Here is a 60,948-nt window from a genome sequence, read left to right as displayed (position 1 = left end):
AGAAGTGAGTAAGGCACAGTCCTTACCTCTTGAAGAATGCACAGTGTAGCTGGGTTAGAATGACAAATTAATTATAAAACCATGGAAGTGCTACAAGTGAATAAGCAAAATTCTGTGGAAATGCAGAAGGAAGAGCAGTTAATTTCTTAGGAGATGTGTACAAAGCGTTATAAAATGAACGACATTTGATCTGAGTCTGACCCTGGAAAATTACTGAGATTTCAGGAAGTGGGTGTTGAGAGAGAGGAAGCAGTGCGCAAAGACATTGAGAGATGAGAGCGTTTTCCAGGAACTTAGACGAGATGGGCTGGACCTGAACAATATCGTGGTGGGACAGGAGACTAGGGTGGGTCCAGGCTCATTGGTTTACACCCGCTATGGGAATCACTGGGAGAATCAGGCAAGATTAAGATGCAGCCACATTTGTATTTTAGAAAAAAAAACTCTGGCAGCATAGAGGGCAGGCTGGAGACAGGAGAGTCTAGAGGTGGGCAGTCCATACGAAGACTGTTCCAGTCTTGTAGGTGAGAGATGATGCCCTGATGCTGTTAGCGTTTTTCATGTTAAATTGACAGGACTTATTGGAATCGGTGGTAAGGGAAAAGAATTCTAAGGTGACTCCCCTGGTCTCTCGCTTGGACAACTGAATGATTTGGAAATTTGATAACTATCCCCCACATAGAGAAGATTAACTTGTGTTGGAAGCTGTCTCCTTTCTACAAATGAAATATCTACTTCAGTTTGCTTTAAGGAATAAGATAACTTATAATTTAAAGATTGCTTAAAGTGTTTTATTTCCAATTCAGAAATGAAACACAGGTATTTACTGAGCCTAGGTTATATCAATTTCAGACTTGAACAATCAAACTACTATTAATTATCATTTCCTCATAGCCAAAATAATGCAATGGTGTAAAGATTCCTGTTGATGCCAGTAAACCTAATCCAAATGACGTGGAGTTTGGTAATCTGTATTTGGATATGAATGGAATCATCCATCCCTGTACTCATCCTGAAGACAAGTACGTAACCTGTTTTTGTCACTGACATCACCAGTTACAGAGGAGTACTATATTATATTACATTGTTTGCTTATCATTATAGACCGGCACCAAAAAACGAAGATGAAATGATGGTTGCAATTTTTGAATACATTGACAGACTTTTCAATATAGTAAGACCAAGATGACTTCTCTACATGGCAATAGATGGAGTGGTAAGTGCTAAAATAATTAACTTAGAGTCTTCCGTTTTTGTTTTTGCTGTGTTCCCAGTGTCTAGAATGAAAGTCAGCTAAATAAAGAAAAATATTGAGTGTGGTAAATTTGAGAAAGCAAACCTCATCCTTCAGTCATGCATTCAAACACTTTTTATGCCTGTTTTGTACCAAGTACTGTGAAATGCTGGGGATGTTGGTGACTGCCCTTGCTTTTGAAGGGCTTACCAGTAAAGGGACAGAGACTTAGATAAATGAGTGAAGTTAGTTATTTATGGGCTTTATAGGCACTAGATAACACATGCAGCATGTTGAGGGAAGAAGGTATCAGTGCTACTAAGAGAGTTGGAAGATAGAGAGGAGGTGACTTTTGTCCCATTTCTTGAAGGATAAAGAATAATTGGAGATTGGTGGGCAGTGGAAGGGGATGGATGGGACAGATATGGGGAGGGAGGACCTTATGGACTTCTCAAATGTGGCAGGTAAACACACTCTCCATGCCTATGATCACACTAACATATTTGGGCAACTGTAGGAGTTTTAGATTGGAAAGGAAAGTAGAGTGATGACTTGAAGAAGGCCTTACCTGCCACACTCAGGAGTTTGGATTTTATCCTATAGGCTGTGATTAGTCATCACAGGACCTTAAGAGGGGAATAACTTACTGACCTATGATAATAATATCAAGTAGTTTAGGTTATAATTGGTTAGCAAACTATATACCAGGGTTCAAGGAAAATTAAGGTAAATCATAAGCCTAAATTTATTTATCCATATGCAAATAGATTCTCTTTATGTTTTAGATTTAGCAATTGTAGTAGCTAATGGAATGATTTTGAAAATCCAGAAAACTTTGGGTCCAAGAAGATTAACTTTTCTGTGAGGTTCTCTTTACTCAAAGAAAAATCTTAGCTACCTGATAACTTGTTAAGTTGTAGTTAAAGTGGAGTAAAGAATAAAGGGAACAGGAATATGTCTTATTTGGAGCATATTCCAATTCACATTAGCTAAGTTTCTTGAAGAAAATTTTTAACTTTACTGCAGTATGCCCTTACTGCTAGATCAAGTATAAAATATGTACATATTTGTGTGCGTTGTGTACGTGCTCATGTCTGTAACATGTTTTTTTCTTAAAATATAAATGTAGATCATAGAACTTGGTGCTTGAAAGAATTAGATTAGGTGGTCTCATTTTACAGAAAAGGGAACTGTTTAAAAGAGAATATAAAAGAACTTATTTTTTGTAGACAGGATACTTTAGAGTCCCTTCCAACCCCAAAACTCAGTTCAGTAACTTCAGAACCTTACAGTCCAGTTCACTTCATTTAGGTTTATCCAGTGATTTAAATTTCACTTGGTTAGAATGATTTAAAAGTACTTTTGGTAAAAACCTTGTTCCCTGTCTCCTGCTGTGCTTGTAGAGACAGAGTGGTGATTATGAAGCTTATTGTGGGAAGTACAAAATGGAAGTGCCTTGGGGTCCTACAGATCAAGTAGTTTTCTTTTGCTTTTATAGGGCATTGTGGATCTCATTTGGAGACCGTCCTTCCTCTTAGGCAAGGACAGAAGGAAGCTCTTCCTGATTCTGGTTCTGTAGTCATTGTCTGCTGGCTGAGTCTTTGAGTCAAGTGAGCTTTCTTCTTGGGTGCTTTGAAGCACCATAACCCAGTGGAATTGGCATTAGGTCATGGGGCCTGCACTGTTAAGTGCTGTGGCTTCATAGGATGTTTGTCCATTTGATATGTCACTCACTGAGCTCAGCTTTTAGGTTCTTGGTCCAAATTTAAGTCCTCAGGATCTCCTGTCTGTCGTGAAAGGATTATTAGACATATTACTTACCTTTTCCATTTTAGTGTACTAGTTTTATAAAAACAACTGATTCAAAATAATGTGCAGATTTAGTTGCAAATATTTTGAATAATATTATGTGAATGTGAAATACATGTTTTTCAGGAACCACGTGCTAAAATGAACCAGCAGCGTTCAGGAGGTTCAGAGCATCAAAGGAAGGAATGGAAGCAGCAGTAGAGAAGCAGCGAGTCAGGGAAGAAATACTGGCAAAAGGTAAAGAAAATGAGTCTTGAAGGTGGACTTTTTATAAGATGTATGCAGAAGGGGGAGGGGCGGCAACTTTTTCTTTCAAATAGATAAGGTTTTAATTTACTTAGAATCCCAGAATATGCAAGGAAAATTTATGTTCACTGTTGAGGAAAAGTTGTTAATGGAATTCTTCACTATTTGTTTCCAAACTCTGTAGTAAAAGAGAAACTTGGGAATACAAGGAGGGAATTCTGGTAGGGAGAGCAGATTGTCAGTCCCTCTCAGGACAAGTGCAGCTCTTCTGCTAACTTTTCTATATCTGTAAAACAAATATTTTAAGTGCTTCTTACTTCTTTTTTTCTAATGGGGGCTATTAGAAAGCTAGCATTCTGTAAACATTTTCCTCAAATCAGTCTTGGTAGCGTGCCTATTGCTTCCTCTTAGAACTCAGAGGTCTACATGAGGAGGCCTGGGATGATGTGATCCATATTCCAGGCTTTCACCAAGTCACACACACTGTCAGTCTAGATTGATGTAGCAGGAACCGAGGCAGTGAGGTACCCAGGGTTCTCTCAATTTTGAGGAGGGGAGGGGTGGGATGTGGCCATTTTTGCAATTCTTCAAAGCCTTGAAATTCCTGATGGGTACATAGGTAGGAGTTGGCTAAAGCTCAGAGAGGAGAAAGGTCAAGAGGTCTTCATGCCCACTCTGACTGGTTCTTTCCCAAGACACCTGTGTGTGAGATGGGGTGTGGTTGTAGCAGAGTGGTTTGTTTGGTGTTTTGTTACATAGGGCAATATGATAGACCAGGAAAGCCACAGTTTATTGGCTCAGGATATTACACTTGGAAGTTGAAAAAGGATACCATAGTGTAGTCAGGTCAAGCCTGCAATTATGATACATTCTATGTTATTTTAATTTGCTAGAAGTATGCGAGTATATAGTTACTTTTAGCTGTAGCTTATACTAATACTCTAAAACCTGTTTGTATCTATAACAGATTGTCTTTGATTTTAAAGATGTCTTCTTTCTTGAACATGTTATGAAATATGTTTGTGTCTTGAGAAAAAGCTAATCAGTGATACAGAGGGAAAAATAGGATTTTTGTATCCCTCTAGCTGATATTTTTATTTCTTATCATTTATTTCTTATCATAAGCTGTGATAAATTCAGCATTTTAATTTGTTTTTCTTTTTTTTTTTATAATTTTTATTTATTTATTTTTCCCCCCAAAGCCCCAGTGTATAGTTGTACGTCATAGATGCACATCCTTCTAGTTGCTGTACATGGGACGCAGCCTCAGCATGGCCGGAGAAGCGGTGCCTCGGTGCGCGCCCGGGATCCGAACCCAGGCCGCCAGTAGCGGAGCGCGCGCACTTAACGGCTAAGCCACGAGGCTGGCCCTAATTTTGTTTTTCTAAGGCACCTTTATTTTAAGAACTGGTATCAAATTAGAACCCCTAACCCGTGTGTGTATTCTGCTGCAGAGGGCCTTAGGAAGAACATCATAATTTTTATATTTTTATATAACAATATAGTATCTTTTGTGTACTATATATTGTTTGACACTTCTGTTAAAGCTTTATTTAAATTTGAGGAGAGGAATCTTATTTTCTTCCCAGAAAGGGGAACATTGTTCCTCAAGTGACAATACTTCTCATTTTTTTGTATTTGAACTTACTGTTTTTGTTGTTTGGGCTTAATATTGTGTAGTTTACCTCACTTTTTATGGCGATAACAAAACATTGCCTTTTTCTCTAGGTGGCTTTCTTCCTCCAGAAGAAATAAAAGAAAGATTTGACAGCAACTGTATTACACCAGTAAGTAGTCTCAGACTTTGCTGGCTATTGCTAACTCTTAAATGATAGCTTAATTTATTTCCTTCTATCATTTTAGGGAACCGAGTTCATGGACCATCTTGCTAAATGCCTTCGCTATTACATAGCTGATCGTTTAAATAATGATCCTGGGTGGAAAATTTTGACAGTAAGTTTCACATTTTGGTACTTCAAAAAGATGAAGGTGATATTTGAGTCTATACTTTGATATGACTGATAGTATTTTTTTCTTTTTTCCCCCCTGTGAAATCCTAGTTGACTGTCAGAGGAAAGGAGAGGCTGCCAGGGTTATTAGAAATGGGATGTCTTGCATGATCCAGTTTTAGACAGTCGAATTTTCTCTCAATGCCAATTTTTTGTCCTCGTACCGTCACTATGAAGCCATAAAATGGTACTCATGGTTTAAAAAATATCTATTTATGTATGAAAGTAATTTTTAAATGAAAATTTCTATTTGAAATCAAAATATAGCAAAATTAAAGTCGTGGGTCTGCCTTTAAAGAATCACTGTGTTCTCCTAAGTATTTACGTAAAATTTAAACAAACTGTTGTGTGATTTTAGGGTCATAAGCCTATTTCCCTGTTATTAGGTGTGGGAAATTGTGTTTACTGGGTGTCTTTTATTGATTGCTCCCAGGGTTTGTGTGCTTCAGTGCTGTGTCCTTAGGTGGCAGTGAGAATGGTGGAGACTTGTGACTGGTCGGTTTTGCTAATGGCTAAGTTTAACCCAGACATTTGATTTTCTATTCCATGTGGTAAGTAAATAGTTTTGGTGTTTAATACACACACACCTTATTAAGAAAAATTTCCAATTAATAACATCTTAATAGAATTATCCCAGTTTATTTTAAGATACTCAGTTCTGTTGATTTTTGTCCTAGAAAATTGGAGATGAGCTGAAAGTGTTAAAAACTGTCTTTTATAGGTTATTTTATCTGATGCTAGTGCTCCTGGTGAAGGAGAACATAAAATTATAGATTACATTAGAAGACAAAGAGGAAAAAATCACTTATGAATATCTGATTGACAAGCCATTATATAGAAAATGGTAAAATGTGATATTCCTCTGGTATAAATATAATAAATATATGTTTTCTCCTCCTTTAGCTCAGCCTAACCATGACCCAAACACTCATCATTGCTTATGTGGAGCAGATGGTAAGTTTCTTCTTTGGAATTTGAGTCTCTTGGATTAAACCGTAGCAAGTTGATGAGTTGGTGTATAGTAATGAATTATTCATGATTGCCTGGAAATTCTAAAGTGCCTTGCTGATTTTATGTTTGAGAGGAAATTAGTACTGAGTTATTTAATCTGTGATTAATGTTTACCTATCTTTAATTTTTTTCTTACATTTTTCTACCTTTTAATATGGCTGCACATACCTTTAAAATGGACGAGTGTTGACTCCTGAGTGGTAGTCTACACTCTAGGCCCATGTATCTGGGGGACATCTTGTTGACTGAGAACTACTAGGAAGTTTTAGGCATTTTGACTTTGCTGCCTCTGTTTGTGTGCTCCTTTGGGCTTTTCTTTGTGTTGGTGTCTTGTGTTATGGTAATGTCTTATGTCTTTGGTTATGGTAAGGATCTTCTGAAAGTGCTCACTGTTCAGTGTTTTGTCATTGTTGATTGATAGCTGATCTCATTATGCTCGGCCTTGCTACATATGAACCCAACTTTACCATTATTAGAGAAGAATTCAAACCAAACAAACCCAAGCCATGTGCTCTTTGTAATCAGTTTGGACATGAAGTTAAGGACTGTGAAGGTTTGCCAAGAGAAAAGAAGGGAAAGGTAAGAAATTTGAGATGGTAGTTGCCTCATTTTTAAAAATTTTATTTTATTTTTTTTGTGATAAAATATATATAATACAAAATATACCATTTTAACTATTTTTAAGTGTATAATTGAACAGCATTAAATATATTCAGGTTGCTTCATTTTTAAAATAAAGAGAAGACTATTTTTGATTAGATTTTTTACCTACTTACTCTGTTCCCTCTCATAGAAATGTGTCTTTGAAAACTCTTTAAAGACACATTCAAAAGCATGCGTGTACTCATTCTTTCTACTCTCCACTTTTTCTAACATAGCTTGTAAGTATACGAGGCTTAAGTCTCATAGGTAATAATGTCCATGGCACATGATTTGTTTGTACAAGTAATGTTTCAAATGGTTATTCTTAAAAGGAACTACAAATCAAATATATTAAACTTGTTGATACTTTAAACTTGTTGATACTTTTAAGTTACTCCTAGTTTCTGCATATTTTGGGTTCACTTGATTATATCCAGTCTCTAAAGAGGTTTCTATCTGTTTTAAGAATATAGTACCTCTTTAAAAGACATAGTGAGTGAAAAAAGCAGGTAAGAAATATACTGTACGCTCACAGAGAAGGGTCTAGAGGCATACACATCAAAATACTGGTTGGCTATCCATCAGAGATTGGCAAACTCCAGCCCTCTAGATTTGGCCTATGAGCTAAGAATGGTTTTTACTTTATTTTTTATTTTTTATTTTTAAAGGAAGATTAGCCGTGAGCTAACATCTGTGCCAGTCTTCCTCTATGTTATATGTGGGTTGCCGCCACAGCACGGCTGACTAGTGGTGTAGGTCTACGCCTAGGATCCGAACCTGCGAACCCTGGCCGCTAAAGCGGAGCATGCCAAACTTAAGCACTATGCAGGGGGCCGGCCCTGGTTTTTATATTTTTAAAAGGTTGTAAAAACAAAATAAAACATGAAAGAATATGCAACTGAGACCCTGTGTGTCCCGCACAGGCTAAAATATCTATATTTACTATCTGGCCCTTTGCAAAAAACATTTGCCGATCCCTGGTCTAGGTATGATTGGGATTATGGGTAATTTTTATTTTTAAAATGGTTTGGTGTGTTCTTTTTTTATTTAGTACTTGTAATATTAAAATGGATCTTGCTTTAAAAAAAGCTATAATGTTCGTTTGGCTGGAAAAAAATTACAGGGTTTAGAGTAGACTTGTTTAATCTTTACTCCTTTTGTTGCAGCACGATGAACTTGCAGATAGTCTTCCTTGTGCAGAAGGAGAGTTTATCTTCCTTCGTCTTACTGTTCTTCGTGAGGTATGTGGCAATAATCACTTGAATCAGCCCTCTAAAGCAGAGTGCCATTTCATAGCTTTAATGGCAGCATTCCTTTTTGGTTGTAGTATTTGGAAAGAGAGCTCACCATGGCCAGCCTACCGTTCACATTTGATGTCGAGAGGAGCACTGATGACTGGGTCTTCATGTGCTTCTTTGTGGGAAATGACTTCCTTCCTCACCTGCCGTCGTTAGAGATTCGGTATGTGTGTTTGTGTGGGTTTTTAAACTACTGTTGTAGCCTCCTTGCTTACAGTGCGTACTGGTCCTAATACATAATGTTTGTTTCCTGGTGGCAGGGAAGGTGCAATTGACCGTTTGGTTAACATATACAAAAATGTGGTTCACAAAACTGGGGTGAGTTCATTCTTGAATAATTTCAAAACAGAAGTATTTGCTTTTATAAGAAGATCATTTTACATGTATTTCATCACTTACAGGGTTACCTTACAGAAAGTGGTTATGTCAGTCTGCAAAGAGTACAGATGATCATGTTAGCAGTTGGTGAAGTTGAGGATAGCATTTTTAAAAAGAGAAAGGATGATGAGGTAAAATGTTTCTATTGCAGTAGCTAAATTGCTCCTGTCTCTAATATGCTGTGATGATCCGGTGATTGTACTTTTAACCTCTTTGAGTGCGTTGTTATAGTGTATCAAACGCCAATGTAATCATGAGTGGCCAGTGCTTTGATTATTTTATAAAGGCTGTGATGCTTGCTGTGTGGAACTGTGTATTGCACACTGTGTGAATTGCACTGTAATTTTTTTCTCTCTTCATAATCCTGATTAAGATAAAAATCCAAACACGTGTCTGATCAACGGGATGTGAAATGAGGGTTCCAAGACTGGAAGGATGCTTGGAATGAGCTAGTGGATGCCATGTTTTAGAGGAAATGTTGATGCTGTGGAAGTCAGGTGAAGACCTAGGAACTCTGTACTCTGGTAGTGGAGTGTAGGGGCCTCTGGGTTAGATAGCATCAGTCTAGGCAGAGGGTTGCAGCTCTGAATAAGCAATTAAACATAAAAGAAAGAAATAAAATAATAAAGCACTTGGAAATTGATGACATATGATGGAGTGAGTGCTTAGGTGAGAAGTCCAGTCTGGCTTAGGCAGTTGGGAGTGTGGTTGGGCCGTTCATGAGACAGCAAGCAGTGGGGGTAGAGAAGGTTGGGGTGAGGACAAGGTAGAAATTGAGGTTCATTTTGGAGATACTGAGTTGGAGGGGTCACAGGACACCTGAGAGGAGGAAAGTCCGTGAAGCAGTTAGATGGATATGTGTAAAGCTCAGGGCAGAAGTCTTTTGGAAGGAGATTTCAGAACATTAGCAGAATACTTCACGTCATGAGTGTGAAGTTGAAATCCCTGGAGCTTTGTATGGAGTTCAAGTGCCTCCAACAGAAGCCTTAAGAAGCATGGATGTTAAGGAGAAAGGGGAGTCAGTTCTAGAGAGGTGGGAGGAAATCCCTGAAGAGATGAGAAGCCACTGGTGCTGCTGGAGGCGTCAGAGTGAGATAGGCCCCTAGTCCATGGCCAGGGGTTCAGAGGTCCTGAAGAGTTAGTGGGGTGGAGGGGCAGTAGCCTGGAGGCAGAGTAGGTTGCAAGGTGATTGTGAAAGAGTGGCAAGGGAGGCAAGCAGTGGGTAAAATGAGCAGATAGTAGCTTTTTAGAAAGAGAGTGAAGGAAATCCTTTTAGAAACTGATTTTATAAAAAGTCATATGGCTATTTTGAGCAAATAGCAACATAATAATATTGCTACATTGCTTCATTATCTCCTAACAGATTAAAACATGTCATTGCATCTGACAAGATTTTATATTTTCTTCAGCTTTGTATGCTATAGCTAGTGATCTCTTTTTTAGAACCTTGGGTACCATTTTATATACCAGTGTGAGTAGACTGTAAGTGTTCTTTTTAAAGCCTTTGGTACTTGGTAATGTTCTGAGATGGCAAGAATTTTTCACATGTAAAATTTAAATAGCGTAACTGACTTTGTCTAGGATATCAAATGTCTATCAGGACAGCCATTTTTAACTAAGCCTTCAACAATTATGGTGGCTCCACCTGACCTGCTGCCATTTATGCTTCAGAAAAAACTACACATACGGTGTAGTACTTGGTGTAAAAGCCTCACGTTAGAACAGTCCTTTTATGTGGTTTTAGGTTACTCTGTACTATTAAGTATTGGTGATATTTGCCATTAGACTGGGATGTATGGGATTTGATAGATACCAGAGTGCTTCAGATTTGAGTAATAAAGTTTCCAGCTGGCCTGGCAGAGAGGGCATTAAAGCTTTGGATCGTTTTTGGTATCCCTGACATCATATGATGTTTGTCCGCATAGTTGGACGTCGGGGAAATTTATGAACCCTCAGAAATTCAATATAATAGTATCTAGGTGTGTGTATTTTCCCAGGAAGTGTGTCTCCGGCTTTTGACAGACTTCCAAAGAAGTTCATAGCACACAAAAATTAAAGATCAGTAAAGTCCAACCAGGTGTGCCTATTTTGCTTATGTGTAACTACCACCCTTAGAAATAGGTATTTAACTGACCAGCAGAATACATGATAAAAGAAGAATACATCAATATTTATTATTAAAGTTGAGCAGTTAGGTCAGAAATATGATGCTTTTTATGTTATGAGCTTTGATGTTTGCCTTTTGTCTTGCAAATCTTCTTCATTTATTCAGCATATATTTATTAAGTGTTTCCCGTGTGCCAAATAGTATTCTGAGTGTTACTGATACAACAAAAAACAAAAGAAAAAAGCAGACAAAAATTCCTGACCTCATAGAGCTGATATTCTTCCGCGGGAGATGGACAGTAAACACAAAAACTAAGTAAAGTGTGTAATGTGTTAGAGAGTGATAAGTGCTGTGAAGAAAAAAGCAGATGAGGAAATATCTGGGAAGGTGGACATGAGGACATTGCAGTTCTAGAAAAGATGACTAGAGAAGGCCTCACTGACAGATGACTTTGACGGATATGAGGGAGTAATCATGCAGGTGTTTGCAGGAAGAGCATTTCAGACAGAAGGAATAGCCAGTGCAAAGGCTCTAGGGCAGGAGCTTACCCAGGATGTTCAGGGAACAGCAAGGAGCCAGTGTGGCAGGCACAGAGGAAGCAGAGGGAAAGTAGTAGGGGTAGGAGAGGAGGTCAGAAAGATGGTGGAGGGCCAGATCTGGTAGGACCCTATAGGTCATTATAAGAACTTTAGCTTTCACTCTGCATCAGTGGAGGGCTTTGAGTATAAAAGTGACAAGATCTGACACATATTATAAAAGGATCACTCTAGCTGCCCTGTTGAGACTAACTGTATGGAGGCAAAGATAGAAACAGTGAGCCCAATTAGACTCTTTTGCGATAATCCAAGGGAGCCAACATGGTGGCAGTGGAGATTGATAAGAGGTAATTGGATTCTGAACATGTTTTGAAGGTAAAACTAGTGGATTTGGCTGGTGAATTAAATGCTAGGGGTGAGAGAAGGAAAGCTATTAAGAATGACTCCAAAGCATTTTGTCTGAGCAATTGAAAAATGGTCTGAGCTACTGTGATAAAGAAGACTGGGAGGTACAAAGCTAGGGGTGGGGATGCCATTTGGGGCATGTGAAGTTTGTACACCCAAGTGGAGATGTTGAGTGGGGAGAGGTCCTGACTGGGGAGTCATCAGCACGTAGATGGTGTTTAAAGCCGTGAGACTGGATGATCACTCCCATGAGAGTGAGAGTCCAAGTACTGGGTGAAGAGGAACGCCAATATTAAGGTGTTGGGAAGTTGAGGAGTGAAGGCATTCAGCAAGAGTGAAAGAGGACAACCAGGTGAGTGTAGTGTCCTGGAAGCCAAGTGAAGAGCACGGATCAAGAAGGAAGAGTCACGGTCAGATACGGACTGAAAACTGAGTAATGGATTTCACAGTCTGTGGGTCATTGGTGACCTAGATAAGTTTAAAGATGGGGCAAAAGCTTGATTAAAGAAATTGGTGGTTTTGCTGTCTTAGGAGGTTTTAAGGTCGTCAGTCACCATGTGTCCAGCATTCAGCCCCTCTCCTGGCAGAAAGCACAAAGTTCAGATCTCAATAGGGTGTTATATTGCAGGTGGCAGTACTGACTTGGAAGTGATGGAAGTGCAGCTGCTGGTAGAATGACAGTCAGTACAGGACCTGCTGGCCCCTGTTTCAGTCCACAGCAGCAGCCCTGGCCACCGTAGCTGTCGTCTCAGTGCCTTGATGCTCACAGAAACTTGGGCGTGGGAGGAATGCTTTCTGGGGTAAAGGAGGCCTTTGAGTGGCCCAAAGTAAGTGGGGAGTTACTTATTTGTGTCTTCTCTGTATTGGTGGGCTACTTGCTCCAGGGTAAAACAGAGGGTCTTTGTTATGACTCTTGCATTCTTTCCTGAAATGATATCAAAAAATATCTGAAAAAAATTAAGAGGCATAATTAAATTGTATCTAAACTCAATTTAGAATGCTCTCTGTCTATCTAAAGTTCTGATAAGCAACACTTTGAACATATAGTCCATTGCCTAGTTTAATTAGTTACGTTTCTGGGGTCTTCCTTTAAAACTTTGTCTCCCAAATCATTCCTGGTAATGTTTAACTCTTACATTTTTGTGTAATTATTTGACAGAATATGTGGATTTTATACTTTTAGGACAGTTTTAGAAGACGACAGAAAGAAAAGAGAAAGAGAATGAAGGTGAGTTTTAATTAATTTCATCAGATTGGCAATAACATACATTTACAATTTGGGAGGAAGATAGCTTTTTATTCCTTATCCAGTAGTTTGTTAGGGACATAATGTCTACCCAGCTGCCTCTTACCTGGAGAAAGAATGCTGGTGTCAGTTTTAAAGAAGTCCTTTCTAAGCTCTAGAGTCTGAGGGGGTACACTTGATGGGCCAGAGGGGCCGGGTAGCACTTAGCTATTTGAATTTTTTCCGGTAATTGGGTATTGTTTTTGTAATAAAAATAGTTAGCTCTTTGTATCTTCTTGAAAGTTACTACACTCTGTCTATATCCTTGTCAGGTTACTCTTCCTAGAACACAACACTCGAAACTTTGTTGTTTCTCTGCTCAGAAATTACCAGTGACTCCTTAGTTCCCGCAGAATCCAGTTCTGTCTCAGTCTGGCGTGCAGAGCATACTATGATCTGGTCAAGTTCTCACCCTGCTTTTCCCCAGTTGTCTTCTAAATATCCCAAGTCCCTCCTGACTCAGAGCATTGCCTTTGTTTGGTCCCTCTCAATGGGTTTCTGACTTCACGGCTCCCTCCCATCTTACATTTTCCACGAGGCCTCCCTATTGCTTCCGCTTGTAATCCAGGTTGAGCAGTCCTTCCTTTTAACTCTAGTGCTTCTCGCTTGTGATATTTGTTTGCTTAGTTAATTGCATAACACTTTATAGTCACTTAACTTCCTAAGTTTTTGTTTTTCTTGTCTTCCTTACTGGATTTTAAACAAGAGTTTGGGGACTACCTTTTATTATTATATTTTATTAGAATCGAGCAATTTCAGGAACCTATAAGGGAGAAAAGTAGAGTTATTTATTGTTGCAGGTGGGTTCAAAACCACTTAGATAGGGAAGGGCATGTTTGATTTCTACCTTATGTATTATTATTTTCTTTCAGTGTCTGTTAAAAAATCTTTTATCAGTCAGCCATGACTGTCACCTACTGTAGCTATAATCATAGCTCTAACTAATTGGAAACAAAGAGTTAAATTCCATCAAGGTGAAGGATGAATAGAAGTTGTATTTCCTAAGTATAAATCAAACTCTTGGCTTATTTTTTTACCTTAATAGTTATCTTTATTTGCCTAAAATTGTGTCTTGAATGCGTTTTGAAATTGTAAGTGAACATAAGGGAATAACCTAATGAGATTTGAATAGCTTCTATGTATCAGAAAAGTGTATTATATGTACTTTTATAGCAGAGTTATTAAATATTACAGACTATTGTTTACAGGGTAAGTTACCATCAAATCAAACTGTAGACAACCCTGTAATGTTAACGGAAATCCATTTCGTCTTTAAAGAGCTTACGGCAGGGACTCTTTTCCATTGCCTTCATTTCTTCCTGTCATCTAACTGTGTTGTGATTTAATTTTAATTTCTACATTCATTTCCATTTATGTTAGAGAGATCAACCAGCTTTCACTCCTGGTGGAATATTAACCCCTCATGCCTCGGGTTCAAGAAATTCACCAGGTTCTCAAGTAGCCAGTAATCCGAGACAAGCAGCCTATGAAATGAGGATGCAGAATAATTCTGTAAGTAACTTATTTTTATGTAGCATTGAAGAGTGGTGACTTTCAGATGCCTCTTACAGTTGTGTGTGAATTTTATCACTTAGCCTGGAGTTGTTTTGTTTTATAGTTTTTCTCAATTTCTTTTGCCTTGAGATATTTTTAACTCTGTTAAATCCTTATTAATATGAAAATATCTAAATGATGTGAAAGAAAAGAACATACATGTAAATGTGGATAGCTGAGTGGCTGCAGTGTTTCTCTAATGCAGTCGGGCCACAGTGCTTCCTGCTTCCCCAAAGATACTGGGTGGTGATGGTGCTAGAAGCATGACAGGACATCCAAATGTCTCATAGCTAGAGCAAGAGGAGGGTGGTTTTGCTGCCGTATTTCCCCTTTCCTCCCAGGGATCAGTTATGGGCATTTTGCAGAATAGCATTCCTCAGTTTGTTAAATACAGGTACTCCTCACTGCCTACACTCTCACTCTCCAACTCAGACGTGGAATATATCTGAATACATATTTTAAGGTAGCTCTCATTATCCACATTTTTTTTAGAGCTCTTTTTTTGTTGCTGGGAAAGATTTGCCCTGAGCTAACATCTATTGCCAATCCTCCTCCTTTTCTTTTTTTCCCCCAAAGCCCTGGTAGATAGTTGTATGTCATAGTTGCACATCCTTCTAGTGGCTATATGTGGGACGCGGCCTCAGCACGGCCGGACAAGCAGTGCGTCAGTGCACGCCTGGGATCCGAACCCGGGCCGCTAGTAGCGGAGCGCACGCACTTAACCGCTAAGCCACAGGGCCAGCCCTGAGCACGCCGACCTTTAACCACTAGGCCATCGGGGCTGGCTCGGTTGCTCCCTATTTATAAACTCAGGAACTGAATGGATTTGCCTCATGGTATTCCTCCTTATTTGAACGTTGTAATCCAGACTGCAGAAGCAAATCATCTCAGCCAGCAAGGCTATGCTCTGTTCAGTAGCTTCCTGTAATGGCAGCAGACCATGAGCTCAGAGCACCCAGCAGGGCAGCAGCAGGGGTAAGGGAACAGACCGTGAACTAATGTACACAGACAAAAGGTAATCAAAGCTATTGCTTATTTCAGGCTAGTAGGCACGAGAGAAAGAGTGTTGTAGAGGGAGGAAAGATGTTATATAAGGTACAGTATCCTATGTAAACTTTTGCTATGATATATCCAAGGAGATTACATAAGTTGGGATATTTAAATTTCATTATTCTAATAGTTATCCTATTGATGCTCAAATCCTTTATCACAAGGCAACCCTATATGTGAAATTTTTGCCATATCATGAGACTGGTTGAATTTATATTCCCATAAATTCACACTTAGACGTTTTAGGACCTTAGATTTGGAATTTGGAAACAGATTTTGCATCTTCTGAGAGAAGCGGCTGGGGTTTCTGTTGTGTTTTTGTTCTGTTTTTCCTTTCTTGTCTTATTCCTCACACCATTAACAGAGTGGGATATGGAGAGTCAGTGAAAGGTTTTGCAATGAGATGCTTGTGTAGAATGGAAAAAGCTGATGTCCATCATTTAAGATTATAGTGACTACCGTCCTCACAGAATGAACTGAGAGTGACTAGTATTGCTAACACCACGTTGATGATAAAATGCTTTTTTCTTAATCTCAGGGAGGCAGGTAGGTTTAAACTTTGCCAGCTATGATTGCTTTGAGAAAGATTCCAATATTCAGGCTCCACAGGATTAGACTATATTGATTAATAATGTCTGCCATGGGAATAGGAATGGGGAGATTGGTGATTAGGTTGCTTATTTGATCCTGTCTTAATTCTCCTTGACACAGTTATTTCTACTGGAATCTTTGCATAGAGGAGTTTTCATCTAGAATGTGTTGAATTTAAGGAAATCATGAAGCTAAATTACCAGTTTATTTAAAGGAAGCCTTTACAGTTATGCATTTTTGCTGTGTTATTTTTTCTGAGCTGTTTGGGTGTGCTGGGCTCCAGTACTTGACTGGTATCTACTGATGGTCAACATGGTTAATGTTTTATTAGATAGCTTCTGTTTCCTCATAAATATGTTTTTAAATTTTGCATTCTGAAGTGTAGTTTCATTATATTTGCGACCATTCTCAGTTTAATAAACTTTGATCGCAAAAACAGCTTTTTAAAAAGAAATTTGAATGAATTGGTATGACTCTGGTATGTTTAGGAAAGAATATTTCTGAATACTTTTGTTAGTAGAGATAGAGCAGAAAAGAGAAGCAGATATTTAGCATTAAAGAGCAAACAACTTCTTTTCTTCTTTTTTTCCCTTGAAGGTATATTATTTTTGTTGTCTAAAGATAATTTATATCTTGTTTGTGAATTTGGGAAAGATTGCTTTGTTTACAACTTCTCTGTACTTAGATGATTGATAGGAATATCAGTCTCCTAATTTAATCCAAATGGATTAGTGTTGTTTAAAAACTAATAGGGATGACTTCCTGAATGGTTAACCACCATGCACCAGGCAGGCAGCTTTGATGGTTTACATATATTGTTGCATTTACTCCTTGCTATAACCTGTAAAGAGATAGAACAGTATCATTCCTGTTTGAAGTTGAGGCTGACAGAGGTTAAATAAATTGCCCAAGGCCATACAGCTATTAAAGGTTGGACTTGGTATTTCAGACTCAGATGTGTCTGCCTGAAAATACCCATCTCATTCTCCAAGTACAACAGTGCCTTCCTGGATTTATTTTTATTGTTTGTGTTTTTTTTTTTTTTGGGGGGGTTTTTTTGGTGAGGAAGATTGGCCCTAAGCTATCATCTGTTGCTAATCTTCCTCTTTTTGCTTGAGGAAGATTTGCTCTAAGCTAACATCTGTGCCCATCTTCCTCTATTTTGTATATAGGTGGCTGCCAACGAGTGTTTTAGGTCTGTGTCTGGGAACTGAACCCGGGCCGCTGAAGCAGAGGGCCCCAAACTTAACCACTAGGCCACAGGGCTGGCCCCTGCTTTCTTTTTTCTTTTCTTTTTTTTTTTTTTGATAGTATTAGCCATACAGTATCATGAATAAAATTGATATTATACATTTATTAAAGGAAAGTGTTGTGAGCTCTATGTGAAATATAGTTTTGCTTTGTTGTAACTTTTCTTGGCCTTTGGTGTGAACTACCTTCATGCTGAGGTTTTAGTTACAGTATCATTAAAATAGGCTCCTGAGTTCTCGATTTAAAAATAACTTACTTGAAATATCTAATATACTGTGAATAACAGAAGAAAAACTTTACCATGAAAACATTTTCTGCCACTTCGGTTTTTGGTCATTTAACATTAAAGTTGCAGAACATTTTAATTTTTGTCTGTGTGTGTGTGTGTGTAAGAAAGATTGGCTCTAAGCTAACGTCTGTTGTCAATCTTTCTCTTTTTGCTGAGGAAGTTTGGCCCTAAGCTAACATCCATGCCCATCCTCCTCTATTTTGTATGTAGGATGCCACCACAGCATGACTTGCTGAGTGATGTGTAGGTGTGCGCGCGGGATCTGAACCTGTGAACCCCGGGCCGCTGAAGCGGAGTGTGTGAACTTAACCACTGTGCCACCAAGCTGCCCCTAATTTTTTAGTTAAATATTAAAATACTTTAGGGTGCTACTATGTTCATTGAGTTAGGTACAAAGGAAAGATAATGGTAAATTTAAAGTGGTATCCAAGTCTTTGAAATAATAATAAAAGCTGCATTTTTCTAAGATGACTAATAGATTTTATTTGTACAATGAATTTTAAAACAACATGTATAAAATAGTTTAACAGATATCTGGCGGAGTCTCATTAAACTGTTGCTTTCTAGAATGGTTGTACTAGGTTGAACCACTTACATCTAACTTTATTCTCACCAGCATTATTTTATGTATTAATTTATATACATATATACATATTTTTCCCCTTAGAGCTTTGTTAGTTAATTGGTGGAAAGTGATCACAAATTCATAACACGAGGGAAGCACCAAAGAAAAAAAATGTTCAAGTCCTATAATTAAAAAAAAAAAATCTATGAAATTAAGTTTTTCTTATTTCTTCTGAAGCAGTTTTTACCCTAATGTTCAAATTCTTTTGAGTTTAAGCATAGGAGGCTTGGTACTATATTATTCTTTTTTGGAGAGGTGGAGTAGGCCAAGATCAGTCTTTATACTTTCTAAATATATTTACCATATCTATTTAATAGCTTTAAAAAAAATGTATTACTGTGAAGCATGGTGGTAACAGTAGTTGGATGTAACTTCTTATGTGAAATGAATAATTAAATCTTTCCTCTATAATGTCATAATTGTCTACAGAGTCCTTCACTATCTCGTAATACGAGTTTCACGTCTGATGGCCCGTCTCCGATAGGAGGAATTAAGCGAAAAGCAGAAGACAGTGACAGTGAACCTGAACCAGAGGATAACGTCAGGTGAAGCCATTTTTTGGTGGCACTTTGTTAGCAAATTGCTGAAATAGACGCCGTCTAATTAATGCTGTTTAGCTTAGAGCAGCAGTGCCTTCAGATGCTTGCCTGTGATCTTTTTATCCACCAGTAATTAATGTGGAGGGTTAGGGTAGTCAGTAAATTCCAGTTAGATGTGTAAGCTATAGCTGTTAAACCTAAGTATCTAGATTAGTATGCATGCTGGTTTTCGTCCTCCAAGCCGCTTTTCCCTCTGAGACCAGGCACTAGATCGGCTAGACATGAGGTGTTTAGCTCTATGTGATCTGAATGTTACTGTTATGAGATTAAATTTTCAAGCTGCTTAACCCAGAAAGTTGTTACATTTGGTTACTTGATATAGTTTGTTTTAATCATCTCAATTGAAAAGTTTCTTCTTTAAAATGAAATATGCAAAAAGCTTTTGGTTAAGAGATAAATGTATTTTTAAAAACCACGAACTTGCATATGCACAACTATATTTCATGACAGAGAAGTTTCCCATTAGCTATATACTTAAAATTTATAATAGGAAAATTGGATTCTTTAATTTATACAGAAGTTTGAGATCATTATATAATAAGATTTAACAGCTTCTTGTGTGATTAAATCTGGATTTGAACCCTGGGCTCAAGTGCAAAGGGCCAACAACCTCAATAATTGTAACTCATTTAGAATTTTGCAAAATGATTTATTTCAAAGTTAAACAGTAGTGGTTCACAGCTCATGCTTCTTTTATAGGACGTGGATGATGTGTTTGTATTTATGATTAGAAACTTCAGAAGTGTGATGTCTGGTTCTGTATTTTCCCAACATCTTTTGATGTCAGATTCAGAGATCTGTGGTGACTTGTGATTGAGCATTTACCTGATCTGAGTTTTTATCCTCTGCTTCTGCAACTCTTGGAGTATATTTTTTGTTTTACCATGTAGCCATCATGGTCAATATCAGCTTAATAGTTAACTTGATTTTTTTAGTACTTTATTGTTTAATTTTGGTGCTGAAGATAATCAAAGTAGAATTGCTTCTATCAAGAAATGCTTGGAGTTCTTAGCATTTATTTCATTAATAGTTTCTGTAAAATAGTGATATTCAACATTATGGATAGGAGATATTTCTCCTAATTGATGTTCTGTAAATCTTTTGCGTGAGGGCAAAGTTAAAATTGGTATGGTGTAGGGGCCGGCACGGTGGCACAGCAGTTAAGTGTGCACACTCCGCTTCGGCGGCCTGGGGTTCACAGGTTCAACCGCTTGTCAACCCATGCTGTGGCGGCATCCCCTATAAAGTAAAGGAAGATGGGCATGGATGTTAGCCTAGGGCCAATCTTCCACAGCAAAAAGGGGGAGGATTGGCATTGGATGTTAGCTCAGGGCTGATCGTCCTCAAAAAAAAAATAAATAAAAAAAATTGATAAAGTGTATTCTGAAACATGACTGCAATTAATTAGTAAGATCTGGCACATGGTAGAAAAGAGCCCTTAATGGAGAATCATCCTGACGTTCTTGATCGTTCTTGATTTTTTTTTAGTATTCTTTGGCATCTTTAAATCTTTCAGAGATTCAGAAATGAGTACTTAAAAAAATAAAAAAATATACTTTGAGTGAAAATGTGGTTTTTCACATTGTATTTTCAGTGATTAATGAAAATTTAGTGAATTGATGACCTCCTTCTAAGTTTTACCAGAACGTGTGTGTGTGTGTGTGTGTCCGTGTCCTTCACTTATGCCAACAACGCTTTGCTGAATGAGGGAGAAGGCCCAAGGATAGGGAGAGTAGGTATATACATAATTTCTGCCTGGCTTCTAGATTATTCTTTTTCAAAAAAGTAATTTAGTTGACTTTCTTTGTGTAATTTAGATATACTTTAACAAACTGAGGAACTTGAACTATATAAAATATCTTCAGTATTTGCATCTTCAAATGTAGTTGTAGAATTGTTCTACAATCAAAAAAACATGTAAAACAGTATGAAAATCTGAGCAAACAAGTGTTGTGTATCTACTTTAATAAATGGTTATTCTCTTTTTTTTTTACTGTAGTTTTGTAATGATCTTTCTAGAATCAGTGTTTGAGTTTTTAACGTTTAACTATCTTTAAGTTGATAATAAATCCTGTGAAAGTGGACTTTTTAGAAATAATTAAATGAAGCTATGTTACTATTACTGTTTAACTTATTTACATTTTACCTGAATATTAAGTATAAATTGATTTGGATGATAAATTGGTAGCTAGTTACTGAAAGTGTATGAATTCAACATGAACTGGCTTTGCCTGATTTTTAGGCTTTGGGAAGCTGGTTGGAAGCAGCGGTACTGCAAGAACAAATTTGACGTTGATGCAGCTAATGACAAATTCTGTCGTAAAGTTGTACAGTCTTACGTTGAAGGGCTCTGCTGGGTTCTTTGATATTATTACCAGGTACAAAATGAATATTTTCCTCTAAATCTCTAGTTAATCATTTTAAGAAAATAGTTATTTCTATAATAGTGTGTGTTGTTGAGCTATATTCTGAAATTGAACCCAGACTCATATTTTCAAGCTTCCTATAAAGAAATTCATTACTTTAAATAAGATTTGTTTGTAAAGCCTTTGAAGCTCCTTAGGTGTTAATATATAAACGAAGCTAATTTTTGTTATGCTAAAGAATTTCAGCATTAAATAGTGTGGTTGAGAGTACTTGGTCTTTAAAATTATTAAAGTTTATTGTTTTGTTTAATTGGAATAAAAAATAACAGAGTAACTAATACACAGTTGCTAAATGACTGAACAAAGGACAAAAGCCTGGAAAATAACTGGTAAGAATTTGAAAGGAATTTGAAGGATACCATTTCCTCCATATAGAGTAGTGATGTTACATGAAGTGCATTCTCATTGGAGTAATCTGTATCTGACTTAAAGCTTTTGAAAATGAGATGTCAGATTGGTGAGAGATTAGGCGGACATATAGGGGATTGTAGCACTGATAATACCTGGTTTCGTGCTTGGGGAGTGAAGCAAATTTGATGTGACTTGGGAATAGGTGAAGTTTGTTGGAAAGTAGAAAGTAATTTAATACACTAAGTATCAATTGTAAAATATTCTCATTTCGTGTTTTACTCCGACCCTCAACATTTTTCTCCCCAAAGCTCCCAGTACCTAGTTGTATATCCTAGTTGTAAATCCTTCTGGTTCTTGTATGTGGGACACCGCCTCAGCATGGCTTGATGAGCGATGAGTAGGTCCGAGCCCAGGATTCAAACCGGCGAACCCTGGGCCACTGAAGTGGAACGTGTGAACTTGACTGCTGTGCCACTGGGCCGGCTCTGACCCTCAGGATTTTAATTCACTAGGTGCAGAGTCAAAACTCATTTCAGGAAGGCTTCTCTTTTCTTTGAGTATAACTTACTGTTTTTTCTTTTTGCTTGGTTTACTTAAATATTTTTAAAGTAAAGAGAAAGTTGTCACATGAAAATATAATAGGGAATTGTAAAATGAAACTTTTGGCTCTTTTACTCTCAGTCACTCTTCTAGTGATGTCCCTTACCCACCTGTACACTCAGTGAGTGTCAGCTGCAGTTGTTCTTCATTTTATGGGATGATAGCAGCTCTCGAGTTGGAAAGAAATGTCACCAAACACATTTTAAGGATAAAAACCTTCACCAAATTGTGTTTGTTAATATAAAGTTTGGTATTAACTACTGATTATTAAAGAGGCTTTGCAGTATTTTTTAAATCAAGGAGCCGTTGATACGAAGTAAAAGTTTAGATTTAATCCAAACATCTTTTAGGACTCATGGAAAAAAATTAATATATGGAATGTATACCAGAAGTCATATGTTTTATCAGTAAAATATTATATGTTGATAGTTTAATTTTTTTGTTTTTACCGTGTCCATCATTAACATAGATTTGTTTTTGTTGTTGTTTTTTGTTTGTTTTTACTGATTTTAGGGCTGTGCTTCCTGGAAGTGGTATTATCCATTTCATTGTGCACCATTTGCTGCAGACTTTGAAGGTATTGCAGACATGCCTTCTGATTTTGAGAAGGGTACTAAACCGGTAAGCTTGAGTATTTAGAGCCATAACATTTGTAGAATTTTGGCTTAGATAAAAATTGTGTCTTATCTTAAACGTTTTTTCTTTCTTGCAGTTTAAACCACTGGAACAACTTATGGGAGTTTTTCCAGCTGCAAGTGGTAACTTCCTGCCTCCATCGTGGCGGAAGCTCATGAGTGATCCTGTGAGTGTCTTAGTTTTTGAGTGTGTTGATAACTGGATTTTTGTCGTACATTTTGCTAGCACTAGTCACAATTGCTTTTGCATCTTATAGTTACAATAGTGAAGTCCAGAAACAAAGTAAAAGTATTTGGATTCTTCTGTATATTTTTTGCTACTTTTTTTTCCCTGCTTTCCTTGGCCATCAGTACCCTACCCAGTAAATAAAATTGATGTGTGTTTGGGAGAAATTCTTATAACAGTCATTTTGTTCTCAGCATACCTGTGAGTCATTATTTTTATTGGTTCCAGCCATGTGTGGTGGGTACCAGAGCATGAAGGCTGGTTTACCTGCAGTCACCGCTGCGTGTGTTTTGTGTCCTAGCTAGAAAGAGTGACACCCAGCTGAGAAGTAGGAATTATTCGAGTTAATAAACTCTTCACTGTCTTGGGCCCACAGTCGTCAGTTCTAAAATTCTTTTATAATAAGGCCTTTTTATTTTCATCTTTTAAAATAAAATTGTTAATTTTGTTTTTACTAGGCCCGGGATTAGTGACCTGATATCTTAATAACATTTTTTAAAAGGAGTGAAACTTCATTTTCTTATCAGGCCTGATAACTTGAATGAAAGTTGTATCAAATTCTTTATAACAGAAATATGTGACTTTTGTTTTGAATCTTTGCTTTTCTCCCTGATACAGGATTCTAGTATAATTGACTTCTACCCTGAAGATTTTGCTGTTGATTTAAATGGGAAGAAATATGCCTGGCAAGGTAAAATTTAGACATTATTCCTTTTTGTTAAAATAATTTTCTCCTTTTGGTAAACTGTAAGCAGACATGATTTATGGGATGAAAGAATTTCTGTAAAAGATAAGTATTTTAAAGATTATATGTGAAATTTTGATATTTTTTCATCTAACCTGGGATTAGCAATGATTAACAGTAATTTTAATAGTAGCATTTTGATAAACAGTAAATTGAGTTGAAATAGATTAATGATTATATCTTTTGTCTCCTTTGTGATTAATTAATGGGATGTGGGACATGCTCCTTCCATCAGTAGCTCATTGACACCTTGTGAGGTTGCTGAGAGTTGTAGAAACATGAAGTGTCCACGTGGAGATTCACTTATACTCCATGGAAACTTTTGAAAAAAGTATTAGAAATTTCGTTTAAATACTTGGCATGAATCATTACTTAAAGTTTATTTATTATTTACATATCTATTTTCTCATTCCTTCTGTTCACAGATTTTGTAAGAATGACAATATAAAATTAGTACTAAATTTAAGGTACTGTTTATCACTCACCAAATGTGTGATGATGACTGAATGTAAAACACAGTGGAGAAGTCTCTCACACAGTGAGCCAACGATTATTTCACACCTAAGCCCCTTTCAGCAAATTATTTTAACCTTTTCTTCCACCATATATTTTTGTAGGATAATAAGCAGTTTGGTAAAATCATGTTTTCACTCTTTTTCCTTTATTATTCCCTGTGATGCAGATGACCAGTAAAATGACTCAAAGAGAATTGTGGCACAAAGGGGGATAAATAATAATTTATAAATTGAAAATCATTATTTTATGAGATTTTAGGGTTGAGTTTTGGTTATGTAGTAACAGAAATTTCATATTACCTTAATGGAATGATAATGAGAATTGCAGCCTATTGATTGGGGTTGTGTAAGTGTTGTGGTCTGTGGTCATATTTTGTTATATGTAAGTGGATTGGGGCCTTAGGTTGTTTTTGAACATGTTTTGTGGAGGATGTTTTGATTAAACTGGAAGGAGAAGAGACATAGGAGAATGGGAGGCAGTAAAGTAATAATATAAATACATAAATAAGTAAATATATTTATGTAAGTGTTTGTTAAATAAATCCTTGCCTGGATTTTTTAAATAAATAAGTAAATATATAAGCATGCAGATGACTTGCTGAGTATATCAATGTAGTATAAATCATCCAGAGGAAAAGGAAGGCAATGCACGACAGTTAGAGTTTCTCCACATCCTTGCCAAGATTTGTTATTTTCTGTTTTTTGATAGTAGCCATCCTAATGGGTGTGCAGTGGTGATCACTGTGTTTTTGCTTTCTGTTTTCCTAATGATTAGTGATGTTGAACCTTTTTTTCATGTGCTTATTGGCTATTTCTGTCTCTTCTTTGGAGAAATATCTATTCAAGTCCCTTGCCTATTTTTGAATTGGGTTTTTGTTGTATTGTAGGAATACTTTATATATTCTGGACACTAATCTCTTATCAGATATATGATTTGCATGTATTTTCTCCCATTGTGTGGGTTGTCTTTTCACTTTGTTGATAGTGTCCTTTGATGCACAAAAGTTTTTAATTTTGATGAAGTCTAATTTTTGTTGTGTTGTTTGGTGGTGGTTGCCTGTGCTTTTGATGTCATATCCAAGAAATCATTGCCAAATCCAATGTCATGAAGCTTCCTCCCTGTTTTCTTCTAAGAGTTTTCTAGTTTTAGCTTACATTTAGGTCTTTGATCCATCTTGAGTTCATTTTTGTATATGGTATAAAGTAAGGGTCTAATTTCATTCTTTTGTGTGTGGATGTCCATTTTCCCAGCACCATTTGTTGAAAAGACTGCCCTTACCCCATTGAATGGTCTTGGCACCCTTGTTGAAAGTCATTTGACCATGTATGTGAGGGTTTATTTTTGGGCTCTCTATTCACTTGGTCAATATGTCTGTTCTTGTGCCAGTCAGTACCGAACTGTTTTAATTACTGTATCTTTGTAGTAAGTTTTGAAATCAGGAGGTGGGAGTCCTCCAACTTTATTTTTATTTTTTAAGATTGTTTTGGCTATTTGGGGTCTCTTGAGATTCCAGATGAATTTTAGGATGGGTATAAACTCAGACCTTTAATATTTCTATATTTTTATATGTTATATAAATATTTTTATTTATTAGACTGTAGCAAGAACACATCTTTCTTGAGATAAAATTTAGTACTATTAGGAGATAGTCATTTCTGCATATGTCTTTAAAACTTATCGGAAGTCATGATAATAAGTAAGTTCTTGTCTAAGTAAGTTCTTGTCTAAGTTGAGTACATCTTATTTTTTTTTTAATTTTTTTTTTTAATTTTTTTATTTTTCCCCCAAAGCCCCAGTAGATAGTTGTATGTCATAGTTGCACATCCTTCTAGTGGCTGTATGTGGGACGCGGCCTCAGCATGGCCGGAGAAGCAGTGCGTCGGTGCGCGCCCGGGATCCGAACCCCAGGCCGCCAGTAGCGGAGCGCGCGCACTTAACCGCTAAGCCACGGGGCCGGCCCAAGTTGAGTACATCTTAAAATGATAGAAGATAAAATATATCTGGGTACTTTTTCAACATTTATTGAACATATGTTTTTGCAATGTTGTGTTTTCATAATATTTGCTTAGTATGTATTAAAGGAATATAGCATAGTCATTTCAAATGCTGTATTTTCTACATAAACAGAGAATTTAAGTAATTTGATCAAAGTCACACAGTGGCAGCACTGAGATCTGAACCTGGAGAGCATGGCCACTGTGTTTACCTAAGTATTACCACTGCTTGGGCTGCCTCTGTGTTGTTGAGAGGATTGAATGAGCTAATGCGTGTAACATGGTAAATCAGTGGGAAAAAAGTAGGAAAGAGTAGCTGCTGTTGCCATTGTTACTGTCAGCTCCCTCTCAGGCACGACCGTCATCACATCTGGGTGTAAGACACTCCTTCCTACCCTGGCCAGGAAGACTGATTTTAGCTTAATAACCTTATTGCTGTCATTAGCACTGCAGGTTGCTTACTGTTTGGAGTAAGATTCTGGAGTTGATATTGAAGGAAAGTCTTTCTGATGATTTGTTTAAATCCTAAATCTAGTAGGTAGAAAACAAAAGCTAGATAATGTAGTTTTGCATGATACAGATTTTGTTAAGTGTATGACTAAATAAAACTTGACCACTGCCTAGGTTTTTTCTACATAAGTGTTTACCGGTAATGGATAAATAGCCTTACTCAGATGATGGATGTTAATAATCCTTGAAATCACTTTTTGGACCTTCAGAATTCACACTAGAACCTAGTTTCTTTTTAACTTTAAAAAATCTATATATTCCCCTACTAGGTAGTCAAATTGAACATGTTTCCTAATTTTGAAAATATGGTAGCTAAATAATTTAAAGACAACTTTGGAAACCTTTCATTTCTCATCATTTTAAGGGGAACAGTCACAAATACAGCAGTTTTGAGTGGCAGTAGTTTCAAAATTATTTAGCTCTAGTCAGCATTCCTCGTTATTTATCTTAAAATTTTTATTTAGCCAAAATACTATTTATAATATATATAATAATATACAGCAGAATATATATATGCTTCAATAACTTTGCATGTTTTTGTAGTAATAGATAATTGTATTCCAGTGTGATTCTTTGAAAATTATGCGTGTAGGTCCAAATAATGACCTTAATTCCAGCACACTCCCGAGGACAGTTTTCAGCCTAAAAATGAACAGCCACTATTCTACATGCCCTCCCGGGGAGAAAGTTATTTAAACAAGTCTAAAAATTTTTTGTATATAAATTATTAGGTTTTTTTTTTTTTCTCTCTCTTTTTTTTTTTTTTTTTGGTGAGGAGATCAGCCCTGTGCTAACATCCGCCAATCCTCCTCTTTTTTTGCTGAGGGAGACGGCCCTGGGCTAACATCTGTACCCATCTTCCTCCACTTTATATGGGACGCCGCCACAGCATGGCTTGCCAAGCAGTGTGTCGGTGCGCGCCCAGGATCCGAACCAGCGAACCCCGGGCCCCGCAGCGGAGCGCGCGCACTTAACCGCTTGCGCCACCGGGCCGGCCCCTAGGTTTTTTTTTTTTAAATAATTTTATTTATTTATTTATTTTTCCCCAAAGCCCCAGTAGATAGTTGTATGTCATAGTTGCACAGCCTTTTAGTTGCTGTATGTGGGATGCGGCCTCAGCATGGCCGGAGAAGCGGTGTGTCGGTGCGCGCCCGGGATCCGAACCCGGGCCGCCAGCAGTAGAGCGCGTGCACTTAACCAGTAAGCCACGGGGCCGGCCCTAATTATTAGGTTTTAAAATGTAAACAGAATACTATGCAATTTTAGAGCTGAAAGAGACATTCTACATATTCCAGTTGAACAGACCTTCTGAGTATTTTGGTTGAATGATCTCTTTTTACAAAAGAAGAAACCAAGTCCTAGAAAGATAAAGGGATATGCTCAAGCCCTTAGGAGATTACTGGCTTGCCCGAAGGCATCCTAGTAAATAAGTAAGGTGAGAACATAGACCGGTGTCCAGGTGGCCACTTGTTCATTTAATTTAAAAATTTTGTCATCACAGAGTAAAGATTCAGCAAACGTGGTTTTCCATATGAACCCTTTTAAAGATGGAAAACAAATAGAATTTTTTCTTCTACCACCACGGGGAAGTATTTCTATCTGAAATTTGGCTAAATAGAGTTCATTTCCAAAATGTTTTTATATCAGCAGGGAAATTCTACTAGAAATGTTTATATGGACCAACAGTAGTTGAAATTTAGGTGATCCTAATAGCTGGGCTGCTTGGTGTGCATTTGTCTCCCCAAGGTGTTGCTCTGTTGCCGTTCGTGGATGAGCGAAGGCTGCGAGCTGCCCTAGAAGAGGTATACCCAGACCTCACTCCAGAAGAGAGTAAGAATCATACTTCCACTTGGTCGACATTGAGTCTGTGTAATAGAGACTTTACATTTCCTTGTAAAATTAGACCTTTTTTTTCATTTGTCAAATTTCCCATAAAGGAAGCATAAATCATTGATTTTACTTCTTTATGACAAAAGTTAACTTTGCTTCTTAAAATTTACTATCCATAAGTTGCATAGTAATTAAATAAAATTTTTAACTTACAAGTGTTTGTTAAATTTATTAAAAAGCAATACTTCAAGAATATCTTCTGACTTTTTGATTCTTTTGTTTTTTTTTTGGTGAGGAAGATTAACCCTGAGCTAACATCTGTCGTCAGTCCTCCTCTTTTTGCTGAGCACGATTGGCCCTGAGCTAACATTCGTGCCCATCTTCCTCTACTTTATACGTGGGACACCTGCCACAGCATGGCTTGATAAGTGGTGGTCTGCGCCCAGGATCCGAAACTGTGAAACCCTGGGCCACCAAAGTGGAGTGTGCTAATTTAACCACTACAGCACCCGGCAGGCCCAAGACTTTGATTCTTGTATAATATGCATACACAAAAGTATTTTTGCATGTTGGGAGGGTATTATTAATTTCCTCCATCTCCCTTCTTCCCTTCATCCCCACCAAATAACAATAACTTTGCTTGAAAGGTTAGGTTGAAACAAAAGCATTTGCCCTCATATTGCTAACTTGAAATGTTATTTTACACAAAAAGTGGCATTTTGTCGTTAAGACTGACAGTTAAAAGTATTGGGAAATTGTAAAGCTGGGCTTTGTTGGAAAATTTATTTAATACTAGTATAATAAACCTATAGAAATAATTATGAACCATCCATAGAATAATCTTTGTTATTAGATGATGCAATTTATTTGTATTTCCTCAGAGAATGTCTATATGTTTCTTATAGTAAGAAATTAAGTTCTGTATAAATAAGAAAACTTTGTCCCTTATCTTGCAAGACTATATTCAGGTATCTTTTAGGGATAATTTTTTCTGATAGTCATTGATCTTCGAAACTTTATTGTCAAAGCTTTGTTTCTTCTACAGAGATGCATCACACATTTAGGTCTATTATTTTTTGTAAACTTTATAATTAAGTTTTTAAAATTTAGGTGCTTCCTATTTTACTCTCATAAAAGTTGCTTTTGTAGGTATAATGGTTAGATCTTTATTCTTTTCTTCCTTTCCCCCAGCTAGAAGAAATAGTCTTGGAGGCGATGTCTTATTTGTGGGGAAACATCACCCACTGCACGACTTCGTTTTAGAGCTGTATCAGACAGGTTCCACAGAGATATGGTCTTTTTTGCCATCATGAAGTGTTTTCAGTTAGTTAATTATTTGGTTAATTAATTGAGAATGCATTTAAAAATTTTTGGTAAAGTAGAAAAAAAATTTACCATTTTAACTGTTTTTAAGTATATAAAATTCTGTGGCATTAAGTCCATTCACCATGTTGTGCAACCATCACCGCTATCCATTTCCAGAACTTTTTCATCTTCCCAGATAGAAACTGTATACCCATTAAACAATATTAAACAATACTTCTCCCTTCTCCGCTCCTCCCAGCCTCTAGTAATCTCTCTTCTATTTGCTGTCCCTATGAATTTGCCTCTTCTTGGTACCTCATATAAGTAGAATCATGCAGTATTTGTCCTCTTGTGTCTGGCTTATTTCACTTAGCATAATGTATTCAGGGTACATCCATGTTGTAGCATGTGTCAGAATTTCATTCCTTTTATGGCTGAATAATACTCCATTTTGTGTACATACGCCATTTTGTTTATCCATTCATCTGTTGATGAGAACTTGGGTTGCTTCCACTTTCTGGCTATTAAGAATAATGCTACTGTAAACATCGGTGTCCAAGTATGTGTTTGAGTCCCTGATTTCCATTCTTTTGGATATAGAATCAGGAATGCATTTTTCCACAGCCAGTGGGTGTACCACCTGAACTATGTCATGGGATTCAAGGAAAGTTTTCTTTGGATGAAGAAGCCATTCTTCCAGATCAGTAAGCATTCATTTGTGTCTAATTGGGTCAACTAGGAGGAAGTTTAGTTAGCATCTTTTTCCTTGTTGCCTAAATGTTTTATTTTCTGGTAATAGTGAGGAAACAAAATAACAACAACAGAAATCTGCTGGGCTAAAAAAGACTTTGCGTCAAAGCCCAGCTCTTCAGCATAGTAGCTCTGTCAGAGCTGTGACATGTCTGAGCTGTGACATGTCTGACAGAGCTACTATGTTAAAGAGCTGGGCTTTGATGCCAAGTGCGGGGAGCCCTGGAGGTCCCTAGGGAGATCCACAAGGTCAAAACTATTTCCATAATAATACTAAGATGTTATGATCTTATTTCCTTTTGTTGCTCTCTTTCTTTCTTGAGTGTACAGTGGAGTTTTCCAGAGGCTAAATGTAATGTGATATCTCAAGGGACTGAATCAGAAGCAGATAAGACAATCCATCTATTAAGATAGATATCAAGCCAGATATTAAAAAAATTTTAAAAAATGTAAAACAATGACACTTCTCATTTATTTTTGTTTTACTTTGTAAAATAGTTTTTCATAAAAAAACGTTATGTTGACTAAATATCTGTGTATGTTGTGTAATCTATTACTGTTATCTTTAAATTAGTATTTTTAAAAGATTTTCAGATTTCTTAATTAATTTCTTAATTTTCAATTAAAATTAACCTTAATTTTTAATAGGTAAATACTGATTGACATAACCAACATAAACAAAAGCTCTTTGAGGTCCTCAGTTTTTAAGAGTGTAAGGGGGTTCTGAGATCAGAGTTTGAGAACTGCTGCTCAAGGGTATATATCGAGGAATAGAATTTTGCTAATGAAAGATGTATCTTCATCTTTTCTGGATAATGTCGGGTGGTTTTCCAAAGTGATTACACTATTTTATAATTTCAGTGACTGTTTGTGAGAGATCTTGTTGCTGTACATTCTTGCAAACCCTTGAAATTGTCACTGCCTTAGTTTTTGTCAATCTAGTGGATGCCTGTTGGCACCTTGTGGTTTACAGTTGTGTTTCTCTGATTCCTAATGAAATTGAATGCCATGTGGTATATTTATTAACCGCTTGGTTTTCCTCGTTTATGAAGTACCTATTCTCTTTTTCTATTCACTTGTCTGTTCCCCCAACCCCTCCTCATGGTTTGTTGGTATTCTTTACAAATTTTGTAATAAGCCCTTTGCCCATAATAGTTCTCTGTTAATGAGCTTACAAACAAGGAAGATGGGGTCCTTTTTTAAAGATATAAATGATCATATTTTGTTGGTGCATTTTAATGATTTCTCTTTCCTAAAGCAACATCTTACTTCCACTTAGCAAAAAGGTTACAATTTACGAATAGATAATTCTTCTCTTCTTTCTCTTTAGAATAGTGTGTTCTCCTGTTCCCATGTTACGGGATCTGACACAGAATGCTGCAATCAGGTCATTTTTCCAAAATACGTGACATTCGCCCAAAACACAGCTCTGAGCTTGCAAATAAGTTTAAGATGACCTCTGACTCACAAGGAAATGGCAGCACAAGGAAATGCACCAGTGCTTTGAGATTGGGGAGTCCCTGTATTGCAGACCTCAGAGCAGAGCCTCTTGACTTTAAATTATGTGTATTGTTAAGGTTACTGATTTAACAAGCTTGTTTCTCAGCTTTCTGGTTTCCCCTGACAACTTCCAGTTCTTCTGGGATTAGGCAAGTGGGAGGTAGGAAGTAGGAGTTTCTAGGGATAGTTTGCCATATAGGAGCAAACAGACCTCTACACCCCAGAGGCCCACACAGCGTCACTGTATTATAACAGGTTGTTTTAATTATGTTATAGTTGTGGCCCTGCAGAGTTTAAAAAGCAGACTGTGGGCTGGCCCCGTGGCTTAGCGGTTAAGTGCGCGCGCTCTGCTGCTGGCGGCCCGGGTTCGGATCCCGGGTGCACACCGACGCACCACTTCTCTGGCCATGCTGAGGCGGCGTCCCACATACAGCAACTAGAAGGATGTGCAGCTATGACATACAACTATCTACTGGGGCTTTGGGGGAAAAAATAAATACAATAAAATTTAAAAAGCAGACTGTTATATGCTTGATCTTGGTTAAGTTGAGATAGAATGAATTTGTGGAAATTTTTATCAATAATTATTATAAACTTAAAGGGCTAATTTCTGCTATCTGAATAACTTATTTATAGTTCATTTCTTCAATGGTAATAGCATTTTCTATTGAGCAAAAATAATGTAAAATATAATATGACTTTAGAATAAAAATCAACCAACTTACCTACTCATTTGTGTAATTATTGTATATAATTACTAATCTTGATGGCAGGGTTTATGTTGTCATTTTCTTCAATGTTTAGGCAAGACTAAGGCAAACACATTCTAGTAATTCAAGTGTTTCATAAAAGCCTGCTTGGGAAGGCTATTCCTGAATCCTCCTTTCCCGCTCATTATTGCTTTCACTCTCAAGAAATAGTTTAGATTCTACTTAGATTTCTCATTGTGAAGTATAGGCATATTTATTTTCCTGTCTTTAATGGATTTAGATAGCAACTGCGATTCTAGAAAGTCTTTTATTTCAGGAAAACTGTGGGGAATTTGGAAAATCTTCCTAGATGAGTTGCTTTTATTTATCTTTACACACAATTTTGTTTATCTTGACACACAATTTGTCCTGGCTGTTTGTGTTTGGGCTCTTTTGTTGAGGGTGGAGTTCAGAATTGTAAGCTGTGCTCCTGCACCCATCACGAACAGTCTGCTTCTGACAGATCCAGTGTGGACACTGCCTATTAATGCTTGGGGTCTGTGGCTGGCAGTGGTGCTGCGGCCCAGTGAATCCCACTGGTTCCCTCTTTGGATTGTCACTTGTTTGCTTGTGCTCCTCAATTTTTCTGCATGTTTTCGAGGGCCTTCCTCCCCAGCCCTTTGGAAATGGTTAATTCTACTTAACTTTCTAATTAGTTAGAGAGACTTGCCCAAGGGAAGAGTTACAAAATTGACAGATCCTGGAGTTTTTGTTTGTATGATGTTATTGTTGTTGGTTTTTTTCCTGAGCCTGAAGGGGCCTTTGGTATTATTTGGCGTCCACTGCCAAATACCACTGTTCACAATATTGTTAAATTTATAAAACAAATCCCAGATCTAGGTGCATATTTAGGTCTATATTGAAAATAACTTCATAATAAAATTGATCTGAGTTAATTTCCGAGATTTGTGAAAGACCAAAGTTAACTTTGACTTTATGAGGGATTTTCAGTGTTTTCTCTGAGGGGTAATGTTGAGGCTGAGATCCAGTTTACTGCAGTTTTTTGTGTGTTTGTTTCGAGGCTTGTACATCCCAGTGTTGTGTCTGAGACTGCAGCCTCCAGTGCCAATTGCCAGTTATTTCTCTCTATTTTGACTCCTGGCATTTTTTTCCCTTCTCTGTTTGCATATGGTATTCCATTCCATATTTGAGAAGTTGTTTCCTCAGGTTGAATTTAGATGGGTTCTTCCCATTACATTAAGTCTTATCTGTAGTGTTGAGAAAGTATATTATAGACGTTATTGAAGTGTCTTAAGTTCACAGAAGGATCCTTAGAGCATACAGTCGGCTGTAACCTAGGAGATCTTTTTTTCTCTAATTCTGATTCCATAAATCATTCAATGTGTTAGTAACTCCACTTTGAATAGAACTGAGCTATCTCCCTTACTTTTCCTCATCCTGCTCTTCACCATTGTAATTTGCTTAGACATAATATTTTTAGAATAATTCTTTGTTAACTTTTAATATATAAAACCTGCATATGATTTTAAAATTACAGAAGAGTTATCTTCCCAGTGCAGCAAGCACAATTTTCTGTTCATCTGGAGGAGTACACACACGCGCACACACATACACCCCTTTGTTCTACCTCAAACTCAGTGCTCCAGACTGACGTCTTTGTCCTATGCCCGTCACCAGTTCTCCTTGCCAGTCTCTCCTTTGTGTCCCTGGGCCTCCTGTTTCCCCAGTTGCCCAGACTTGGGAGCCCATTATATGCTTTGGCTTCTCACTCTACATTACTCCCTTTATCTACACCACTGTTGTGGAATATTTTTTTCTTTCAAATTATTTTTCATATGTGGCTGTTCCCAGTGAGCCTGTTTTGTATTTTCTTCTCCTGAATTACTGTTGTGATCTCGCAGCTGCTTTATTTGATTCCACCTTCCCCCTGAATCTATTGGCTTATCTTTCTTAAACACTACTGGCCCTCAGAAATCTTTGGTTGCTCTGTAGTGCTGCTGGAATTACGCTCGTTTGCTTTTTCAAGGAAGGCCTTTTATAATTTGGCAGAGCCCTAGCTCTGTGTCTGAATCCCCACAGTTCTTCAAGGACGCTTGTTCCTTGCTACCCAGGTGGGTCCCTTCGGTATCCCATTGACCTCTATGCCTTCCTCCCATTGTTTGGAATGTTCTTCCCCTTTGTAGCCTTCATTGCTTTTCTTATCTTCTAAAAGGTAATCTATAATTTGTGTCATCTTTATATTTGTTATTTTCGTCAGTAGCATTGTTAGGTTTTTCTTTTTCTCTCATCGCACCTAGCATAGTTTTAAATCCATGTAAAAGCTCATTTGTTCATAGTGTTGGAACCAGTGTTTGCTAAAGTCTTCTAAGAGCCTAAACTTATTTCTTCAGGGGAGTATTTTCAAACTTTCTGTATTCACCTTTGGATGAATCAGGCAAAGGATAGAATGTTTCATCTCTTCAAGGAGATTTTTAAAAAATGTAATGTGTGTCAAGATAGATTTTTTTTTTTTTTTTTTTTTTTGTGAGGAGGACCAGCCCTGAGCTAACATCCAATGCCAATCCTCCTCTTTTTTGCTGAGGAAGACTGGCCCTGGGCTAACATCCGTGCCCATCTTCCTCCACTTTATATGGGACGCCGCCACAGCATGGCTTGCCAAGCGGTGAGTCGGTGTGCACCCGGGATCCGAACCGGCGAACCCCGGGCCGCCGCAGTGGAACGTGCGCACTTAACCGCTTGCGCCACCGGGCTGGCCCCTGAAGATAGATTTTTTAATATAACCGTTACTGCAGTGTGTGTCAGGCTCATGGTTGCCGAGCAGATGACTGAGAACCAGACGCCTGCAGGAGGCGGAGCACATGCAGCCAGGAGCAGACTCGATGGTTGAAAACACTTGGGAGAGTTTAACTTTCACTGCGTGTAATACTTCATAGGACGCTGCACTGGTTAACCTCTTCTGATAAAATGTCAAAAAATACATCTTAAGTCCTATAAAACTCTTTAAGTGTTTTAAAATATCAAGTCTATGAATTGTGACATCTTCCCTGCCAGAACAGTTTGCCTTGGTGTTGCTGATGTAGCTTTAATCGTGGAATGTATCTGGGAAAGGTAGAGTAAAAGTGAAACTTGATATTTGGAATTTTCTGCTTTCTTTGTGAAGTGTGCTAGTACTCTCAAACAATAATGATACTTAAAATAGCATTTCTAAGGTTAATTCTTAAAGTGAATTGAGTCAGAAAAAGGTGTCGTACATTCTCTTCCTTTTCTATTGAGACTTGCTACAGTATTTTCTTACTAATAGTGTTTTAAGTGCTACTTGTGATACAAATAAAAGCACTGTTCAGTTTCCTTATTTTCAACCATGCTTAAGTTTTAAATTTTTATTTATTTTGTCCTGGGTGTGTTTATGAAGACAGACTCCTTTTACGTTGAGCCAGCAACTGATCAAAGAAGAATCAGTAAATATATATGAACTATTCAGTACTGCCTCGGATAAATGTAAGATGCTTAAGGGATACTAAAACGTATGCAGTATGTTTCCCATAAAAATAATTCATAATTAGAGATGCATTAAGTGTTCAACTACAGTGGCCACACGAGGTTCATGATGGACAGGAATGTGGTTGGATGATGTCTGGTAGGTAGTCGCCTGAGGATTCAGTAAGGTATCATGAAAAATTCTGGGAATAAGTGGAGTGAGGCTGGGTTATGAAGGACCTGGATAGATTGTCATAGGCAGTTTGACTTGATGTAAACTTGGTTTAGACCATTTGTTGGTTATTGAATTTGAACAGCACAGGGAAATTTTAAGAAAATTCTGAATGCAAAATATATTAGAATTGCAGCGAGAACTAAGGTAGAGATTAGCTAGAGCGCACAAGAATGGAGACAAGCAATCCCAAATATAATTAAAGGCTCTGAATAGAATAGAATAGAATGTTTATCAACATAGTTAGATAGAAATAGGAATCCACAGATTTTTGCTAATTCAGAGGAGAACCTCAGACTGGGAAGAATGTTTAGAGTAATGATGAGGACTTCAAGTGCTTCTAAAGACTATCACATAACACTATATATTTAACAGTGTACATGAGAATAAAAACAACACAAAAATTCTCATTTATCAGAAAAAATAATTTTAAGTTTTAAGACATTTAGAAAGCATTATGTATTCAGAATGCTGATGCCATTCTCATGAGTGGATAGGATTTAAGATGAGGCACCTTTCTTGACATCAGTGAATTGGCCTCCTAACACTGTAACTAATCTAGAGAAATGTATTTAATTTCTGTTTATATGGAGACAGGAGTTTTCTTTCTCTGAATTTCAATAGGATGACATTTTCGACCACTACTCGGGCTGCTTTTTCATGTATAAAATGTGTGTGAGAGGTGGGGTTGAATGAGAGTTTAGATAACCTCTACTACTCGATAACACCCCAGAAATTAATGATTCCATCTATATGATAGTGTACATTTGAGTGGTAATTCAGGGAACTCACCTGCTTGCACTTTAAATGCCAAACCATTTCCTCCTGACTCTCTGATATATATATATATATTTTTGTGTGTGTGAGGAAGATCAGCCCTGAGCCAACATCCATGCTAATCCTCCTCTTTTTGCTGAGGAAGACCGGTTCTGAGCTAACATCTACGGCCAATCCTCCTCCTTTTTTTTTCCCCCAAAGCCCCAGTAGATAGTTGTACATCATAGTTGCACATCCCTCTAGTTGCTGTATGTGGGATGTGGCCTCAGCATGGCCTGCGAAGCGGTGCATCGGTGCGCGCCCAGATCTGAACCCGGCCGCCTGTAGCAGAGCCCGCGCACTTAACCGCTAAGCCACAGGCCGGCCCCTGACAGTCTGATATTGATGATAGGAGGAAAAGCCCAAGAAGATGAGTAAGTTGCTTCGTGTCGTGAATACAGTGATTTAGGGATGCAGCAAAATTTAGTTGAATGAGAACATCTTCCAGAAGTAGGCAAGTCTGATACTTACCTAATTCACTGACCAAGAACTAATCACAACTGCTTTGAGTCTCGGTTTCCTCACCTGTTAAGTGGGGACACAGGAATAAGCCCTGCTTCAAATGCGGATACTGAGTGTCAAATGGAATATTATATACAAAGTGTTTAGCAGGGAGCCTGGACATAGGAAACGGCAAGTGAGAACTGCTGGCACCACTGCTGTTAATATTATGGATGTCAATATTAATAATTATAATGATGATTGTCTTAAATAGTTTTCTGTTGTTGTCTCTTGATTTCCCATGGAGAGAGGTGTACACACATTTCCCCATCAGCAGGAGTTCAGCACCCCACTCACTGTGTAGGTGTGCCATATCCAGGGGTTTGAGCCCTGCAGACACAGCCACAATCATAGCTGGGATCCCATAGCCAAAAGGATACAGAAGCCTCTTCTTGAGTCTTTTTGTGCTGGTGTAGTTGGCCACTTTGAGGTTCCTAATGGTGAGGAGGAGCTGCTGTCCTTCCAGGAGCATCCAGGTGAAGGAGGCCAAGTCGAGCTAGTGCAACACCCTTGCGATGATGGAGCACAGCACCTGGAGGGGAGGGGAGAGTCACTGGAGTGCTTGATGGGCACAAAGAGCACACCACCTGCTACTCCTCAGGGCTGTCTCGGGACACATTTAGTGGGAGAAGTTTGCTTAGCCTTCTTTGAATGTCCTTCTTTTGTTTAGATTTGTTGGCAAATAAATCTAGGATGTAATTTTATTCCCACTGTAGCATCACATTTGAACTGCTGAAGAGAGATATAAACTTAGAAACAGTAAATTTACAAATAAATTTCACAATTTATATTTGTAACTATAAAATATTGACACAGGACAAGGAAAGTATTCAATGTGTTAGAGGTTTAAGAACTAAAATAATCCCCGTTGTCTGCCTCCTTAGGTGGGCTGTCATTGAGTCTGAAGTCTTCTTCTAGAAAGACGTGATTCCTGCCCCAACTACAAAGGTTTACAAAAACCAACTCTTCTGGAAAACTTGTGGCCAGCTAATCCCCCTGTGTGTCTCATTCCTATCACACTTGATCATTGTTTGAAATGTTTCATTTATTATTTTCCATGCTCTCATTCCCACATGACTCCATGTTTCCTCAGCCCAGGCCCAACCACTTTGTACCTCACTTCCCTCAAACCTGTTCCCCTGGCCCTGTGAATTTCCTGCCACATCTTTACTGAACTCTCCTCCAGCTCCTTGATTTCCCTCAAATCTGATTCTCCTTTGGAGATGCTACTTCCCCTGCATCTATCTTAAGTAGATATCTCTTCCACGTAGACTATGCGCCTTAGGGTCTAAAAGTGGGTCAGTTCTCTTTTTACTCATTAACACACTTTCCTGTCTATTATTCCTGCACAGAAAATCCTGCCATCCAGCTCCAGCTGTGTCATCCTTCACCCTTTCTTATCCTTGGCACTTCCTAATTACTTAGTGACTCCTGTTATGCTTTTACAATTTGAGTGCCTGCCCAGTTTCTGCCATTGTCCTGGATAAATTCAGTATCCAATGCCTTGGCTTCTAAATTTCTTGACCCTTACCTACAATGATCTACATTTCACTTTGAACACCTATTTCCATGGCCACACCATACTCCTTGCCATTAAATTCAGACATTCTTCTTTCTAAACTTGTCCTTCCAGGTTTTTAAACGTGCAGTGACACCAAACATCCTTGTTCTTAAACTTTGCCAAGACATCGGGCTTGATCCTTGTGCTTTCTCCACACTAGTCTATTCCTTCTTTTGTTCATCTCCTTCCCTGTCTATCCTAGACCTCAACTTATACTGCTTCAGCCAGTCTTTGCAATTATATTCAACTCCCTTGCTTTTTTTTTTTTAATTTTTTGTTTATTGCAGTAACATTGGTTTATAACATTGTAAAAATTTCAGGTGTACATCATTGTACTTCTATTTCTGCATAGATTACATCATGTTCACCACCAAAATACTAATTACAACCCATCACCACACACATGTACCGAATTATCCCTTTCACCCTCCTCCCTCCCCCCTTCCCCTCTGGTAACCACCAATCCAATCTCTGTCCCTATGTGTTTGTTTATTGTTGTTATTATCTACTACTTAATGAAGGAAATCGTACGGTATTTGACCTTCTCCCTCTGACTTATTTCACTTTGCATTATACCCTCAATGTCCATCCACGTTGTCACAAATGGCTGGATTTCATCGTTTCTTATGGCTGAGTAGTATTCCATTGTGTATATATACCACATCTTCTTTATCCATTCGTCCCTTGATGGGCACTACAATGAGATATCACCTCACGCCCATCAGAATGGCTATAATAAACAAGACAGGAAACAACATGTGTTGGAGAGGATGTGGAGAGAAGGGAACTCTCATACACTGCTGGTGGGAGTGCAAACTGGTGCAGCCACTATGTAAAACAGTATGGAGATTCCTCAAAAAATCAAGGATAGAACTACCATATGATCCAGCTATTCCACTGTTGGGTATTTATCCAAAGAACTTGAAAACACCAATTTGTAAAAGTACATGCACCCCTGTGTTCATTGCAACTCCCTTGCTTTTTAATTCTTTTATGAAACTCAATTGGTAAAACTCTATTACCAGATAAGCCTAACTTTCTGCCTCCTTTATTCCGATTAAGATACTGCCTAAGAACTAAAATAATGTATTTTATGGTCTCTGACTAAAATATGTTAACGCTGTGTAGAAATTCTTCTACATTTCCTTTTTCTTTTCTGTTTTTTGTTTGTTTGTTTGTTTATTGTGGTAACATTGGTTTATAACATTGTATAAATTTCAAGTGTACCTCATTATACTTCTATTTCTGCATGGATTCCATCATGTTCACATGTTCACCACCCAAATACTAATTACAATCCATCACCACAGACATGTGCCTAATTATCCCTTTCGCCCTCCTCCCTGCGCCTTTCCCCTCTGGTAACCACCAATCCAATCCCTGTCTGTATGTGTTTGTTGTTGTTATTGTCTACTACTTAATGAGTGAGATCATACGGTATTTGACCTTCTGCCTCTGACTGATTTCACTTTGCATAATACCCTCAATGTCCATCCATGCTGTCATAAATGGCTGGATTTCTTCATTTCTTATGGCTGAGTAGTATTCCAGCGTGTATATATACGACATCTTCTTTATCCGTTTGTCCCTTGATGGGCACTTAGGTTGCTTCCCAGTCTTAGCTATTGTAAACAACGCTGCAATGAACACAGCAGTGCATGTATCATTACGCATTGGTGTTTTCACGTTCTTTGGATAAATACCCAGCAGTGGAATAGCTGGATCATATGGTAGTTCTATCCTTAATATTTTGAGAAATCTCCATACTGTTTTACATAGTGGCTGCACCAGTTTGCACTCCCACCAGCAGTGTATGACACTTTCCTTCTCTCCACATCCTCTCCAACACTTGTTGTTTCCTGTCTTGTTGATTATAGCCATTCTGACAGGCGTGAGGTGATATCTCATTGTAGTTTTGATTTGCATTTCCCTGATAGTTAATGATGTTGAACATCTTTTCATGTGCCTGTTGGCCATCTGTATATCTTCTTTGGAGAAATGTCTGTTCAGGTCTTTTGCCAATTTTTTAAGTGGGTTTTTAGTTTTTTTGTTGTTGAGATGCATGTGTTCTTTATATATTTTGGAGATTAACCCCTTATCAGATGGATGGTTTGCTAATATCTTCTCCCAATAGTTAGATTGTCTTTTTGTTTTGTTGGTGGTTCACTTTGCAGTGCAAAAGATTTTTAGTTTGATGTAGTCCCTTTTCCCAGTACCCTCCAAAGTGAAAACCTCATTTTTGTTCTCTATCCTGCCTCTTAGTCTTGCTTGGGTCCCCCTGTCTGTTGTTAGTCGTGGTTCTTCTCTTGGGCACCTTCTTAAATGCATTTAGATATTATCAAGTCTCTTTCATTTTACTAAAACCAAATACCTCACTGGTCTCAAGTTCTGCTCCAAATTCATCCCAGTCTCCTCCTCCCTCTTCAAGAGTGCTGCCTTCTCCTTTTCCTCTTCCCTCCACAACCCATTCGGTCCTCAGCCCTCCCCCAGCACCACCCGGCTTCTGCCTGACTACTGCTCTTCCACAGCTTCCACCAGATCCACCAATGGCCACTTTTGGGTTTGACCATAGAAACTGTTCACGCTTTATTGTCTTGAGCCATTGCAACATTAGACACTGAAAACTCTTCCCTCCCTGGCTATGCTAGCTCTATCTTTTTTTTTTTTGCTTTGTTTTGCCTGTCCTTCAGAATTTCATCCTCAATACCCTTCTCATTCTGCATCATTATTCTCAAGAGCTTTAATCTTCTCCCTGGTTTCCATTACCTCCAGTTGGTGTGCTAATTATTTCCAGGTGTATTCTTGCCTGAGCACTAGATCCATAGAGGGAATTGTCCTCTAACCACTTCAATTTGGATCTGCCAAGGATATCTCAACATGTCTCAAAGAAATCTGATCTAATGAGCTCCTTACACTGTATTCTGTGAACAGGACAATCATCCATCCATTCCGTTGGCCAAACCTGCATTCTGGGTGTCACTTGATAACTTCCCCAACCTCATCCTCCACATCCCAGCAGTGAGTAAGTGCTGTAGATTCTGCATCTTCTCTCACACTCAAATCCATTCAATTTCCTTCTTAGTTGCCACCACCTTAGAGCAGTTTTCAGCCTTGAACGTTTCTCTACATTCTGTTTATTCAGGTTTAAAGGCTAAGATACCACACAACACCCAGAACACCTGGAAGGTGGTATTGCCTCCTCCTCAATCCCAGCATGTATTCCGTGTTAGTGGCTCTCAGAGTATGGTCCCTGGACCATCAGCATCAATATGACCTGGGAGCTTGTTATAAATATAGGTTCTCAGACTCTATGCCAGACCTACTGGATCATAAAACCTAGGTGTAAGGCTCATTTTTTCAAAAGCCCTCTGGATGAGTCTGACACATGGGAAAGTGTGAGAATCCTTCTTCCAGGTAAACTGAGCTACCTAAGGTTACCCAAATAGGTTGAGACCCAGCTCACATCCAGGCCTTCATCAGGTCTCTCTGGAATACTTTTTCCTTCCACTCACTAACTTCTTCCACTAACTAAAGGACACAGCTTAGACATAAGTTCCTTCAGGGAGTCTTTCTTAATTTTGACAGTGGTAGGTGTCTCACCTATGGGGTCCTGAATCCCTGTGTGTTTGCTCCTGCTGTGAAAACAAGTTCTTTAGGTTTTAATTGGATGAGGACAGGAACTGTGTATCCTTAGTGCCTAGGAAAGTTCTAGGTCCAGAGTTGGCCCTAAATAAATATTTGTTAAAGTCAATGAATGCAGCCAATTAAATTAAATTATGTAAATCACACAACTTGACCTATACAAAATGCTTTGCAAATGGCAGCAACAAATGAAACATTTTTGAATTTTGCCATCAGGGTATTTCTTGTCACATCACATCTCCATATACCTCTTTTCTCCTCATTGGCAAGCTCTCCATAAAGAAGAATGAGCTAAGGTTAGTTTTTCTACCTTGGGATTGGTTTGTTTGGTTCCCATGAGGAAGAGCAGGTGGTCCAGGAAGAGGCAGAGTGAGAGCTGCAGGTGGAGGGAGGTGCGGGTGTTCTGGATAGATCTGCACAGGAGAAAGATGAGGGCCGCCATGAGGAGACACAGCAGAGAGACACTCAGCCCCACATAGGTGATCACAGTCATCACAGGGGCTTACTGAATCCAGCAAAAGAAAAGAGATATCAACTCATTTTGGACCTTCATATTCTTTAATAAATTTACAATTATTGTAAATAGGGTAAAATTGCTTAATTTATTATACAGTCTTGATCTGGAGTACCATTCAGCACTTAAAAAATTATGTTTTCAGACCACTTATGGATATTAGAAAGTGTCCATGAAAATTTACAAAGCTGTATATATACTACATGGATCAGGGTCTCTCAGTCTCAGCGCTGTTGACGTTCTGGGCGGGATGATTCTCTGTCGTGGAGGGCTGTCCTCTGCATTGTAGGATATTTAGCAAAACCCTCTGACCCACTAGATGCCAGGAGCACTCTCCCTCACCAAGTGGTGACAACAAAAAATGTTTCCTGCCATTGCCAAATGTCCTCGAGAGGGCAAAGTTGCTCCCAGTTGAGAACCACTGATATGGAGTATGGTCACACATTTAAAAAAGAATACACGCATAAAATTACAGGATTTATTTTTTAAATCAATTTTCATTATCTCTGGATTGTAGAGATCTTTCTTGTTCTTTGCAATTTTGTATATTTCCCATTTTAAAACCAGCAAGCATACATTGTCTTAATTAAATAAAATAAATATATATTTAAATCCTTCACTGAATATAAATTTGGAATAAGATTTATTTTATAAAAAATGTAATTATCAGACTCTAATTGCTTAGTAATACACTTACGACCGTGCTTTCATCACTCTGGATGCCATAAGTACTGCAAAACTGGAGAGGCGACTGCAGGAACATACCGTTTGTGTCACATACAAAAGATGACATGACAGCCTTCATTGAACTAGGCCATTTTGTGCCAGTAGACACATAGAGGCCTTTCAATTTCATTTTTCGTCTGAAAAGAGAATAATAACCTTGTTATATTGTATTTTACAATCACTTCAGTCAGTATATGTAAATATATATATCAATATATGTAAATCTATTAGAGTTAACAATTTATGTATATTTGAGGGTAAAACACACGTATAATTGCTGCTCCCTATTGTTGATTGAATAATCCCTCCCACATTTGCTCCCTCCCTCATATCTCTACTCCTCGACTATAATTGTGTCCTATGAGCCCCAATCTTATCTTTGTATGAATAACTTGAACAGGTCTAGCCCAAGGGATGGAAAATTATGACCCGTGGCAGATGTGAACCGCTGCCTGTTTTCATGTGCCTCTGAGCTAAGAATTCGTGTTACTGTTTCAAATAGTTGAAAAAATAAAAGAACAATATTTCATGACACTTGAAAATCGAACAAAATTCAAATTGCGGCGTCCATAAGCGAAGTCTTGCTGGAACACGCCTATTCGTTATGTAGCTGATGTTGCACTCCAGTGGCAGCATTGAGTCATTTTGTCAGACCCTACGGTTAGCAGAGGTGAAAATAATTAGCGTCTAGTCCTTTACTAGAAGAGTTAGCTGGCCCTGGTTTGAGCCCACCAGCCGTGACTGACCAGCTTTAGACCAACGGGAGAGCTTTGCGTCCACAGTGGGGAGAAGAACTATTGTTTGTTGAAAACCTGCTGAGTGCATCAACTATGTTATATCATTAAGTTACCACAGCAACCCTGATGAGGAAACTAAATCTCAGAACATCAAAAACTTGCCTAGGGGCCAACCCCCTGGCATACTGGTTAAGTTTGGCCAGCTCCACTTTGGCGGCCCAGGTTTGCAGGTGTGGTTCCTGGGTGCAGACCTCCACCACTTGTCAGCCATGCTGTGGCAGTGACCAAAGATTGGCACAGTTGTTAGTTCAGGGTTAATCTTCCTCAACCAAAAAAGAGAGGAGGATTCGCAACAGATGTTAGCTCAGGGCAAATCTTCCTCAGCAAAAAAAAAAAAAACACCTCGCCTCAAGGTCAGGCTGCTGGAAGAGTCAGAAATGGACCTACTGTTTCTCATCAAAGCAGTTTTCACTGGACTCTTTCTTTTTGGCATAAAATATCTATGATGCCCTCTCTGGACCCAGCAGCTCTTGCAATAATAAACAGGTAGCAGCCATACTTAGTGGGATATACTGACACGTGAGATGCCCTTGTATTTGTTTCATAAAACATGTTCTTGGGTCAGCCCTGGTGGATCGTGGTTAAGTTCGCGTGCTCCACTCCGGTGGCCCAGGGTTTGCAGGTTTGGGTGCCGGGTGCAGAGCTACACACCACTCCTCAAGCCATGCTGTGATGGCATCCCGTATACAAAGTGGAGGAAGACTGGCACGGACATTAGCTCAGGGACAATCTTCCTCAAGCAAAAAGAGGAAGATTGGCAACAGATGTTAGCTTAGGGCCAATCTTCCTCAATAAAAGAGAGAGAGAGAGACATGTTCTTAAAATCTGAAGTCCAGTGCCAATATTTAAAATTTATTCTAGGATATGAGAGACTTGAAGAAAATATTGAGTCAGTTGTTCTAAAAATTTCAGGAAATTCTTCAAATGGAAAAACTATCTTTTATAGGCAATAAAAGACTAATTTGAACAACTTCCTTTTTCATTTGTAATTACAAATATTGTTGCAGGTTGTAATTCTCTTCCTATTTATTACCTACTCTGGGGCCGGCCCTGTGGCATAGCGGTTAAGTGCGTGTGCTCCGGTGCTGGCGGCCTGGGTTCGGATCCGGGCGTGCACCAATGCACCGCTTGACAGGCCATGCTGTTGCAGTGTCCCACATAAAATGGAGGAAGATTGACACGGATATTAGCCCAGGGCCAGTCTTCCTCAGCAAAAAGAGGAGGATTGGTGTAGATGTTAGCTCAGGGCTGATCTTCCTCAACAACAACAACAAAAAAAACAGAAGGTAGCTCTGTTTTTGTAGTTAGAATATCTTTTGGAAGTGGCATCAGACCAGGTGCATGGCTTACTCAGTTACTAGTCTTCAAGAATCTCACCACACTCATGTTCATCACGATCCAACAAGCCCATCATAGGGTTGGTTGGAGTGGATACCAGAAAATTCCAAGAGCTAAAAGTTTCCTGTCTTGTGCCCACCTGTATATGTTGAAAAATGAAGTTAGCAGGAGCATCCAGGAACCCATTCTTCATGTATCCTGTTGTGCCACTCACTACCTTGGAGTTCAGATAGAGTTTGCCCAGCTCCTCATCAATATTTAGGTGTTCCTTAGAGATAAATCTGTCATCCATGATGAATCCAAAGCAATAATAGGAAATAAAGGCCACTGCTCCTGTGTGGAATGAAGCAGACAGATTAACGAGGTCTCTAAGGAGACCAGTTTAGAAAAAAAGCAGAGCCAGAATTATGCAGTCATTAGAGAATTTATTAGATAAGACTATTAGCAATCAGGGGCTGAATCCAGATGGACAAAAACAAAGTTAGATCATCAGATCAAAAATGTATGAAATATCAAGCAGGGACACCAACAAGATGATGGGCTAGGAAGTTCCAGCCAGTGTCCCTTCACAGAAAACTGATGTAAGGAACCAACCACGCATGCAAAACCTTTCTCAGAGCTCTTGATTCCAGATGAGAGATTACAGCACCCGACTGGAGCACAGAAACAGGAAAAGATGCACTGAAGAAGGTAGGAAGGATAGTTCCATTCTACCTGGGTCACCCATTGCCCAAGCCCCTGCACCAAAAAGCTGAGAGAGATCCCCTCCACACCAGAGCTCTTCTTGAGGAAAAGAGAGTCAAATGAGCATCCAACTTCTCTGTTGACCTAGGCTCCAGGCCTGCCCCAGTGAACCCCAATGCCAGGCTGGCCCCCGCAGACCTGGTTTACAGGCCTGCACCAGTGGTCCCCAGCACAAGGCTAGCCGTGTGAACATAGGCTTCAGACCTGCCTCAGTGCCAGGCCAGCCTCTGGGGACCCGAGGAGGTGAAAGACCTGTACATGAAAACTATAAAACATTGCTGGAAAAAGTGAAGAATTACAAATCAATGGAAAGATATCCCATGTTCATGGCTTAGAAGAATCAAATTGTTAAAACGTACGTACTACCCAAAGCAGTCTACGGATTCAATTTAATCTCTATCAAAATTCTAATGGTATTTTTCATGGAAACAGAAAAAACAACCCTAAAATTCTTATGGAACTGTAAAAGACCACAAATAACCTAAGTAATCTTGAGAAAGAAAAACAAAGATGGAGGCAACACACTTCTTGATTTCAAAGTATACTGCAAAGCTGTAGTAATCAAAACAGTATGGTACTGGCCTAAAAAGAGAAACATAGGCGAATGGAACAGAATAGGGAGCCCAGAAATAAACCCACAGATACATGGTCAACTAATCTTTGACAATGGCACCAAGGACACACACGGGGAAAGGATAGTATCTTCAATAAATGGTGCTGGGAAAACTAGAAATCCACATGCAAAAAAATGAAATTGGACCCTCATCTTAAACCATACAGTAAAATCAATTCAAAATAGTTTAAAACTTAAACATAAGACCAGAAGCCATAAAGTTCCCAGAAAAAAAATAGGGAAAAGCTCCTTGACGTTGGTCTCAGCAATGATTTTTTTGGATTTAACGCCTAAGCACAGGCAGCAGAAGCAAAAATGAACAAGTGGGACCATATCAAACTAAAAAGCTCTGTGTGGCAAAGGAAACCATCAACAAAAGGCAACCTACTGTATAGGAGAAAATATTTACAAACCATTTATCTAGGGGTTAATATCCAACATATATAAGAGACTCCTACAACTCAATATAAAAAAAAAAACCCAATCACTCAATTAAAAAATGGGCAAAGGACCTGAACAAACAATTCTCAAAAGAAGACATGCAAATAGTAAAGAGGTACATGAAAAGGTGCTCATCATCGCTAATAATCAGGGAAATGCAATTTAAAACCACAATGAGGTATTACTTCACACCTCTTAGGATGGCTATTATTTAAAAAAAGAAAATGGAACCCTAAGGGTAAGAACTGTTGGTGAGGATGTGGAGAAAAGGGAACCGTTGTGCACTGTTGGTGGGGAATATAAATTGATATGGCATTAAGACAACAGTATGTAGGTTCCCTAAAAAATGAAAAGTAGAACTACCATATGATCCAGCAATACTACTCCTGGGTATACATCCAAAAGAAACAAAATCAGGATCTCAAGAGATATGTGTACTCCCAGGGTCATTGAGGCATTATTCACAATAACCTAGAGAAGTGTAAAGTGTTTCCTGGTTGAGACAGAAGATTCCATTGCCTAATAGCAGAATAAAGAGTACTGCAGTGGAATCATGATGCAAAGGTGCAGAGTACTAGGGAAGGAGATTCAGATCTGCAAATGGGAGCTAGTCTGGAGTCCATGTTGAAAGGAACCCCATTCCAGAGAGCTCCTCCCAGGATGAGAGGATCCTGTTCCAGTAGCTCAGAGGCTGAGGGGAGGGTTCTAAGATGCCAACTGGGGGAGTGGCCTTGGGGCATCATGGGTTGCCTGCAGGTCTCTTGTGGGATCAGTGCCAAAGATGCTCCATGAGAGAAGCAGCCAGTGTCTGGGCATCAGAAATACCTGGAGGCCCAATTCTAGGTGACAGCAGCTGCAGCCACCTGAGATGACAGCCTTTTCTTTGCGCTGGAGAGGTCATAACGGCAACTGGCTTGTGGCAAAGAGGGTGGAAACAGCATTGGATCCAGAGCAGGAGGATCTGAGAATGAGTCCCAAATTTTCCTCTTTAGTAGCGTATCACATAGTGATTAAATCTCAACCTCCTTGAATCCGTTCCATCACCTATAAAATGCAGTACCTTCCTTGCTCACTCTACAGGACTGTCATGAGGACCAAATTGGATAGAGTTGGTGAAAGCTTTTGAACCATGTGCTTCACCTTGGAAATAAGGTACAATGGTCTACTCCTAGTTCTAAAATGCTTTTGTCTTGTGGTCAAGGAGTTGTTATTTGTGTACTTATCTTACATTCATGTGTAATCAGATTACAAACTCCTTGAGCCCAGTAACTTTTGCAATCGGCTTTGTTTTACTGGTATTTTCCTGTATTTAAAAATATACGTTCCTGGGGCCGGCCCGGTGGCGCAAGCGGTTAAGTGCGCGCGCTCCGCTGCGGCGGCCCGGGGTTCGCTGGTTCGGATCCCGGGCGCGCACCGACGCACTGCTTGGTAAGCCATGCTGTGGCGGCGTCCCATATAAAGTGGAGGAAGATAGGCACAGATGTTAGCCCAGGGCCGTCTTCCTCAGCAAAAAAAAAAGAGGAGCATTGGCGGATGTTAGCTCAGGGCTGATCTCCTCACAAAAAAAAAAAAAAAAAAATATACGTTCCTGACGTTTTATCACAAATGGTCAGGCAGATTGCATGCTGAACACCCAAATACCCACCACCCAGACTCTACAGTTGCTAACATTCTTCTATATGGCTTTCATCACTTATTTATGCAGATATCCATCCATCAATCACTGCATGATGGGTCAGTTTATTTTTTATGGTATTTCCTTCTCCTCTCCCTCCTTAACCACATCCTTGATTCTGATCTTATTGAACGGTTTCTTTGGCGGCCCTACCTGAAAGTAAGATTTCCATCCTCTGGGAAATAAAGTCCTTTTACACTGATTATAATGTCTGCCATGTAAGGGTACTATTTCATGTACTCACATCTTATTTCTCCATATCGGTGCTTCTGAACCAGGTGTTATTTGTGCCCCTCAGGGAAAACTGGGTACTATCTGGTGATATTTTGGTTTGTCATGATGTCGGGGTGGGGAGAAAGTTGGTTCTGGCATCTAGATACCATTTTGCTGCCAATTGTTTTATAATGCAAAGGCAGCCCCCACAACAAAGAATGCTTCAGCCCCAATATCAATATCGCCAAAGGCAAGAAACCATGCACTAGATAAGTTATAAGTCCCCCCAGGATAGCAGCTGAGGGTCCCCATTGAAATATGAACTGGGAAAATACCCAGAAAGAATGTTAGATATGTGGTTAGACTGAGAGTGACCAGTGACAATCCTTCCACCCATGATTTCATTATTCTAGGACATAAGTAACACTCTGTGGATGATCCAGGAATCCTGGCCTGTGTAGGTTCTGAAAGATTATTATTTTAATTGCGGTCCATGAATTTTTTTTTGCAAAGACAACCCATTTTGAAATACATACATTCAAGCAGATGCCTTGTGAGGAAGCGTGACTGGTGTGGGCTTACCCATAAACTGTCTCTACCCTCCGTCTGCCCTCTGTGGTTTGTTTCTGAGCCACACTGTATGCTGCCGATTGAACGCTCTGAAGATGCAGAGTTAACACCACAGCCATTTCTTCTTTCTTTCAGGTAGTTCCATGGGCAGTAATGTTGGTGAGGAGATCAAAAGAATTAGCTATTCCCTGCCATAAAATATAGATAATGTCACTAAGGAGATGGAAAGAGATGTCTGAAACTGCTCATTCTGTGCCCAGATCTTTCTCTAAAGCATTTGGAACTAAACAAACACCTTCCTTGGGGATGCTTGTCTTCCTACATATCAAGATGATAGGTGCATTGCAACTGAATGCTTGGGAAATCAATGCAATACTTCAAACCTGGTAGGAAGTAACTCTGTTCTGCTGTTGTCAGATCACTTCTTGAAAAACTAGGGATGAATGCTGCTCTGCCTTCCTGTCCCACATTCTATCTTTTCTGTCATTATTTTTCCTGTATGTGTTGCTTTTCCTGTTCCCATTCTCTTTCTTCTGTCCTTTATTCTCTTACTGTAAAGATCCATTGTTAACCAATTGAGTAAAACAACAACTATATCAAAAATATCGTAAAATGAATAGAGTTAATCAATATGGTTAAAGAATCTGGTGAAATATCAGTGACTTCATGTATTGGGGCAGCAAAGGACACCTGTTTTCACCTGTTTACCTAATGAATTAGGCAAAATACATATAAGCCTGTGGGATTCTAGGTTGAGGAGCTTTTAAGGGAAGGGGGGTGGAAGGAGAGAGAAGCATACCATCCTCAGTACACTCAGAGACCTCTTTTGGAAACAGTTTTAATTATGAAAAATTCTCTGAACCTCATGTCTTATTAGTGATCTGGATAATTATTCTGTATGTGCTCCCCTTTTCTTCAAAAATGAACTAGGATTCCAGTGATGTGGCCTGCTATCCAGAGGATTGAGAGGAAATCCCAGGAGCCATTTGTAATAGTTCTCAACCACCTTGTGCATTAGAATCATCTGGCAAGTTAGATAATACAGACAATAGAGCTCTACCCTCACAGATTCTGATTCAACCAAGACTCAGTATAAGTACATTTTTTACAGCCCTCCAAGTCTTTCTAATGTTTGGTCAAGTTTGAGAATCACCAAGCATGAAAAGATATTAAAATATTAGAAAGGATTTCAAACCTTTAAAGACAGTGTTGCATTCCCATTTCCACACCTATGTGAGAGCCTCCTAAGTCAGAGCAAACCCATCTACTGTTATTCCAATAATTTGTGGAATTCACCTAGAAAAACACACATAAGAAAGGTGATTTGGACATTTTCTTTATACCACAGAGATCTGGGCTTCATAGAAATATGTGTATTTAACTTGGGCAGACAACACTTTGAGTGGCTGAGAGTTCATGTGACCATGACATTGACTTAAAGCTAATTATGCATTTATAGAGAGTTAGTACAATTTTCCAATAGGTCTTCTCAGGCCAAGTCTATATGTAAAAAAAAAAAATCAGTCATAAGAGATTTAGTATCTGAATTGACCACTTGAGTGATATTTTGTGACATTCAACATACTTAGTATTAAAGAAAGGCATGTTCAACTGAGATTCAGAAAAACATGAAATTTTAATGACTTGACCTATGAGTTATTAAAACATATAAAGCTGCATTAACTAAAAATGTTGTTCCTGATAGGGAAATAAGCAAATAGGTGAAATGAAGAGAGCAGAGAGTGTAAGAACTAAATCCATGTGTGTGTGGGATGCCCAGCTCCAGGGGTGCAATAAGGCTAATGGTCACTTCTCTATCTGATTCACAAAACAATTGCAGAAGAGTACACAGAATTCCTATACATGCCTCACCACGTTTTACTTATCATATTGCATTTTGAAAAGTCGTATTTTAAATTAGCGGGTATCTAATGAATAAATAAGGATGGTACATTTGGGTTCGTGTTTGGAAAAAATATCTACCACACAACATATTCAAAAATGTTGCAAGAGACTTAAGTATATTCTGTCTCCCCTTTTCATGCCCAGTCCACAAGTTGATGATGGTGTGAAACTCACCTGGACTTCACAGTCTCTGGAAAATTTATTTTTGCCAAGTTGAGAACAATTAGGGGTCATTTCTAAGAATAAAAAGAAAAACAAAGGTTGGAGAGAGTTCCTTCTTCAAGGTCAGGAACTAGTTGACCTTACAAGACGAAAAAAATTCTCCCCGTTTTTCTTCTCAGATTCCTGTAGCATCAAGTATCTAAAAGTGAGACAGGATCAAATTTTCTAAAAAAAGAAAAGTTTGGAGACTCAGGGAGACAGAGTAGCAATACCTCCCTTGTTGCTTTGGGCTAAATATCATTTAAAACAGCCCAAGTCTCCTTTAGTAATAGCATTTCTCATTAAAAAGATGTCCTTTAGATGACTGCATTCCATTTGAATTAGTTGCTTGCCCCTGATGAAATTTTAAAGCAGGAACTTTACATTTCTCATGTTCCTTAATTTTGATGATGAAGTTTAACTTATTTATTCATTTATTTAGTTGCTTCTGCTTTTGGTGTCAGATCTGAGTCCATTGCCAAATACAAGGTCATGAAGATTTATGCCTGTGTGTTCTTCTAAGTGTTTTATAGTTTTAGCTCTTCAATATAAGTGTATGATCCATTTTGAGTAAACTTTTGCTTATGGGATAAGGTTAGGGTCTAACTTCATTCTTTTGCATATAGCTATTCAATTGTCACGGCACCATTGGCACCCTTGTGAAAAATCAGTTGACCATAGGTGTATAGGTTTATTTCTGGTCTTTCAGTTCTGTTCCATTGATCTGTATGTTTGTCCTTGTACCAGTACCACACTGTCTTGACAACTGTTGCTTTGTAGTAACTTTTGCAATTGGGAAGTATGAGTCTTACACTATTTATTCTTCTTTTTCAGAATTGTTTTGTTAGTTGTAGCTTGTTGCCTTAGAATTCCGTATGAATTTAGAATCAACTTCAGAGCATGAGTTTTGGATTTCTTTGGTTAATTTATTCCTGGTTTTGGATACTATTGTGAATGGAATTGTTTTCTTAATTTTACTTTTGGGTTTTTCAATGCAAATGTATAGAAATTAAATTGGGTTTTGTATATTGATCTTGTATCCTGCAACCTTGCTGAACTCATTTATTACTTCTGATAGTTTTTTGGTAGATTCCTTAGGGTTTTCTATATACAGGATCACTTCATGCAAATAGAGATAGTTTTACCTCCTCCTTTCCGATATAGATGCCTTTTATTTCTTTTTCTTGCCTAATTTCCCTGGTTAGAACCTCCGCTACAATTTAGAATAGAAATGGCAAGAGTGGAAATCTTTGTCTTGTTCCTAATCTTAAAGGGAAACCATCCAGTATGTCACCATTAAGTATGATGTTAACTGGAGATTTTTTGTAGATGCCCTTTATATTGAGGAACTTCCCTTCTGTTCCTAGTTTATTGAGTTTTTTTTTAAGTCGTGAAAGCATGTTGGATTTTGTCAAATGCTTTTTCCTACATCTGCTGAGATGGTCTTGTGATTTTTTGTTTTTCATTCTATTTGTATGATGTATTACATTAATTATTTTTGGATGTTAAACCAACTTTGCATCCCTAGGATAAATCCCACTTGGTCATGGTGTATAATTCTTTTTATATATTGCTAGATTCAGTTTGCTAGTATTTTGTTGAGGACTTTTACATCCATGTTGGTAAGAGATATTAGTCTGTAGTTTTGTTTTCTTTTTTTTTTTTGGTGAGGAAGATTAGCCCTGAGCTAACATCCGTTGCCAATCTTCCTCTTCTTGCGGAGGACGATTGGCCCTGGGGTAACATCCGTGCCCATCTTCCTCTATTTATTTTTTTTTATATGGGACACCGCCATAGCATGGCTTGACAAGCGGTACATCAGTCCATACCCGGGATCCAAACCTGTGAACCCTGGGCCGCCACAGTGGAGCGTGCAAACTTAATCTCTACGCCACCAGGCTGGCCCCTGTAGTTTTGCTTTCTTGTGACATCTTTGTCTGATTTTGGTATCGGGGTAATATTAGCCCCATAAAATGTGGTGGAAAGTGTTTCTTCCTCTTTTTTTTTTTTTTGAAGAATTGGTATTAATTCTTCCTTGAGTGTTTGGTAGATTTCAGCGGTGAAACCATTTAGGCCTGGGCTTTTCTTTGTGCATAGTTTGTGGATTACTGATTCAATCTCTTCACTTATTATAGGTTTATTCAGAATATCTTGAGTCATTTTTGTAGTTTGTGTTTTTCTAGTAATTTGTGTATTTCATCTAAGTTATCTAATTTGTGTACTATTATTCATAGTATTTGTTTATAATCCTTTTTGATTCTGTAAGGTTGGTAATCTTGTCCTGTCTTTTTTTTTTTTCCCTTCAGTTTTGTCTTTTTTTTTATTGATGTTTTAATAGTTTTTAACATTGTGAAATTTTTGGTTGTACATGTTTGTTTGTCCATCACCATATATATGTCTCCCTTCAACTCTTGTGCCCACCCCCCACCCCCATTGCCCCTGGTAACCACAATACAGTTTTCTCTGTCCATGTGTTGGTTTATATTCCACATATGAGTGAGATCATACAGTGTTTGTCTTTCTCTTTCTGGCTTCCTTCATTTAACATATAATACCCTCCAGGCCCATCCATGTTGTTGCAAATGGGACGATTTTGTCTTTTTTTATGGCTGAGTAGTATTCCATTGTATATATATACCACATTTTCTTGATCCAGTCATCAGTCGAGGGACACTTAGGTTGCTTCCACTTCTTGGCTATGGTGAATAATGCTGCAGTGAACATAGGGGTGCATAAGGCCCTTGGGATTGTTGATTTCAGGTTCGTTGGATAGATTCCCAGTAGTGGGATAGCTGGATCATAGGGCATCTCTATTTTTAATTCTTTGAGGAATCTCCATACCGTTCTCCATAGAGGCTGCACCAGTTTGCATTCCCACCAGCTGTGTACGAGGGTTCCTGTTTCTCCACATCCTCTCCGGTGTTTGTTGTTTTTTGGTTTGGTGATTATAGCCATTCTAACGGGCGTGAGGTGATATCTTAGTGTTGTTTTCTCTCTTTTGTTTTTGATTCAAGTAATTTGAATCTTCTCTCTTTTTCTTGGTCAGACTGGACAGAGGTTTGTCAATTGTGTTGATCTCTTCAAAGAACCAGCGTTTTCTGATTTCCCTTTAGATTTCTTCTTCGACTCATTGGTTATTCATGAATGTGTTGTTTAATTCCCACATATTTATGAATTTGCCAGATTTATTCCTACTATTGATTTCTAATTTTATTTTATTATGGTTGGAGAACATACTTTGTATTATTTTTCTGCTTTTAAATTTATTGGGGTTTGTTCTATAGCCCAACATTTGATCTGTTCTGGAGAATGTTCCCTATGTACTTGAGAATGTATATTCTGTTGTTGGATGGAGTGCTCTGTAGAAGTCTGTTAGATCTGGTTGGTTTGTAGTGTTATTCAAGTCGTCTATTTCCGTGTTGATCTTCTGTCTAATTGTTCTATACATTATTGAAAGTGGGGTATTGAAGTCTTCAACTATTGTTGAATTGTCTGTTTTCATTTCTATTAAAAGTTTCATGTATTTCAATGCTCCATTAATAGATGCATATATGTTTTTAATTGTTATGTCTTGAACTATTGACCACTTCATCATTATAAAATGTCACTATCTCTAGTACTGATCTGCTCCCTATCAGTAGTTCTGCTTCTTCCCGAATCTCACAGGGATGGGATCACACACTATGTAACAACTTTTTGAGCTTTACCTTCTTTACTTAGCAGATTGTATTTGATATTCATCCATTTCGTCTCACATGTAAAATGCTTATTCCTTTTCATTACTGAATAATATTCCATTGGATGGATGTGCCACCTATTTACTAGCTCAAGAACATTTATATCTACAGTTTGTCTGTTTGGGTTGTTTCCAGTTTTTGGAAATTGTGAATAAGTCTGCTATAAACATCAACATACAGATTTTTGTGTGAACGTAACATTTTGATTCTCTTTGACATATATCCAAGAATAAGATTACTGGATCAGAAAGATTACATGGTCAACATTTCTTTAACTTTACAAGCAACTCTCAAAATGTTTTCCAATATGGCTGAAACATTCTCCTTTCCCAGCAGGAGTGTACGAGCATTCTGGTTGCTCTGCATCCTTGCCAGTACTTGATATTGTTGCTAATTTTTTAAGCCATTCTGAAAGGTGCACACATGTATCTCTTTGTGGTTTTAATTTGAATTTCTCTGATGACTGATGATGTTGAGCATTTTTTCTTGTACTTTCATTCCATTTGTGTATCATTTTTGCTGAAGTGCCTCTTCAAATCTTTTGCCAATTTTTTACGAGGTTGTTTGTTTTGTTATTCAGATTGAAGAGTTCTTCATACACACCGAATAAAAAGCCTTCACAGATGTGTGTTGCATAAATGGTTTCTCCCAGTTTTTGACTTGTTTTCCTTCTCTCAACAGTGTCTTTTGAAGAGAAGAAGTTCTTAGTTTTGATAAAGTTTAACTAAACAAAATTTGTTATGGGTGTGCTTTTGGTTTCATACCTGAGAAATCTTTGCCTAATCCAAGGTCATGAATATTTTCTCCTAGAAGATTTATAGTTTTAGATTTTACACTTACTGCTATGATTCACTTTGAGTTAATTTTTGTATGTGGTGTGAGACATGGGTCCAAGGATTTTGGGGTTTTGTTTTGTTTTGAGTTATATATTATGGTGGATATTTTTGCATATGAATATTCAATTTTTCCAGTGCCTCTTTTTTAAAATACCATTCTTTCTCCATTAAGTTATTTTAGCAACTTTGTCAAATATCAATTGCTCATACATGTGTGGTTCTGTTTCTGGATTCTCTCTTCTCTTCCACTGATCTGTGTGTTTATTCGTTCACCAGCACACTATTGATTATCGTAATGTTATAATATGTCTGGAAAGCAGGTAGTTTAAGGCCTCCAACTTTGTTCTTCTTTTTCAAAATTGTTTTGGCTATTCTAATTACTTTGCCTACTCAAATAAATTGTAGAATCAACTTCACAGTTTCTACCAAAAATATGCTGGAATTGTAATTGGTATAGATCAACTTAAGGAAAATTAATATTTAAAATACTGAGTCTTCCAATCCACGAACACTGTATATTTCTGCTGGGGTCTGAATGCTTATGTCCTCCCAAAATTCACATGTTGAAATCCTAACCCCCAAGGTTGAGAGTGTTAGAAGGTGGGGCCTCTGGGAGGTGCTTGTGTCATGTGGGTCGAGCCCTCATGAACAAGATTAGTGCCTTTATAACAAAAGAGGCTCCAGAGAGAGCCCTTGTCCCCTCCACCATGTGAGGACACAGCAAGAAGGCACCAGCTATGAACCAGGAAGCGGGCTGTCACCAGAATGTGACCGTGCTGGCGCCTTGATCTTGGACTCTCAGCCTCGAGAACTGTGGGAAATAAATGTCTCTTGTTTATAAGCTATCCAGTCTGTGGGTTTTTTTATAGCAGCCCGAATAGACTAAGACCATTTCCCTGCTTATTGAAGTTTTCTTTTACTTCTTCCATCAGTGTTTTGTATTTTTCAGCATAGAGATTCTACAGGCATATTACAGGATTTATTCCTAAATATGTTATGATTTTTGTTGCTATTGTAAGTTGCACTTTAAAAATGTCAATTTCTGGGGGCCAGCCTGTTGGCGCAGCTGTTAAGTTCTCATACTTCACTTCCACGGCCCTGGGTTCTCGGGTTCAGATCCTGGGCATGGATCTACACACTGCTCATCAAGCCATGCTGTGGCAGCATCCCATACAGAGTAGAAGAAGATTGGCACAGGTGTGAGCTCAGGGACCGTCTTCCTCAAGCAAAAGAAAAAACATGTCAATTTCCAATCATTTATTGCCACTGTATAGAAATACAAATGATTTTTGTATGTTGACTTTGTATCCTATGACCTTGTTGCACTCATTTATGAATTCCAGTAGCCTTTTTTTTTTGTTATATTCTTAAGGATTTTTTATGTAGACAGTCATGTCATCTGTGAAAAAAGACAGTTTTACTCCTTCCTTTCCAATCTCTATGCCTTTTATTTGATTTTCTTGCTATTTCACACCAACTAAGAATCCAGTGTGGTGTTGACTGGGGACAATGAGAGCGGATGTCTCCGCCTTGATCCTGACTTACAGGGGAAGCCTTTAGTCTCACTGTCTGTGATGACTGCAGGTTCTCAGGGACGCCTTGTATCAAGTTAGAGAAGTTCCCTCTACTTCTACTTTCCTGGACTTTTATAAATGGATGTAGAATTTCTTCAAATGCATTTTCTGCATGTCACATGATTTTCTTCTTTACTCTGGTGATGTGGTGGATTACATTGTTTTATTTTTTGTCCTCTTGGCTATTTTTTTTTTCAGTCATTTCTCCAGGGTTCACAATCTCCATCTCTAACTTTTCCTGTTCCACTTACAATGAACATTTTAGTACTTCAGGTAAAATATGGAAATAGTGCAGCCATGTTGGGCCACCCCGCCCATCCTTTATGCTGTAGTAACTGTATGTACTGCATCTACATATCTTATGAACCTCAGAAGAAAATATTACCATTTTTTAAAGACTTTCTTTTTTTAGAGCTGTTTTTGTTTCCCAACAAAATTGAGTGTTTCGTACATATATGCCCTGCTCCCATATGCACAGCCCCCCCACTATCAGCTTTGCCCATCGGATGGTGTATTTGTTACAGATGACGAACCTGCACTGACATGTCATCATCACCCAAAGTCCACAGTTTACACCAGGTTCATTCTCGCTGTTGTGCATTCTGTGGGTTTGGACAGATGTCTGATGACATGTATCCACCGTTACTGTGTCATACAGAATAGTTTCACTGCCCTAAAATCCCTCTATGCTCACCTATTCATCCTTCTACCCTCCCCATAATATTACAGTTTTTACTGTAAGTTGTGTGTATTATACAAAAGTTAGAAGGAGAAAGCAGAAAAAATGAGTAGCCTTTGACATTTACCTAGATATTTACCATTTCTGAAGCTACTTATTCCATTCTGAGGATCTGAGATTCCTTTTCTGGTATAATTTCCCTTCTCCTAAAGAATTTCCTTTAGCATCTTCTATTGTAGAGATTTGCTGGTAATAATTTCTCTTAGTTTCTCTAAATCTGAAAATGCTGTCTTTTAACAGTGATTTTCGAAGGATATTTTTGCTGGATATACGATTCTGCATTGACAGGTCTTTTTTTCTCTCTCTCTCAACACTTTAAATCTCTTTTCTCATTCTCTTCTGGTCCCCATAGTTTCTGATGAGAAGTCAGCTATTAATCAAATCATTATTCTCCTCTGTGTGAAGTGTCATTTTTCTCTGTTGCTTCCAACATTTGCTTTTCGGCCTTGGTATCCAGCTGCTTGATCTGATGTGTCTCTATGTGGGACTGTCTTCATTCTGCTTGGTGTTAGTTGAGCATCATATTTGCAAATGTCTATCTTCCATCACTTGGATAATTCCAGGCACTATTTCTTCAAGTATTTTTGTCTGCACATTCTCTCTCTCCATTCCTTCTTTGAAGCCGACCACATGTGTATTAAAGTTTGATCTTACCTAATAGTGACTGAGGCTCTGTTATTTTTCCACCCTTTTTTCTATTTTCCATGTTAATTTCTATTGCTTTACTTAAATTCCATGTAAAGAATTTGTTATTTCTAATATTGTATTTTTCAATTCTAAAATTTTCTTTTTTAGATTTTTCTGCTGAGATTTCCTACTCTTTCATTTGCTACAAGCATGTTTGTTTACCTTCATGTAGGATAGTTATGACAGTCACTTTAAAATCTTTGTTTAATACTTATGCTTTCAGCCAAGATGAAATAACAGGGAACTAATTTACCCTTCTTCCCACAACAACTGAAAATTTTGGGGAACATATATGAAACAGTAGTTTTCACACAGTGGGTCTCAGGCAGCAGAGTTCAGTGACCCCTGAGAGACCTGGAACTGACAAGGTGGGCCCTGTGATGGCCCTGCTG

General features: G+C 38.3%; 1 protein-coding gene and 1 long non-coding RNA gene across 2 annotated transcripts; both read left to right on the top strand.

Moving 5' to 3' along the window:
- The first annotated feature begins 3,206 nt into the window (after positions 1-3,206).
- Positions 3,207-6,034, top strand: LOC131394481 (uncharacterized). The gene is made up of 4 exons (XR_009216141.1): positions 3,207-3,280; positions 5,018-5,076; positions 5,153-5,242; positions 6,020-6,034. It is a non-coding gene; the product is annotated as an uncharacterized LOC131394481 (long non-coding RNA).
- A 133-nt stretch (positions 6,035-6,167) lies between these two features.
- Positions 6,168-30,065, top strand: LOC131394238 (5'-3' exoribonuclease 2-like). The gene is given in 15 exon segments (XM_058525456.1): positions 6,168-6,252; positions 6,731-6,888; positions 8,118-8,192; positions 8,279-8,412; positions 8,510-8,567; positions 8,651-8,758; positions 12,859-12,903; positions 14,341-14,472; positions 18,750-18,865; positions 21,162-21,297; positions 22,810-22,917; positions 23,009-23,098; positions 23,776-23,848; positions 28,669-28,752; positions 29,944-30,065. Coding segments are annotated over 15 exon segments (1,509 nt in total). The 5' UTR covers positions 6,168-6,182.
- Positions 30,066-60,948: the final 30,883 nt, after the last annotated feature.

The sequence above is a fragment of the Diceros bicornis genome, chromosome 30 (genome assembly GCF_020826845.1).
Source record: "Diceros bicornis minor isolate mBicDic1 chromosome 30, mDicBic1.mat.cur, whole genome shotgun sequence".
In the NCBI taxonomy this organism is placed as follows: domain Eukaryota; kingdom Metazoa; phylum Chordata; class Mammalia; order Perissodactyla; family Rhinocerotidae; genus Diceros; species Diceros bicornis.
This window is presented reverse-complemented; position numbering and strand designations above follow the sequence as displayed.